Genomic DNA, 72,089 nt, shown 5'->3' on the forward strand with positions numbered 1-72,089 from the left:
ATTCAAAATATGTGATTTAAAATACCAGAGTGTAAAATGCACTGTGGCAGTGTCATAACATTACAGCTACAGAGAAAGTACAGATTTTAAAAAGTGTAAGGGATGCAATGAGACAGATTGGGAGATCAGATCTACACCCTTAGCTTATGAGAGGTCCACTCAGTAGCCTGATAACATTTATTGTCTTTCCAGTGACTGGATAGCATGCAACAAAAGCTTTTCACTGCACCTCGGTACACATGACAATAAACTAAACTAACAGCAGGAGAAAGTTGTCTCCGAATAACGCGGATTTCAAGCTTTTATATTTTCTGCCCGATCAAAGAGGGGAGAAGAGGAAATGATCAGGGTGAAATAGTCCTTGATTATATTAGCTGCTTTCCTGAAGCAACACGAAGAACAGATGTAGATGGGAGGGAGGTTGGTTTGTGTGATGGACTGGCCATGTGCACAACTCTCTGCAATTTCTTACTGCCTAGGGTTGCTGTGATGCATCACAACAGGACTTGGAGACATGCCTATGATCAATCAATATTGCTGATTTGATCCTTTGTCTGGCTTTGCTATTGCTAACCCGATCCGTAATCCATGTCAGGTTTCCACTATGCCATCTGGTGGTGTGCAAGCAGCCATGCTTTCAGTTTAACCTATGACTTCAAGCCTATAGTACCTGTTGCTATAGTCTCTGTATGTATTCTTATTAAAGTACTTATTATGAAGTTCAACGACTCAGTGTTATCAGTACTTCATACAATTCCGAACTTCCTTCGTCGTCTGAGGAAGGAGAGGCATTAAAGTACTTTCTTGGTCATAGCTTCAATTTTTCAAAACTATTGGGGTTATTCATTTATTATTTTTTTGTTTATCATATATTATATTATAATGCCTTCTTTCTCTTCTTCTTGCGAATGAAACATAAACCAAAGGAATAGTTAGATCTGAAGCTGGGTGTTAAGCAGCCAGGTTATTGTCTCTGCGTCAATGTCTGCCAGGCCCTGAGCTCCATTTGGTGGGTGGTAGAGCGGGCACCCAGAGATGACATGGTTGGCTGTCTGTTGTTCTGCTCTGCATTCAAATGGCGGTGTCCCCATCTCCACATGCTGGCATTGAAACGCCCAACTCCAGTACCAAGTCTGTTGAGTTTCATACCACTTCAAGTAGCGTGCAAGGCCACCAAATTCAAGTGCAGTTTCATACCACGTCAAGCAGGATGCAAGACCACCAAATTCAAGTGCAGTTTCATACCATTTCAAGCAGGGTGCAAGGCCACCACATTCAAATGCCGTTTCATGCCATTTCATGCAGGGTGCAAAGCCACCAAATTCAAATGCCGTTTCATGTCATTTCATGCAGGGTGCAAAGCCACCACATTCAAATGCAGTTTCATACTATTTCAAGCAGGGTGAAACCACCATAAAACCACACAAAGCACCACAAAACACCATACTCACAGTTCAGTAGACATTCAGTGTGTTCAGTTGATTCACAGCTCAGACAGAGTCGTGACCTCTCCCTCCCCCATCTTGCAGAGACTGAGCCACACCCACACTTCCGGGTTTAAAATCCCATCGGAAGGGGCGTGACTTTCATGGCATGATTGACAGGAGAGAGATTGTTGGGAAGAATCCTCTGCACCTGATGAGCGTAGGGGAACTGAGTAAGATGGCCAAAAATCACAGCAGTAAGTGGTAGCGTTTTATCTAAAATCAATATACGTGCAAACAGGAAGTTGTCAAGTAACCACCACCAACAGCCATTTGCAGTGCTTCACTTCAAACCAACCACCACCAACAGCCTGTTTCCGCGCTGTATCTCGGCAACCTTGTTTTGCATAGGGGCCGGGACGCATGTCTGTGAGCGGATGGCGGGCCACATCTATCACATGTACACTTGGATCCCACCCCCATCCTGCCCCGGATGGCAGGCATCAAATCACGTGTTCACAGGTAAACAAGAATGCTGGAGAAACTCAGCGGGTGAGACAGCTTCATGCAATCCTTGCATGTCTCACCTGCTGAGTTCCCCCAGCATTTTTGTCTACCTTCGATTTTTCCAGCATCTGCACTTCTTTCTTAAACGTGTCGGGGCGCTGCTGCTCGGGTAATCCGGCCGCTGCTCAGGGCACTCAGCGGTCCGGATGATTACGGGTAAAAAAATCCACCTGCGGGCCGGATGATTTCGGGTTACGGGCCGCATTCGGCCCAGAGGCCGTAGGTTGCAGACCCCAGTAGCTCTAAATTAAGCTAAACTAAACTACACAATCAAGTGTATTTTTTAAGGAGGCTAAAGTCATTTAATATCTGTCAACCCCTACTGTGCAGTGTCTACCATTCAGTGGTGGCCAGTGCTCTGTTTTTTGCTGTGGCCTGTTGGGGAGAAGGCGCCCAAATAGCGGACAAAAACAGACTGGATAAGCTGATCAGGAAGGCCGGCTCAGTGGTTGGGGCAGAGCAACTAACGGTCAAGCAGGTGGCAGAGGCCAGAACTCTGAAAAAACTAGGCTCAATAATGACCAACCCCACTCACCCACTCCACGCCCTGAAGGTGATCAAGTGCAGCATCTTCAGTCAGAGACTGATTGCACCAATGTGCAAAACGGAGAGACATAGGAAGTCTTGTATACCAGCTGCTATAAGGTTTTATAATGCACAAAAATTTTAACTTATTATGTATTGAAGATATCTGTTGAAATGTGTGGTGTTATGTCTGTCTTGAAGCTGTTGTGACACTGTAATTTCCTGTAAAGGATTATTAAAGGTTATTCTATTCAAACTCAAGCACAATAGATAGCAAACTGGGACTTGGAGTGGGGTATTACAGCTGCTTGATAGTTTAGAGATACAGAATGGAAACAGGCCCTTCGGCCCACCGAGTTCACGCTGACCAATGATACATCCGTTCACACTAGTTCTATGTTAGCTCACTTTCTCAATCTCTCCTGACACACTAGGGGCGATTTACAGCAGCCAATTAACCTGCAATCCCGCACGTCTTTGGGATGTGGGATGTAATTGGAGCGCCTGGAGGAAGCCCACAGGGTGACAGGGAAGAATGTACACACTCCACGCAGGATGAGGTCAGGGTCAAACCCGGGTCTCTGGTGCTGTGAGGCAGCAGTTCTATCTACTGTGCTGTCATAAACTTTTCAGGTTAGCACCCTTCTTCAGACTGAGGATTTACAAGGATGTTGCCAAGACTTCGAGGGGTCTTCAGGAGAGGTTAAGCAGGCTAGAACTCTATTCCTTGGAGCGCAGGAGGGCGAGAGGTATTATTATAGATGTATATAATCTTGAAAGGAATAGAAAGGGTGAATGCAAGGAGTCTTTTACCCAGGTAGGGAAATCAAGAACCAGAGGACAAAGGTTTAAGATGAGGGGAGAAAAATGGAATAGGAACCTGAGGGGCAACTTTTTGTATATGAAAGGGTACTAGGTGTACGGAAGAGAATGCCGGAGAAGGTAGTTGAGACAACACAACGATCACAACATTTAAAAAAACATTTGGACAGGTACATGGATAGGGTAGGTTTGGAGAAATATGGACCAAAGTGGGACTAGTGTAGATGGGGCATCTTGGTCGGTATGGGCAAGTTGGGATGAAGGGCCTGTTTCCACACTGTATGACTCTCTGGCAAGTTGGGATGAAGGGCCTGTTTCCACGCTGAATGACCCTGTGACTAGCAGGTTCAAAGCGGTATGATCATTCATTTCCACTTTAATAAACTACATGTTGCATAATCGGTGTGTTGCACAAGCGGTGTGGGCTGTGCATTTAAGCTGGATGCGGTTCCTGCCTCCTCCCCTTGGAGCGCAGTCGTTCGGCGGTGGCGGTGAGCGGAGGCCCTGTATGTATGTATGTATGTATGTATGTGTATGTATGAGTGAGAGCGCGGATCGGAGATGGGGGGCCGGAGCCGGTGCAGGGGAGAGCGGCCGAAGAGGGGTTTGTAGCGCTGTATGCAAAGTGCAGTGCGAGTGTGGGTGTCTGCTCCCAACACAGACCACGGCTTAGCCCCGGGGCTGCATGCATGCATGGACCTTATAGTCAGTCTGTGGTGGCTTTCATGTCCCTAAATGGTCCTGGTCACAGTCGCAGCCTTTGCTGACTGGTTTGGAGATTTCCCACAGCTGTCCAATCCGCCACTTGCTTTACGGGGGTGGGATAGTAATATCTGTTTTGAAACATTTATTTCAGGGATTTCTATTCATCTCGCTGTGCAAGAAACAGCAATTATTACCGTGGGCTGCACTTCATCCACTGTCTGAGAGCTTGGTGTTCTTATTTTGGCGCATCTAGCTGCCTGCTCTGGTAAAACAAAATCATATGTTTGCGTTTTACGATAAGTGCTGGAGTAACTCAGCGGGTCAGGCAGCATCTGTGGAGGACGTGGGCAGGTGATGTTTCGAGGTCGGGACCCTTCAATACTTGATTGTACTTTTAGTTTGTAAAGACCAGCATTTTTTAAATAATGCATTTGGTTGGAGATATGTGAGGTGGTGGGGCAGGTGGTTCTCAGGGAAATTAGTGAAATAGAGGCAGTGCCCTGATATAGAGGGGCTTTTATCAGGCAGCCAACCATCCTCTCACCAACTAGATCACTGTCCTGACCTAACATCAGGATGGCACAGCGGTAGAGAACAGGGTTCGATCCTGACTATAGGTGCTGCCTGTACGGAGTTTATACGCTTTCCTTGTGACCATGTGGGTTTTCTCCAGGTGCTCTGGTTTCCTCCCACACTCCAAAGTTGTACAGGTTTGTGGGCTAATTAACTTTGGTTAAATTGTAAATTGTCGTTGATGTGCTTGTGTGTTTGTGCGGGATAGTGCTAGTGTGCGGAGATTGCTGGTCGGCACGGGCTTGGTGGGCCGAATGCCCTGTTTCAGTGCTGTACTAAAACTAAATCTATCCCATTGGAGACCCTCGGATTATTTTTAATTGTTCTTTACTGGATTTTATCTTGCAATAAACCTTATACCCTGTATCCTGCATCTGTACTGTGGATGGCTTGGATGTGACCATGTATAGTATTGTCACTGACTGGATGGCATACAACAAAAAAGCATTTAACTATACATGTGACAATAATAGACTAAACTAACTGAATGTATGTTTCTCCTGCTGTGTCAAGGAACTGCAGTTATACAGTGAGCCGCATTTCATCCTCGGAGAGCTTGTTGCTTTTTGGCTTGTACTGCTGCCTGCTTTGGTTAAAATTTCAATGGTTTGTGTTTGACAACCTTGGCCATGCGGACGGTTGGAATTTTGGGCTTGTCACATTTGCCTGCATTTGTTGCATAGCCCTCTGAACCCTCCTTAGTCAGAGCATGGTGAATCTGTGGAATTAATTGCCACAGACGGCTGTGGTGGCCGATAGGATATTTTTAAAGTAGGGATTGACAGGTTCTTCATTAGTAAGGGTAGCAAAGGTTATGGGGAGAAGGCAGGAGAGGGGGGATGAGAGGGAAAGGTAGATCAGCCATGATTGAATGGTGGAGTTCACACCATGGGCCGAATGGCCTAATTCTGCTCCCATGACATTTAGCCCTTTGTATCCATATATCAGTCCAAACTCTTTTGAGAGTAATTGTATCTGCTTCCACACCTTCCTCTGCCAAAACATTCCTGGCTACCCTCTTAGTGAACAAATTGTCACTAAGGTCCATTTTAAATCTCTCCTCACTCACCTTCTTCAGGTAACAGCTCTGCTGCTAATTTAGTTTAGCAATACAGTATGGAAATAGGCCCTTCGACCCACTGAGTTCCATGTTATCCCACTTTCACATCCACTCCCTGCACACTAGCGGCATCTTACAGAGGCCAGTTAACCTACAAATCCGCATGTCTTTGGGATGCGGGAGGGAACCGGAGCGCCCGGAGAAAGCCCATGCAGTCATGTGGAAAACGTATAAACTCCACACAGACAGCACCAGAGGTCAGAATCGAACCTGGCTCTCTGGCGCTGTGTGGCAGCAGCTCTACCCGCTGCACTACTGTGCTGCCCTGGTTGACTTCACTGCTTTTCCCAGGGAAATCAACACTGCGACCTCTCACTAAGAAAGGCACTGGTTAAAAAAATGTATGCTGGAATGACGACCTTATTCAATAACCAGGTTTCTCTCTCCACAGGTTTAGTTCAACTGTCTCAGTCCATTAGCTCATATCGTAAACCTTCATCATTATCATGAACTACTCACGATATATCAATGCAGTGAGTGCAGCTCGAAAAATATCGCCCATCAGAGCATTGAGTAAGTTTTGCTGATAGCCTTGCATGAAAAGTGGTTGCATTTAAAACAGCTTAAAGTTATAGTTATAAGAACTTCATAAGTTATAGGAACTGACTTAGGCCATTCGGGCTATAAGTCTACACTGCCATGCATTTATTGTTGATCTATTTTTCCCTCTCAACCTCATTCTCCTGCCTTCTCCCTGTAACCTTTGACGCCCTCAAGAACCCAGTGCAGACAAGAACCAACCTCCCTCCCATTGACTCCATTTACACCTCGCGCAGCCACGGCAAGGCCACCAGCATAATCAAGAATGAGTCTGACCCCGGTCACTCCCTCTTCTCCCCTCTCCCACCAGGCAAGAGGCAATTATATCCAGAGATTCACCACTGTCGGACTGTGTGTGTGCGTGCGTGTTGTCGTCCCCTACGGCATCATAGTTAGCGATAACAATCGTTAAACCCCTGCCTTGGTTCAATTTCATTCCTGACCCTGCATCTCAACCACATTCCTCCCAGATCCATGTGCTTGCATGGTTTAGCTGTGTATTGCTGGCTTTGTGGGCCATTGCCACAACCAGCACCAGGGTCACGAGAGTTGGCTGAAATCCAGAACGTTGACCACAGTCTTGGATGAGCTATAAGGAGTGGTTGGCCAGGCTAGGACTTTATACCTTGGAGCGCAGGAGGCTGAGTTGTCATCTTATAGAGGTGTATAACATCATGAGGGGAATAGATAGGGTGAATGCGGAGTCTTTTACCCACGGTAGGAGAATCAAAAACATATCTTTAAGTGAAGAAGGATGAAAGTGAACACAAACCTGAGAGGCAGCCTTTTCACTCAGAGGGCGGTGGGTAGATGGAACAAACTGCCAGAAGAGGTAGTTAGACCAGATACAATAACAGCGTATAAAAGACACTTGGACAGTTACATGCGTCGGAAAGGTTTAGGGGGGATATGGGCCAAACATCAGAAAATGGGACTAACTTGGATGGGGCACCTTGGTCAGCATTTGGACTAATTGGGCCAAAGAGCCTGTTTCTTAGATGTCATTATCATATCTGTTTCTACCACCACCCCAGGCAGCAAGTTGCAGGCACCACCATCCTCTTTGTAAAAGAATATTTGCCCTGCACATCTCCTTTGCCCATCTTTCCTTACAGCCCACTAGTCTTTGACGTTTCCAACTGAGCCATACAGCACCTGCTTTCCAAGACCCCTCTGTTCTACAACAACTACCATTCACTGTGAAGGTCCTGCCTTGGTTTGACTTCCCAAAATCCAACACCCCGCACTAATCTGCATTGAACTCCATCAACCATTCCTCAGCCCACATGCCCAACTGATCATACCTGGGTCTGTGGCACTGCAAGGCATCAGCTCTGCCGCTGCACCACTGACCCACTGAGTTGTACCAGCAATCTGTGCCCAACTCTGCTTGCATGAATTCTCAGGGCTCAGAATGGCAGGCAAACCACAGTAAAATGTGGATTCCTGTCATCTTGAAGAAGCTTTGATGTTGATCCCTGTCTTCCCAACACACAAACATTTTATAAATACCTTCATCTAACAGTTTTATCTTATATCATAAACAGTATTAATCTAGTATACCGGTAATCAAATCTGAAGAACGGTCCCATCCTGAAATGTCATCTGTCCATTCCTCTACAGATGCTGCCTGAGCAGTTGAGTTTCTTCAGTACTTTGTGTTTTTCTCAAAATGCCAATATTTGCATTTTCTAGTGTCAAGTTTGGTTCAGAGATACTGCGCGGAAACAGGCCCTTTGGCCCACCGAGCCCGCACCAACCTGTGATCCCCGCACATTAACACTATCCTACACATACTAGGGACTATTTACATTTTATACCAGGCCAATTAACCTAAAAATCTGTACGTCTTTGGATTGTGGGATGAAGCCGAAGATCTCTGAGAAAACCCACGTAGGTCACGGTGAGTGTGTACAAACTCCATACAGACAAGAGCCTGTTGTCAGGATCGAACCTGGGTCCTTGGTGCTTTAAGGCAGCAACTCTACCACTGCGCCACAGGATTAAATTTCAGTTTTTAGTTTAGTTAAGTTCATTATTGTCATGTGTGCCGTGTTCTGGTTCACTAGGCCAGATTTCTAGGTTGCTAGTCCAATAATTAACAACTGTTAAGTTATGACTGCTTCTAATTTACAATCCATAGCACATTGTTTAAACCAGAATTCACTCTGGTCATGTATTAAAATGATGACACTTAGCTTTCTATTCCGATCTGGAAGGAATGTAATCTCATGATAAAGTTGCTGCATACATGCTGTTAAGAATAGCAATGATCGTCAGGTGCTGAGGTAAATATTAATACACAAAAATACATGGATCAGCTGCACTTTTGAGATTTGGGTTCCTTTTGTAATAGGCTAGTCACTAACACCAAGGTCAAGCACACCTCCAATGTATAAATGTTACCTTGATTATATATCCTGTCTCCTGTAAACCCCATAGAGTCGTACAGCACAGAAACAGGCCCCTTGTCCAACTCACCCATGCCGAATAAGATGCCCCATTTAAGCTAGTACCATTTGCCTATATTTGGCCAATATCACTCTAAACCTGTCTTATCTATGTACCTGTCCAAGTGTCTTTTAAATGCTGTGTAGTACCTGCCTCAACTACCTCCTACAGGCAGCTCATTCCATACACCCACCTCTTTCTGAGTGAAAACATTGCCCACAGGTTCCTATTAAATCTTTCCCCTCTCACCTTGAACCTATGTCCCCATCTTGGGTAAGAGTGTATGTACAGTCACCCTTTCTATTTCTCTCATGATTTCATACATCCCTACAAGATCACCCCTCAGCATCTTACGCCCCAAGGAATAAAGTTCCAGCCTGCCCAACTTCTCCCTATAGCTCAGGCCCTCAAAGTCCTGGCAACACATTCATAAATCTTCAGTCTGAAGAATGGTCCCAACCCAAAAAAGGCAGCACAGTAGGTAGAGCTGGTGCATCACAGTGCCACAGACCTGGGTTTGATCCTGACCTCAGATGCTATCTGTGTTGGAGTTTGTACATTCTCACTGTGGAAACCACGTAGTTTTCCTCTGGGTGCTCCGGTTTCCTCCCACATCCCTATTACCTGTAGGTTTGTAGGTTAATTAGCCTCTGTAAATTATCCGTAGTGAGCGGATGAGAACGTGGGGATGTGATAAATCTGTTGTGAACGATGTGCTGCAAGGCCTTTTTCCATGCTGTATCTCTAAACCAAACGAGTACCCAGTCTGACGAAGGGTCAGAACCCAAAGATCATCTGTCCATTACCTTCCACAGATGCTGCCTGAATTGCTGAGATCCTCCAACAGTTTATTTTGCTCAGGACTCCAGCATCTGCAGTCTCGTGTGCCTCCAATTAGTAATTATCGCATATACATTCTTTCAAGTGTCTTGCATTTCTTTCCACTTTCTCAGTTGAATTCATGTTCGTAAGTTATAGGAGCAGAATTAGGCCATTCGACCCATTGAGTCCACTCTGCCATTCACTTGTGGCTGATCAATCTTCCCTCACAAAACCACTCTCCTGCCTTCTCCCTATAATCTCACTCTGGTCATGTATTAAAATGATGACACTTGGCTTTCTGTTCTGTAGTCTTATGATAAAGTGGCTGTAAACATGCCATTACAAGTAGTAATGATCAACAGGTGCTGAGGTAAATATTATAACACAAAAAAAAATGGAAAAGCTGAACTTTAGACATTTGGGCTACTTGTGTAAATAGGCTACTCACTAACATCCAATACAAGTACACCTCTGATGTATACATGTTACCTTGATTATATACCCTGGTCTTCTGTAAAGACTCATACAGAGTCAAACAGCACAGAACCAGGCTCTTCATCCAACTTATCCATGACCATTGAGTCTACTCCGAGATTCAATCATGGCTGATCAATCTTTCCCTCGCAACCCATTCTCCTGCCTTTTCCCCATAACCTATGACACCCGTACTAATTAAGAATCTGCCAATCGCCGCTTCAAAAAATATCTAATGTCCTCTACAGACTTCTGTGGCAATGAATTCCATAAATTTGCTACCATCTGACTAAAGAAATTCCTCCTCATCTACATTCTAAAAGTATGTATTTTTATTCTGAGGCTGTGCCCTCTGGTCCTCGACTCTCTCACTAGTAGAAACATTCTCTCCACATCCATTCTGCCAGGCTTTTCACTATTCCGTAAGTTTTAATGAGGTCCTCCCCTCCCCCCCCCCCCCCTCATTCTTCTAAACTCCAGCGAGTACAGGCCCAGTGCCGTTAAACGCTCATCATATTTTAACCCAATCATCCCTAGGATCATTCTCGTAAACCTCCTCTGAACTTCTTTCCTATCCATGTACTGTTCCAAGTGTCTTTTAAGTGTTGTGTAGTACCTGCCTCAACTGCCTGCTTTGACAGCTCATTCCATATACCTACCACCCTCCAAGTGAAAAAGTTGCCTCTCAGGTTCCCATTAAATCTTTCTCCTCTCACTTTAAACCCATGTCCTCTGGTTCCAATGCCAGCACATTCCTCCTCAGATATGGGGCCCAAACCTGCTCGCAGTACTCCAAATGTGGCCCGACTAGTGCCTTAAAAACCCTCCGCTCAATTCTCTTGTGTAAAAAAAAAAAAAAAAGCCTCAGCTTTACACCCCTGTTTTTACATTCTAGTCCTCTCAAAATAAATGCTAACATTGCATTTACCTTCCTGCCAACGTCAATGAACTGTGCATACATCTCTTCAAATATTTCACTAGTTAATTTACACCTCCTTTAACCAAGCACGTCACACTTGCCAGCATGCAACGTCCACAGTCTTGTGTCTATCTACTGCACTGGACAGTTCACCTGAAGTCTATTACCACTCTCTTCGCTTTGCTCCAGACTTTGGTATTGCGTCCCTTGTACCCAAGTCCAATTAATCAAGTTAGTCAAACCTAATTTAATGATTCAATCCCAGCTTTCATTTATTAAGCAAGGTATTTCAAAGTGCAATTAAACTTTGTCACAGATTAATACCTGTAGGTTAAACCACCACTGACAAGCTATCAGACCGGTAAATTAAAGATAGACACAAAATACCTCAGCAGGTCAGGCAGCATCTCTGGAGAACATGGATAGGTGACTTTTCAGGTTGAGATGCTGCCTGACCTGTTGAGTTACTCCAACATTTAGTGCCTACATTTGGTATAAACAGTGTCTGCTGTTCCTTTATTATTACATCTAGGCCAGTAATTTAGGTCTAATTTTCCCCTTTTTAGTGTAAAGACCACTTTAATTTTGTTTCCTCTCTCCTCCTTTTTTCCTTCCTCCGCAAGAAATTGCAGAGTGTGGACGCAGCCTAGACCATTACACAACCCAACCTTGCTTCCATTGATGCCATCTACACTTCACGCTGCCTCGTCAAGGCCACCAACATAATCAAGGACCAGTCTCACCCTGGACACTCCTTCTTCTCCCCTCTCCCAGCAGGCAAGAGGTACAGAAGTGTGAAAAAGCACACCTCCAGATTCAGGGTCAGTTTCTTCCCAGCTGTTATCAGGCGACTGAACCAACTATCGCCAACGAGAGAGTGGTCCTGAACTCCCTTCTCCCTCATGAAATATTCTTGGATAATCTTTAATCAGACTTTATCTAGCACTAATCCTTATTCCCTTTATCCTGCATCTGTACACTGTGGATGGCTTAATTGTAATCGTATAGTATGTTGTTGTTTAGCTGACTGGGCAGCATACAATACAAAACATTTCACTGTACCTAGTTACACAATGGACAATAGGTACAGGAGTAGGCCATTCGCCCTATCGAGCCAACACCGCCATTCAAAGCGGTCATGGCTGATCATCCACAATCAGTACCCTGTTCCTGCCTTCTCCCCATATCCCCTGACTCCGCTATCTTTAATGGTCCTATCTAGCTCTCTCTTAAAGGTATCCAGAGAACCGGCCTCCACCACCCTCTGAGGCAGATAATTTCACAGACTCACAACTCTCTGTGTGAAAAAGTGTTTTCTCGTCTCTGTTCTAAATGACTTACTCCTTATTCTTAAACTGTGGCCCCTGGTTCGGGACTCTCCCAACATCGGAAACATGTTTCCTGCCTCTAGCGAATCCAATCTCTCAATAATCTTATTCAATTAGATACCCTCTCATCCTTCTAAATACCAGAGTATACAAGACCAGCCGCTCCATTCTCTCAGCAAATGACAATCCCGCCATCCCGGGAATTAACCTATGCTGCACTCCCTCAATAGCAAGAATGTCCTTCCTCAAATTTGGAGACCAAAACTGCACACAATACTCCGGTGTGGTCTCACTAGGGCCCTGTACAACTGCAGAAGGAGCTCTTTGTTCATATACTCAACTCCTCTTGTTATGAAGGCCAACATGCCATTCGCTTTCTTCACTGCCTGCTGTACCTGCATTGACTGATGAACAAGGACCCCCAGATCCCATTATACTTCCCCTTTTCCCAATTTGACGCCATTTAGATAATAATCTGCCTTCCTGTTTTTGCTACCAAAGTGGATAACCTCACATTTATCCATATTAAACTGCATCTGCCATGCATTTGCCCACTCACCCAACCTGTCCAAGTCACCCTGCATTCTCATAGCATCCTCCTCACAGTTCACACTGCTACCCAGCTTTGTATCACCTGCAAATTTGCTAATGTAACATAATCCCTTCATCTAAATCATTAATATATATTGTAAATCGCTGCGGTCCCAGCAGCGAGCCTTGCAGTACCCCACTAGTCACTGCCTGCCATTCTGAAAGGGACCTGTTAATTCCTACTCTTTGTTTCCTGTCTGCCAACCAATCTTCTATCAATGTCAGCACTCTACCCCCAATACCATGTGCCCTAATTTTGCCCATTAATCTCCGATGTGGGACCTTATCAAATGCTTTCTGAAAGTCCAGGTACACTACATCCACTGGCTCTTCCTTGTCCATTTTCCTAGTTAAATCCTCAAAAAATTCCAGAAGATTAGTCAAGCATGATTTCCCCTTAATACATCCATGCTGACATCCATCCTGTTACTGCTATCCAAATGTGCCACTATTTCATCTTTTTTGATTGACTTCAGCATCTTCCCCACCACCGATGTCCGGCTAACTGGTCTATAATTCCCTATTTTCTCTTTTCCGCCTTTCTTAAAAAGTGGGATAACATTAGCTACATGTGACAATAATAAACCAAACTAAACACACCCACCCTCTCTTTCTCACCCCCTCGGCTCCCTCTTTCCCAGCACCAATCCCATTGCCCTCCCTGCTATTGTTAGTGCAAGTTGCAAAGAATGGGCTGATGATCTAGAGTCACGCAGCATGAAATTGGGCCCTTTGGTCCAACTTGCCCTTGCAGACCAACATGCACCATCTGCACTATTCTCACCCACCTGTTTTTCACCCATATCTCTCTAGACCTACCCTATGCATGTACCTGTCTAAATGTTTCTAAACAATGCAATAGTACCTGCCTCAACTACCTCCTCTGACAGCTTGTCCCATATACCCACCACCTTTAGTGGAATTTTTTTAATCTTTCCCCCCTCACATTAAAACCTATGTCCCCTGACTCTCGATTCCCCTACTCTGGGCAAAAGACTCTGTGCGTTTGCCCGATCTATTCCTCTCATTTTGTACACCTCTATAAAATCACCTTATCCTCCTGCACTCCAAGGAATAGAGTCCTAGCTGCTCAACTACTCCCTATAGCTCAGGCTCTCGAGTCCTGGCAACATCCTGGAAAATCTTCTCTACGCCTTTCTAACTTGACAACATCTTTCCTATAAAATGTTGACCAAAACTGAACACAATAATCTAAATGTGGTCTCACCAATGTCTTGTATAACTTTTAACATGACCTCCCAACTTCTACACTCAACACTCTGAATTATAAAGGCCTACGTGCCGAAAGCTTTCTTGACCTCCCCATCCACCTGTGCTGCCACTTTCAACGAACTGTGCACCAGCCCTCCTAGATCCCTCTGCTCTACAAGACTCCCCAGAGCCCTGCCATTCACTATGTGGGTCCTGACCATGTTAGACTTCCCAAAAATGAAACATCTCCCAATTGTCCATATTAAATTCCATGAACCATTCCTCAGCCCACCTGCCCAACCGATCAAGATTCTGCTGTAGCCTTTCACAGCCATCTTCGCTATAGACAATACACCCCCTGTAATGTCATTCCTTCCTCTCCCAATTCCCATCGGGCAGAAGGTACAGAAGCTTGAAAGCGTGCACCACTAGACTCGGGAACAGCTACTTCCCCTCTGTTATCAGGCTTTTAAATGGCCCTTCCATTAAATAGGGTACTGCCCAATTCACCTCTGCCCCATTGTGGACATTGGACTTTGTCTATGGAACTGATACGCTACAATGCTGAGAACTATATTCTGCACTCTGTATCTTCCGCCTTGCTCTACCAATTGTACTTGAGTTTGGCTTGATGGTATTTGCAGAATTATCTGACTTGCCAGAGCCCTATTGTTCACTGTGTGACCTGGAGTCTTCCTGTGGTTGTTTTCAGCCGAATTGCTGCAGAGAAGTCCGCCGACCATGATCTCCCTCGCTGGAGGAATGCCGAACCCCAACATGTTCCCCTTTGAGACCGCCAGCTTCACCATCAAGGGTGGAAGGAGTATCACGTTTGGCCAGGAGACCATGAAGCGAGCTCTACAATACTCCCCCTCATCGGGGTAATGAGAGATCTTAAGACATAGGGGTAGAACTAGGCTATTTGGCCCATCGGGTCTGCTCTGCCATTCGATCATGGCTGATCTACTTTTCCCTCTCAACCCCATTCTTCTGCCTCCTTCCCGTAACCTTTGACGCTCTTATTAATCAAGAACCCAGTCCAGACCATCACACAAACCAACCTCCTTTCCATTAACTCCATTTACACTTCGCGCTGCCTCAGCAAGGCCTCTAGCATAATCAATGGCCAGTCTCACCCCGGTCACTCCCTCTGGAATAACTCAGCAGGACAGGCAGCATCTCTGAATAGAAGGAATGGGTGGCATTTCGGGTCAAGACCCTTCTTCTGGTCTGCTCTGTACTGTTCATGCTTGACTAAACTTCTGGAATTTTTTGAGGATGTAACTAGGAAAATGGACAATGGCGAGCCAGTGGATGTAGTGTACCTGGACTTCCAGAAAGCCTTTGATAAGGTCCCACATAGGAGATTAGTGGGCAAAATTAGAGCACATGGTATTGGGGGTAGGGTACTGACATAGATAGAAAATTGGTTGACAGACAGGAAACAAAGAGTGGGAATTAACGGGTCCCTTTCAGAATGGCAGGCAGTGACTAGTGGGGTACCGCAAGGCTCGGTGCTGGGATTGCAGCTATTTACATAATGATTTAGATGAAGGGATTAAAAGTAACATTAGCAAATTTGCAGATGACACAAAGCAGGGTGGCAGTGTGAACTGTGAGGAGGATGTCATGAGGATGCAGGGTGACTAGGACAGGTTGGGTGAATGGGCAGATGCATGACAGATGCAGTTTAATGTGGATAAATGTGAGATTATCTACATTGGTGGCAAAAACAGGAAGGCAGGTTATTATATGAATGGTGTCAAGTTGGGGGAAAAGGGGAAGTACAACACGATCTGGACTTCCTTGTTCATCAGTCACTTAAAGTAAGCATGCAGGTACAACAGTGAAGAAAGCTAATGGCATATTGGCCTTCATAACAAGAGGAGTTGAGTAGAGGAACAAAGAGGTCCAACTGCAGTTGTACAGGGCCCCAGTGAGACCACACCTAGAGTATTCTGTGCAGTGCAGTGTAGGTTCACAAGGTTAATTCCCGGAATGGCGGGACTGTCATATGTTGAAAGAATGGAGCGACTGGGCTTGTATACACTAGAATTTAGAAGGATGAGAGGGTATCTTATTGAAACATATAAGACTATTAAGGGATTGGTCACGCTAGAGGCATGAAACATGTTCCCAATGTTGGGGGAGTCCAGAACCAGGGGCCACTGTTTAAGAATAAGGGGTAGGCCATTTAGAACGGAGATGAAGAAAAACTTTTTCACCCAGAGAGTGGTGAAGTTGTGGAATTCTCTGCCTCAGAAGGCAGTGGAGGCCAATTCTCTGGATGCTTTCAAGAGAGAGTTAGATAGAGCTCTTAAAGATAGCGGAGTCGGGGGATGTGGGGAGAAGGCAGGAATGGGGTACTGATTGGGGATGATCAGCCATGATCACAGTGAATGGCGGAGCTGGTTCAAGCGGCCAAATGGCCTACTCCTGCACCTATTTTCTATTATTCTATATATCTTGGTACATGTGACATTAATATTAAACTAACCCCAAATCTAACTAGCTAAATGTTTGGAATATTGGAGAATTGAGGGCTATGGGCTTTAAAGATGGGTTGAGGCCTGGGGTAGATCAGGTGTGATCAGGTTGAATGGCAAGGCAGGTTTAAGAGATCCATTCCTGCTTCGATTTTCCTGTGCCCTTTTCTCGACATCGGCCCATTGTTCTTGTTTCAGGAAGACAGCATAGAAACAGGTCCTTCACCTGTTCACACTAGTTCTATGTTACCCCACTTTCTCGTGCACTTGCCGGACGCAAGGGTCTTGTTGGCAGGTTAATTGGCAGAGGCCAATTAACCTGTTCGATCTTGTGTTTTACAGAATTCCAGAGTTAATTTCCTGGATGAAGGATCTGCAGAAAAGGCTTCACAACCCACCGACCATGAGCTACAGCCCGGAGCAAGGGCAGATGGACTTGTGTGTCACCAACGGCAGTCAGGAGGGGCTCAGTAAGGTGAGAGAAACTGGGACACATGAGTGCACGATATAACCTTGAACTCTTATCAGCAGCAGAAGAGTTTGGGTTGGTTTGTTTTGGGTTGAGTTGGCTTTATTATTGTCTCGTGTATCGAGGTACAATTAAAAGTGTGACTGAAGCATTTAATAATAGGTACAGGAGCAGAACACCAAGTGCTAGAATCATAGAGTCATACAGTATGGAACCTGGCCCTTCGGCCCAATTAACCCACACCGACCAACATGACCCATCTACACTAGTCCCACATGCCTGCGTTTGGCCCATATTCCTCCAAACCTATCTTATTGGTCCAAATGTGTTTTAAACGTTGTGATAGTACCTGCCATAACTACTTCCTCTGGCAGCTCGTTCCATATACCTACCACCATTTTGTGCAAAAATAAAAGTTGCCCATCAGGTTCCTATTAAATCTTTCCTCCCTCACCTTAAACCTTAAAACAAGAGTAACTCAGTGGGTCAGGCAGCATCTGTGGAGGGAATGGATAGGAGATGCAGGAGCAAATTCAGGATTTTCGTTTTGAGATGCATATTTTCAACCTGTGGATAAAATATAATTATAATAATAATAACTTTATTTATAGAGCACTTTAAAAACAACCACAGTTGCAACAAAGTGCTGTACATGACTAATCATGGACAAGAAATTATTACACGACAATAAAAACATTAAACGAAAGAGTAAAAACAATAAAATTAAAAACATTAAAAGCACAAAAAACAGGAGCAAAGTCTCAAGCGGTGTCAAAAGCCAAGGAATATAAATATATAACACTGGTTTTGAAGATGGACAGTGAAGGAGCCTGTCTAATGTGCAAAGGTAGAGTGTTCCATAACGCCGGAGCAGCAACAGAGAAGGCTCTATCCCCTCTGAGCTTCCGCTTAGACCTCGGTACCTCCAGGAGCAGCTGATCAGATGACCCGAGGCACCGGGCAGGAGCGTATGGATGGAGCAGTTCAGAGAGGTAAGGCGGGGCGAGCCCATTTAGAGATTTAAAAACAAATAAAATAATTTTAAAATGAACTCGAAAGTGCACCGGGAGCCAGTGTAGGGAGGCCAGAATTGGCGATATGTGCTCCCTCTTTCGAGTTCCAGTTAAAAGACGAGCAGCAGCATTTTGAACCAACTGGAGACGAGCCAGTGAAGATCGTGCAACTCCAAAATAGAGTGCGTTACAGTAATCCAGCCTAGATGTAATAAAGGCATGGATTACTGTTTCAAAATGCTGCCGCTCGAGAATGGGCTTCACCTTTGCCAGCTTCCTTAGGTGAAAGAAGCTGGACTTAACCACCGCGCCTATTTGATGATCTAATTTAAAATCACTGTCCATCCTAAAACCCAGGTTTAAAACTGTTGGCTTCACGTACCGTGCCAGTGGACCCAAGTCAACACGGGGAGGTTCACGGGGCCAAACAATATCTTCTGTCTTCTTTTCATTAAATCCTAGAAAGTTTAGGGCCATCCAGGACTTAATGTCATCAAGACATGACAGAAGTGATCTGACAGAAAAGGCGTCTTCCTTCCCTCAGTGGCATATATAGTTGGCTGTCATCAGCATAAAAATGAAAAGGGATGCCATGCTTTCTAAGAATAGAGCCCAGAGGAAGTAAGTATAGTGAGAAAAGCAGGGGTCCTAAAATTGAGCCCTGTGGAACCCCATATGACAGAGGAGCGGAGGAGGATTCAAAACCAGCAAGGTTTACACACATGGTTCTGTCTGCCAGATAGGACCTGAACCATCCCAGGGCACTGCCACAGATGCCCACTAGGTGCTGTAACCGAGATATTAAGATATCATGGTCCACTGTATCAAAGGCGGCAGATAGGTCCAGCAGGACAAGAACCACATAATTACTAGGAGTTATCCAATAATATGGATATTGGTGTGGAACGGGATAGAGAGGAGAGGTCTTTTCATTAAGGACTAGAATTGAATAATTCGTAAAATCCATTTAGAAACATCTTCAACCATATGGTTAGAATATGGTGAAAACAAGATGCAAATTGCTGAAGTAACTGGACATCTTTGCAGAACATGTATAGGCGATGTTTTGGGTCGGAACCCTTTTACAGACTTATCGTTGGGGGGTGGGGGGAAGCTGGAAGAGAGGATGGGCAGGACGGAGCTTGATGGATAAGTGATGGGCGGATACAGGTGAGGAGGGGTTGATAGGCAGATGGTTGGACATAGGGCACAGATGAAAAGACAAAAGATATGAGATAAAGATAGAAGAATTGTGAAGCCAGAGGAAGGAATATGGGTGAAGAGGGTGGGGATAAATGAGTGCAAATTCTGGTGTAGCACAGGAAGAGGGAGGGGAGAAGGGGGATGGATTAATTACCTAAAGCTGGATAATTGAATGTTCTCACCGTTGGGTTGTAAGCTTCGCAAGCAGAATATGAGGTGCTGTTCCTTCTGTTTCCTCCCTCAACTAACCGTTAAATATTCTTGTAGCTTCTGCTGTCTGAAACTGTAGAGTTACCCTCTCAATGGTTACTTTATTATCATGTGCAGCAAGGTACAGCAAAATACTTTGTTTGATCAGCAGGATTATCACTATACATAATAAGCACAGTCCCCTAGTTAGTACAGAGCAGCCCACTGAGTCCACATGCAAGAGTCGCTGTATTGGCCCCGTTTCGCAGTTCCCGCTGCAGCCATCGCCTCCATTCCGGTCGTTCCGCCAACCGTCGTCCCTCTCCTTGCACGGCACTCTTCAGCCCTTGTTGCTTGGGAGGGTGTGTGGGGGAGAGGAGCCTCCCACCGCCGACCTTCCAGGCCCCCTCCCCCTCCACCCCTTGGTTCTTCTTATCGGGCTTTTTGTCCAGTGACCGCTGCCGTCACCGACTCCCTCGAACGAACGAACGAATGAACGACCGATGGTGGCGTCCCGGGTGGTAAATGTTTTCTTGTAAGTTATACTATGATAACACGTTAATAATAACATTAATATTAACGTGTTAACGTAGAAAACGTCATTGTAATCACGGTACAACTAGATAAAAGCACGATCTTTTAGCAAAATGGCAAAAAAAAAGGCTAATTTAGGCACCCGATTGTGAAAAAGGCATTATCCTGGTGGAATCATCAAAAAAGGCATGAAAAGGCACATGGCATAAATGGCAAAATCCTGGCTCTACCCTCAGTAACTTTGCATCCATTTTTTCTCCCCCCTTTTCTCAGGTGTTTGAGATGCTTATCAGTCGTGGGGACAACATTCTTCTGGACTGCCCCACGTACTCTGGGACCCTTGCCACGGTAAGAAGTGTTTAAGTTCTTCTTGGCCAGAGACCAACTGTAATCCCTTTCGGATTCCACCAACCACTCACAGATCACGAGCAATTAACCTTGGCCACATAACACACCAACTCTCCTGTCAGTGGGATGTGGGAGCACCCGAAGGAATCCCATGCGGTCACAGGGAAAACTCTACCCAGACAGAACCCAAAGTCAGGATTGAACCAGAGTCTCTGGCGCTGCGAGTCAGCAGCTCCACTGCTGTGCCACCGTGCCACAGTAGGAGAGAGATGAAGCAAGGTAAACAAATAATAACTGGAGGAACAGTGGAGACATGGATCTGGGATTGGGATGAGGGGAATGCCAGAGGTTGCAAATCTTTGTACGTCTCTAGCCTAGTTTATTTTAGAAATAGTTAGTATTTTTTATGTTAGAATTATAGTGGAAATCGGCCCTTCAGCCCACCGAGTCCCTGCTGACCAACAATCAACCATACCTTAATTCTATACACACTAGGGACAATTTTCAGAGGCCAATTAACCTATAACCCTGTCGTGTTTAGGAAACAGGAGCATCTTGAAAACATCCACGTGGTCACAGGGACAAACTCCGTACTGACAGCAACCGTAGTCAGGATCAAAGCCAGGTTTCTGGCGCTGTTACGCAGGAACTCGGTAACGCTGTGCCAGTGTGCCACCCCTGTCCAGCTTCAGTCCGGACGCTGGCATTGTCTGCATGGAGTTTGTGTAACAGTAGAGGGATTTGTAGACACAAATCGGAGTGTCTGGATTTGTGGGATCTCAGGATTTCAGTATAGGAGTAAAGAGGTTCTCCTGCAGTTGTATAGGGCTCTGGTGAGACCACATCTGGAGTATTGTGTACAGTTCTCCTAATTTGAGGAAGGATATCCTTGTGATTGAGGCAGTAGGTTCACAAGATTGATCCCTGGGATGGCGGGACTGTCATATGAGGAAAGATTGAAAAAACTAGGCTTGTATTCACTGGAGTTTAGAAGGATGAGTGGGAATCTTATAGAAACATATAAAATTATAAAAGGACTGGACAAGCTAGATGCAGGAAAAATGTTCCCAATGTTGGGAGAGTCCAGAACCAGGGGCCACAGTCTTCGAATAAAGGAGAGGTAATTTAAGACTGAGGTGAGAAAAAACTTTTTCACCCAGAGAGTTGTGAATTTATGGAATTCCCTCCCACAGAGGGCAGTGAAGGCCAAATCATTGGATGGATTTAAGTGAGAGTTAGATAGAGCTCTAGGGGCTAGTGGAGTCGAGGGATATGGGGAGAAGGCAAGCACGGGTTATTGATAGGGGACGGTCAGCCATGATCACAATGAATGGCAGTGCTGGCTCGAAGGGCCGAATGGCCTCCTCCTGCATCTATGTTATATATATATACACACACACACACACACACACACACACACACACACACACACACACACACACACACACACACACACACACACACACACACACACACACACACACACACACACACACACACACACACACACACACACACATATATATGAGCCAGAAACTCAAAATGGCTTTTACTAGAATCTTAATCAACAAGAGTACAAGGCTTGATATGAGGAGATCAAAGACTGAGCAAAGACGGAGACAAATGTCACCACTTAAATAGGAAACTCGTTAGGGAGCACATGATAATGACACACAAGTGAAAATATTATGGCGGCACAGTGGTGTAGGGTAGAGTTGCAGTCTTGGTTGTTTGTTAGTTAATTGACTTAGTAAAATTGTAAATTGGCCCTAGTGTGTAGGATAATGTTAGTGTACGGGTGATCGCTGGATGGTGCAGATTCAGTAGGTTGAAGGGCCTGTTTCTGGGCTGTATCTCTAAACTGAAACTAAACTAGTTGCTGTCTTTATTGTAATAAATGTCCCATGTGATCTCTTGTTTTCTGAGCAGCTCCATCCACTGGGGTGCAAGATCCTCGCCGTGTCGAGTGATCAACACGGGATCATTCCCCAGTCCCTGTCCGACATCCTTTCGAGATGGAAGCCGGCGGATGCGAAGAACCCCGACTCCAATATCCCGAAATTACTGTACACTATTCCAAATGGTGGAAACCCAACTGGAGCCTCCATTAGTACTGAGAGAAAGAAGGAGATATATCAGGTAAGACCGCAGTCACTTCTAGGTCCACCAGCGATTTTATGGCACCCTTGGTTCCAGAGCCTTTCTGGATAATACGTTTTGCCGGGGGCGGAAACAATACTGGCCCTCGGAGTCGGCCACAGAAGTCCGTTATGGGAAAAGATCTGCCGGTTCCAGCCGAGCTGGAATTCCAGCGTTCCGGCCAAAGGGGACAAATTCGACCCGCTGATTGGCCACAGAAGTCCCAATGAGGTTGAGATCAGCCGCCTCAACTGGCCTAGGCACCACATTTTCAGGGGGACTTCCAGGGGAGGGGGGGATTTTGCCCAGTGTTATAGGGGAATTTTGCCCGAACAATCTGTGACCCACAGCACTATGGTTAAAGCCCATAGCGCTGTATTTAAAGCCCATAGCGCTATATTTAAAGCCCATAGCGCTGTATTTAGAACCCATAGCACTGTATTTAAAGCCCATAGCGCTGTATTTAAAGCCCATAGCGCTGTATTTAAAGCCCATAGCGCTGTATTTAAAGCCCATAGCGCTGTATTTAAAGCCCATAGCGCTGTATTTAAAGCCCATAGCACTGTATTTAAAGCCCATAGCGCTGTATTTAAAGCCCATAGCGCTATATTTAGAACCCATGGCACTTTAGCCGACAGCGCTCTATTTAAACCTTTACGGTTTACGCTTTACGCACCAGTCTGGAGCCGGTAACGCTTTGCTTCCAACGGGGGGGGGGGGGGGGGCTTGCTCGGATGCAGTCCCCCTGCCATTGGTGCAGTTTTAATTTTTGAGCAGCGCTATTGGCCAGGACTATATATCAGCCTTTGTAAATTGTCCCTAGTGTGCAGGATAGATCTAGTGTACGGGTGATCCTGGTCAACGTAGACTCTTTGGGCCGAAGGGCCGTTTTTTATGCTGTATCACCATAGAGTCAAACAAGATGGAAACGAGCTCCCACACATCCCATCTACACTAGTCCCACCTGCCTGCATTTGACCCATATCCCTCTAAATCTATCCTATCCATGTACCTGTCTAAATGTTTCTTAAATGTTGCAATTGTACCTGCCTCAACTGCCACCTTTGCCCACTCATTCCACATACCCACCACTCTTTGTGTAAAAAAAAAAACAACTTACACCTCAGATTCCTATTAAAGCTTTCCCCCCTCACCTTAAACTTAAGGCTGGTTTTCGATTTCCCCTACTCTGGACAAGAGGCTGCGATGTATTCCTCTCACGATTTTGTACACCTCTGTAAGATCACCCCTCATCCTCCTGCGATCCAAAGGAATAAAGTCCGAGCGTGCTCAACCTCTCCCAACCTCAGACCCCCAAGTCCGGGCAACAACCTCGTAAATCTTCTCTGCGCCCTTTCCAGCTTGGCAACATCTTTCTGATACCATGGTGCCCAAAACTGAACTCCATACCTTAAAAAAATCTGCATTCAAAAAAAAAGTATAAATTAAAGCTAATTTAGTTTAGTTTAGTTCAGAAACAGCACGGTCTACAGAGTCCACACAAACCAGTGATCCCTGTACGCTAATGCTATCCTACACACCCTAGGGACGATTTACAATTTTACTGAAGCCAATTAACCTACAAACGTACACATTTTTGGAGTGCGGGAGGAAACCGAAGCATCCGGAGAAAACCCACGCAGGTCATGGGGTGAACATACAAACTCTGTACAGACAGCACCCAAGATTGAACCTTGGAGTTCTGGAGCTGTAAGGCAGCAACACTACCACTGTGTCACTGTGCTGCCCTTAGAGTTCCAGTTAAATCTTAAATCTTAGAGATAAAAACGTTGCCAGTGTTGTAAACAGTCGGGTTCGGTTTACACAGTGGTGTATGTTTCAGAACAGCACTATAACTGGTTATCGATGCATAATTTCCAAACCCTGTCCACTGTCTTTCACTTACCTCTCCATTCCCTACCTCTAGCCCACACCCTCCGCCTCTCTCCCTTTCCTCTGTCGTAGCTCATCTTTTCCATCTCATCGCTAATCTCTACAGACAGAAGCTCTCATTACACTTCATTCCCACGAGCCATGGGATTGGTTACAGTGATCAGGGACGCTTAAATCGATTTGAGTAATTACATAAATTGCTTCAAATTTAAAAAGTTAATAATTTATGAATTAATTTGAAACCCATTAATCTGTCAGTTAAACATAATATACAGGAAAATAAACAAAACTCATTGCTAAATTATTTTTTTGATCAAGCTTTAGAGAGATATGGGTTAAAGTCGGGCAAATAGAACTAGGTTAGATGGGGCGTTTTGGTCGGTATGGGCCGAAGGGCCTGTTTCTGTGCTGTATAACTCTGAGATTGGCAACACACATGCAAGTGTTTCCAGTTTCCTGATTCAGTGATTAGTGGGACAGACCGGAGCAGAGGATGATAGGTGGGCAAAGAGAGAGGTCAGAGGCTGAGGTGTGGCCTGATGGAGGTGTACAAGATTGCACAATTGATGGGGATGGATTGGGTTGAAGCCGTTGAGCTGAGTTTGAGTTTAGTTTATTGCCACATGCACCGAGGTATAGTGAAAAGCTTTTGTTGCATGCTAATCAGTCAGCAGAAAGACAATGCTTGATTACAATTGAGCCATTCGCAGTGTACATGTAAATGATGAGGGCAGTAGCGTGAATAATGCTCAGCATAAGATTAAGTCCAGTAATGTCCGATCAAAGATAGTCTGAGGGTCTCCAGTGAGGTAGATGGTAGCTCAGGACTGCTCTCCAATTGTTGGTAGGATGGTTCAGTTGCCTGATCACCCCACCTGTGGTTTAAGCAGTGAGGTTTACAGGGGATCTGAATAAGAATCAACACAGAAGGGGCGACACAGTGGCAGCTATAGATTTGATGTCTTACAGCGCTGTAGACCCGGGTTCAATCCTGACTACAGGTGCTGTCAGTATGGAGGTTTTTTTTACATTCACCCTGTGAACGTGTCGGTTTTGTCCGGGTGCTCGGTTTCCTCCCACATGCAGGTTTGTCAATTAATTGGCTTTGGTAAGTTGTAAAATTGTCCCTAGTGTGTGTAGGTTAGTGTACAGGATGATCGCTGGTCGGCATGGACTCAGTGGGCTGAATGGCCTGTTTCCGTGCTGTGTCTCTAAAGGATTGGCTGGAGTCAGGAATACCCTGACTGCAGAGGAGGTGGAGGCAGATATTCCCAAGTCAAGTTGGGTCACATATATAGAAAAGTGGAACTGCAGATGCTGGTTTACAAAAAAGACACAAAGTGCTGGAGGATCTCATTGGGTCCAGCAGCATTTCTGGAGAACATGGATAGGAGATGTTTTGGGTCAGAACCTTTCTTTGAACATTTCTCCACCTCTCCCTCTCTTCCACCTCTATCCCATCTTTTGGCAACAATCCCCACCGTCTATCTTTATCTCACATCCTTTTGTCTTTTCATTTCTGTCCTGTGTCCAAACATTGCCAATCAATATCCCCTCCCCCCACCTGTATCCACCTATCACTCATCCTGTTTTGTCCTGCCTCCTATTCCCCAGTTTCCCCCCCGCCACCCACCAGTTAGTTCAAAGAAAGTTCCCCGAAATGTCACCGCCACCTATCCCTGAAATAAGTCTAGATAATTGAGATGGGACACAGCGTGCTGGAGTTACATAATGGGTCAGGCAGCATCTCTGCAGACCATGGATACCCAACAATAGACAATGGGTGCAGGAGTAGGTCATTCGCCCTATCAAGCCAGCACCGCCATTCAATATGATCATGGCTGATCATCCCCAATCAGTACCCCGTTCCTGCCTTTTCATCCTATCCCCTGACTCCACTATCTTTAAGAGCACTATCTAGCTCTCTCTTGAAAGTATCCAGAGAACCGGCCTCCACCGCCCTCCGAGGCAGAGAATTCCACACTCGCAACTCTCTGTGTGAAAAAGTGTTTCCTCATCTCAGTTCTAAATGACTTACCCCTTATTCTTAAACTGTGGCCCCTGGTACTGGACTCCCCCAACATCGGGAACATGTTTCCTGCCTCTTGCGTGTCCAAACCCTTAATAAACTTATATGTTTCAATAAGATGCCCTCTCATCCTTCTAGATTCCAGAGTATACAAGCTCAGCCGCTCCATTCTCTCAGCATATGACAGTCTCGCCATCCCGAGAATTAACCTTGTATGACAACATGAAGAAGAGCCCTAAAATGTCACATCCATTAAATGTCTAGATTATCGAGATGGCTCTGGATAGAACACAAAGGGATGGTGTAACTCAACGCATCAGGCAGCATCTCTGGAGAACATGGATACCCGACAGCATGAAGAAGGGTCCCAACCCAAAATGTCAACTATCTACGTCCTCGAGAAATGCTACTTGGCCCGCTGAGTTACTCCAGCACTTTGTGTCTTTTTCTTTCTTGACTCTCCCCTTCTTGATTATCTGACGGTCCCCCTCTACAATTTCCTCATAACCTGACTGACAAAGGCAGGGGAGTGAATTCTCCTTGCGCCAGCAGCATTAAATGTGTGATTGCAGGAGCGTGCACACATTGTGCTCTCTTCCCGACACTCCAGTGTGCAAACCCATTACTGTGTCGCCAGCTTTTCGCATGAAATCCTCACAGTCGGAAGGCAAAACTGTTCTGAAATAGAGGAACCATTCACACTGCAGAGCTGAGACTCCAGGCAAGAAGTCCTCTCATTGCATAATTTCTAACCTATGCTCTTGTTTCTTTGCAGATTGCCAGAAAATATGATTTACTGATAATTGAGGATGATCCTTATTTCTTCCTGCAGTTTGAAAAGGTAAAATATCAAGACATTTATTATGCACCTATATGGATGGTGTTAATTTGGTATTAGTTTTGTAAATGTTGTTGTTCGGTTTCAGTGCATCTGACTCTTGACTCTTGACTCCAAATGTCGGACGTGGCTAAATTTGTTAATTCTCACACTAGTTTATTTAATTTAGTTCAGAGATACAGCGTGGAAACAGCTCCTTCGGCCCACCGAGTCTGTGTTGAACAGCAATCACCCATAGATTAGTTCTATCAAGATTCAAGAGAGATTCAAGATTCAAGATAGGACAATGAAATTCTTGCTTTGCTTCAGCACAACAGATCATAGTAGGCATGACTACAGAACAGATCAGTGTGTCCTTATACCATTATATAAATATATACACACATGAATAAATAAACTGATAAAGTGAAAATAAAAAGATAATGGGCTATTAATGTTCAGAGTTTTGTCCGAGCCGAGTTTAATAGCCTGATGGCTGTGGGGAAGTAGCAGTCTTCAGACTCCTGTACCTTCTACCTGAAGGTATCGGGGAGATGAGTGTGTGGCCAAGATGGTGTGGGTCCTTGATGATGCTGCCAGCCTTTTTGAGGCAGCGACTGCGATAGATCCCCGCGATGGAAGGGAGGTCAGAGCCAATGATGGACTGCGCAGTGTTTACTACTTTTTGTGATCTTTTCCGCTCGAGGGCGCTTAAGTTGCTGAACCAAGCCATGATGTAATCGGTCAGCATGCTTTCTACTGGGCACCTGTAGAAGTTAGAGAGAGTCCTCCTTGACGCTGTAGAGTAGAGTCGCTGATGTGCTTTCTTAATAATTGCATTAGTGTGCTGGGACAAGAGATCTTTGGTAATATGCACTCCCAGGAATTTGAAGTTCTTGACCCTTTCCACCAGGTAATATGCACTCCCAGGAATTTGAAGTTCTTGACCCTTTTGAAGTTCTTGACCCGTTGATATAAATGGGGCTGTGGGTCCCCATCCTACCTCTTCCAAAGTCCACAATCAGTTCCTTGGTTTTGCTGGTGTTGAGGGCCAGGTTATTGTGCTGGCACCATATGGACAGTTGCTCGATCTCTCTTCTATACTCTGACTCGTCCCCATCGGTGATACGTCCCACAACAGTGGTGTCGTCAGCGAACTTGATGATGGAGTTTGCACTGTGACCGGCTACGCAGTCATGAGTATAGAGTGAGTACAGACAATTTACAGAAGCCAATTCACCTACAAACCTGTACGTGTAATGTGGGAGGAAACCAGAGCACCTAGAGACAACCCATGTGGTCACAGGGAGAACATACAAACTCCATAGAGACTGCACCATTAGTCAGGATCAAACCCACTGAGTTACTCCAGCAACCTTGTGTTTTATATGCCTGTCCAAGTGTCTTTTAAATGTTGTAATTATACCTGCCTCTAACGGTTCCACCAGCAGCCTGTTCCATGTACCACCAGCTCCTATGTGAAAAAGGTTGCCCCTCAGATCCCTTATAAATCTTCCCCCTCTCACCTTAAACCTGTGCCCTCTAGTTTTAGAATCCCCTACCCTGGAGGGAAAAGGTTGATGAAACTCGGTGGCAATTTTGAATACTCGGTACATTACTGCATTGTGTATTTACTGCAGGCAGCAGAGGTTGAAAGCCCCATCCAGCGCTGTCTGTTCAGCGACCTATTAAAGTGCAATTAAGCACAAAGTGGTTGCTATGGTTATGAAAGCAGGGCTTGCATGTAATGACAATTTTTTTATGAAGGGCGCAAATCATTGCAGATGCGAGGGAACCAAAAGTCAAATAAAATGAAACTGTTGGAAGAGAAAAATAGGAGCTCAGAGATTCAGTCTGATGGTCTTTGGTCAAAACTGACCTGAAATGCAACTCTTTCTTTCTCTTGATTTGAGGCTTGTGAAGTAGCATGTGATGAACATTCCTCCAGTTTAATCCTGTTTAATTGCATTGAGGAGAGATTTTACAGTCCAAATGCTGCTTTTAATATTCTAGTTGCTGTTTAAGAGGCTTTTTGGATATGGAGGGAATGGAGGGATATGGATCGTGTGCAGGCAGATTAGGTTAATTTTTCCTGGCATCATGTTCGGCACAGACATTGTGAGATGGAGGGCCTGTTCCTGTGCTGTACTTTTATATATAGAGTCATACAGCGTGGAAATAGGCTGTTCAACCCAACTTGCCCACACCAGCCAACATGTCCCATCTATACTAGTCCCACCTGCCTGCGTTTGGCCCATATAGATCGTCAATCCTTCATCAGTACTGATTCTAAATCCTGTAAATTCCTCTGTCTAAAAGCCTCTTCAAAACCACTAGTAACTGCCTCCACCACCACCCTAGGCAGCGTGTTCTAGGCACCCACCACATTCTGTGTAAAACCTGCCCTGCATATCTCCTTTAAACTTTCCTCTTCTGACCTGAAAGCTTATGCCCCCTAGTCTATTGGCATTTCCACCCTGGGATAAAAGGTTCTCACTGTCTACCCTATCTACACCACTCATCATTTTACACACTTCTATTAGGTCCTCTTTTGGCTAATACCCTCCATCTAGGCATCCACCGTCCTCTGTTTAAAAATAAGCGTTCATAAGTTATAGGGGCAGAATTAAACCACTCGGCCCATCAAGTATTGAATATCTACCCTCTCTATGCCTCTCATAACTTTATAAATTTCTTCTGCGATTCATTTCATTTGCAGCCTTGGGGTCCATCATTCCTTTCTATGGATGTAGATGGGCGAGTACTCAGGATGGATTCCTTCTCCAAGATCTTGTCTTCAGGGTAAGGTGTTTATTTAATGTTACTTTTAAAAATATGTTATCATTGTGGGATCTTTGCGTCAAGATCAGTATTCATTGTGCATCACAGTCGTGGTGAGTAGTCATGAGGTCACACAGCATGGAACCAGGCCATTCGGCCCAATGTGTCCATGGTGATCGGACTGATGCCGGAGGACCCGCCCGCCACAGCCCGAGGACTCACTCACTCAGAGGACTGAGGATTGCCCGCAGGGGACAGAGGACCTGACGGTAGGTCCGACTTGCCCACCGCAGACCCCGAACCCAGCCCGAGCCACCGTGTCACCAAGAGATGAAGTATCGAGACCAAAGTGGGCCGTCGGGAACAATGGTGGACGGGGGGGTGAAGGGGGGGGGGGCGCTACTGCCACGTGCGGCAGCAGGCAACAGATAGGACTTCAGTTCAGTGAACATTTGTAACTGTCGGCACCAGAAACGTGGTGTTCGTGTGTACTGCCTAGATGAGGTCTGTTGTGTGATTTTTACCGGGTCGAACGCAAAACAAAGCATTTCACTGTGCCGAGGTACATGTGACTATGAAGTATCATCAAATCATTGCAAGTGACCCATCTTGGCTCGTCCCACCTGCCCGTGTTTGGCCCATTTCCTATCCACATACCTGTTGTAATGTCTTTTAAATGTTGTTATAGCAGGGCTGTGGAGTCGATACCCAAACCACCCGACTCCTTGATTTCTTGTGTATCCGACTGGGAATCTGACTCGGACTCGGACTCCGACCCCTAGGTATAATATAATTCGTAATCTTTATTCATTTATAATATTTTTCCCCATAAATGAATGACTACATTTACATAGAAACATAGAAACATAGAAATTAGGTGCAGGAGTAGGCCATTCGGCCCTTCGAGCCTGCACCGCCATTCAATATGATCATGGCTGATCATCCAACTCAGTATACCGTACCTGCCTTCTCTCCATACCCTATGGTCCCTTTAGCCACATGGGCCACATCTAACTCCCTCTTAAATATAGCCAATGAACCGGCCTCAACTACCTTCTGTGGCAGAGAGTTCCAGAGATTCACCACTCTTTGTGTGAAAAAAGTTTTTCTCATCGCGGTTTTAAAGGATTTCCCCCTTATCCTTAAGCTGTGACCCCTTGTCCTGGAATTCCCCAACATCGGGAACAATCATCCTGCATCTTGCCTGTCCAACCCCTTAAGAATTTTGTAAGTTTCTATAAGATCCCCTCTCAATCTTCTAAATTCTAGAGAGTATAAACCAAGTCTATCCAGTTTTTCTTCATAAGACAGTCCTGACATCCCAGGAATCAGTCTGGTGAACCGTCTCTGCACTCCCTCTATGGCAATAATGTCCTTCCTCAGATTTGGCGACCAAAACTGTACGCAATACTCCAGGTGTGGTCTCACCAAGACCCTGTACAACTGCAGTAGAACCTCCCTGCTCCTATACTCAAATCCTTTTGCTATGAAAGCAAACATACCATTCACATTCTTCACTGCCTGCTGCACCTGCATGCCTACTTTCAATGACTGGTGTACCATGACACCCAGGTCTCGCTGCATCTCCCCTTTTCCTAATCGGCCACCATTTAGATAATAGTCTGCTTTCCTGCCACCAAAATGGATAACCTCACATTTATCCACGTTATACTGCATCTGCCAAACATTTGCCCACTCACCCAGCCTATCCAAGTCACCTTGCAGTCTCCTAGCATCCTCCTCACAGCTAACACTGCCCCCCAGCTTAGTGTCATCCGCAAACTTGGAGATATTGCCTTAAATTCCCTCATCCAGATCATTAATATATATTGTAAATAGCTGGGGTCCCAGCACTGAGCCTTGCGGTACCCCACCAGTCACTGCCTGCCATTGTGAAAAGGACCCGTTTACTCCTACTCTTTGCTTCCTGTTTGCCAGCCAGTTCTCTATCCACATCAATACTGAACCCCCAATGCCGTGTGTTTTAAGTTTGTATACTAATCTCTTATGTGGGACCTTGTCGAAAGCCTTCTGGAAGTCCAGATACACCACGTCCACTGGTTCTCCCCTATCCACGCTACTAGTTACATCCTCGAAAAATTCTATAAGATTCGTCAGACATGATTTACCATTCGTAAATCCATGCTGACTTTGTCCAATGATTTCATCACTTTCCAAATGTGCTGCTATCCCATCTTTAATAACTGATTCTAGCAGTTTCCCCACTACCAATGTTAGACTAACTGGTCTGTAATTCCCCGTTTTCTCTCTCCCTCCCTTCTTAAAAAGTGGGGTTACGTTTGCTACCCGCCAATCCTCAGGAACTACTCCAGAATCTAAAGAGTTTTGAAAGATTATTACTAATGCATCCACTATTTCTGGAGCTACTGCCTTAATTACTCTGGGATACAGCCTATCTGGCCCTGGGGATTTATCGGCCTTTAATCCATTCAATTTAACACCACTTCCCGACTAACCTGAATTTCACTCAATTCCTCCAACTCCCTTGACCCGTGATCCCCTGCTATTTCCGGCAGATTATTTATGTCTTCCTTAGTGAAGACGGAACCAAAGTAGTTATTCAATTGGTCCGCCATATCCTTGTTCCCCATGATCATCTCACCTGTTTCTGACTGTAAGGGACCTACATTTGTTTTAACTAATCTCTTTCTTTTCACAGATCTACAAAAACGTTTGCAGTCAGTTTTTATGTTCCCTGCGAGTTTTCTTTCATAATCTATTTTTCCTTTCCTAATTAAGCCCTTTGTCCTCCTCTGCTGGTCTCTGAATTTCTCCCAGTCCTCTGGTATGCTGCTTTTTCTGGCTAATTTGTACGCATCGTCCTTCGCTTTGATACTATCCCTGATTTCCCTTGTTATCTACGGATGCACTACCTTCCCTGATTTATTATTTTGCCAAACTGGGATGAACAATTTTTGTAGTTCATCCATGCAGTCTTTAAATGTCTTCCATTGCATATCCAGTGAATTCAGAAATTATGCAGACATGTTCACTCAGTAGCATGTGGAGGGAAGTCAGCTGGTGATGGTGTTTGTTTACATTTTGTTTCTCGTCGTTCTGCTGCCAGATGGCAGCACCGATGTGATTTCTCCTTCTCTCAGGTGGAAATAAAGTGTGCGGTATGTTTAAAAAAGTGGGATTTTTTCCTATTTAGATAGTCTCTGAAATGTATGGTGAGACCATAGTTGGAGTAGGGACTCTTTTACCGACTCTGACTACAATTCGACAACTCCGACTTCGACTCCACAGCCCTGCGTTATAGTGCCTCTACACAAGGAACTGCAGTTGCTGGAATCTTGCATAGAACACAAAGTCCTGGAGTGTTGAGAGTCTCGATGCTGTACATTGAGAGCACGTAGAAGTGACAGTATGAGCTCCCCCCCATAATCACCATCAGTTGCCAGATGCCCCTACTGTGGCAGTGGCAATGTCAGCCTCGACAGTTGCCCCCAGGACCCCCCAAACCACTTGTCTGTAACCATGGATGTTACGCCCCAGAGAAGAACGAGGTCGGCAGCATCAAGGAGGGCCGAGTGTAGAAATTGTGCCTGCGATGGTGCAGCACGGGTGCTGCAGATGTGCTGGATGTGGACAGTGCAGTGTGTGTGGGTGTTTAGTTTTAGTGTGGGGATACGGTGTGGAAACAGGCCCTTCAGTCTGCTGACCAATGATCACCCGTTCACATTAGTTCACTATGTCCCAGTTTCACAGGGAAATTTACAGAAGCCAATTAACCTACAAGCCTGCACATCTTTGGTATGTGGGAGAAAACCCATGCGATCACAGGGAGAACGCACAAACTCCGTAGACAATTAATGACACTTTGCATTGTTTATCATGGACATTGTGGGCAGAATGGCCTGATCCTGTGCTGTACTGTTCAATGTTCAACTGAATGACAGTGCTAGGCTGACACTCATACGTGACTCGGTTAAAGGAAAATTGAAAACCTCCGATCAATATTAACTAAGAATGGGCAGGAGACAAACACTGTAAATTGTTACTGTGGCAACCAAGGCTTCATGCGAAAGGGGAGAATGGTTTGAGAGTTGGAACAGAATGGATTTTCATTGTGGAATGCACAGAGTATTTTACCCAGGGCAGTGGAATCAAAAGCAAGAGGACATCGTTTAAGATGAAAAGGGGCGAGATTTAACACAAATCTGAGGGGCAATTTTTTCACTTGGATGGTGGTGGGTATTCACTACGAGCTTCCAGAAGAGGTAGTTGAGGCAGGTACTATAACACATTTGGACCAGTACATGAATAGGAACTGTTTAGAGGGATAAGGGTCAAATGCAGGCAAATGGAACTAGCTTAGATGGGGCATCTTGGTCGGCATGGACGCACTGGGCTGAAGGGTGTAGGAAGGAACTGCAGATGCAGGTTTAAACCGAAGATAGACACAAAATGCTGGTGTAGCTCAGCAGGACAAGCAGCATCTCTGGAGAGAAGGAATGGGTGACGTTTCAAGTCGAGGCCCTTCTTCAGACAGGTCTGCAGGGCCTGTTTCTGTGTTGTATGATGCTATGATTATAAGAGATGATATTACTTCTGATCGAGATTGTTGTTTAGATTTAGCCTGTGCATGACCTGCCTGGGTAGCATGCAAAATTAAGTTTTTCTCAGTACACATGACAATAATAAACCATAGCCAATACTTCCTGAAATGGTGAGGGGAGCAATCTCTGTAATAACCTTCAGTAGGGAATAAGATAAATATTTGAAAAAGGAAATGGTGCAAGATTCCAGCGACGTAAAACAAGGGACTGGGTCTGATCATTCAGGGGCAACATAGTTATAGCAAGCCTCTGGATTAATGTACACAAGATTCCTCGTCATTGGAGTCGTTAGCTTCCACAAACTGAGGACTTCTCTGGTTCCTCTTTCAGTTTCCAAGTCATTACAACGCCAGAAGAAATTTCACTTAGGTTGCATTAGTTTAACAATATTCAGCAGAGACAGGAAAGAGAAGACCAAAAGCTGGAGTAACTCAGCGGGACAGGCAGCATCTCTGGATAGAAGAAATGGGTGACAATAGACAAACTTCGGGGCTGTGATGGCGTTGCAGCTGTGGCGGCCCAACTTCTGGGGGTGTGGCGGCGTTCCGGCGGCGGCAGCCCGACTTCGGAGCTTCGGAGGCTCGGCCGCGGTTGAGGTTGGATAACCTCAAATGTGAGGTTATCCTCTTTGGTGGCAAAAACAGGAAGACAGATTATTATTTAAATGGTGTCAAGTTGGGAAAAGGGTTAGTACAACGGGATCTGGGGGTCCTTGTTCATCAGTCACTGAAAGTAAGCATGCAGGTGCAGCAGGGAGTGAAGAAAGCTAATGGCATGTTGGCCTTTATAACAAGAGGAGTTGAGTATAGGACCAAAAAGGTCATCCTGCAATTGTGCAGAGCCCTAGTGGGACCACAGCTGGAGTATTGTGTGCAGTTTTGGTCTCCAAACTTGAGGAAGGACATTCTTGCTATTAAGGGCGTGCAGCGTAGGTTCACGAGGTTAATTCCCGGGATGGTTGGACTGTCATATGTTGATAGATTGGAGTGACTGGATTTAGAAGGGTGAGAGGAGATCTTATTGAAACAGATAAGATTATTAAGGGTTTGGACACGCTAGAGGAAGGAAACATTTTCCCAATGTTGGGGGAGTCCAGAACCCAGGGCCATAGTTTAAGAATAAATGGCAAGCCATTTAGAATAGAGATGAGGAAAACCTTTTTCACACAAAGAGTTGTGAGTGTGTGGAATTCTCTGCCTCAGTGGGCGGTGGAGGCTGGTTCTCTGGATGCTTTCAAGAGAGTGTTAGATAGAGCTCTTAGGGATAAGGAGAGAAGGTAGGAATGGGGTACTGATTGTGGATGATCAGCCATGATCACATTGAATGACGGTGCTGGCTCGAAGGGCCGAATGGCCTACTCCTGCGCCGATTAGATTAGATTAGATTAGGTTCAACTTTATTGTCATTGCACATTTACAGTACACGGAATGGTTTAACCTTGCAGTCATAACATAGAATAAGAAAACAAAACACACACTCAACACAGTTTTTAACATCCACCACAGTGAGTCCACCTCCTCACTGTGTTGGAAGGCAAAAGTCCCAAAGTCCTTGTCTCTTCCCTCCTTGCTCTCCCTCTGCGCTGAGGCAATCCACGCCTCCGATGTTGTGAACCCGCCGGGTGATGGTAAGCGGCTGAATCCGAGCTCCGCGAACGGGTCGGTTCAAATTCCACGGTCCGGGGCGGAGGAAGCTGCCGAAGCTGCCGCCCTCCAGTCCAGCGGACGAAGTTGTTGTTGCGGGAGTCCCGGACAAACAGGTCACCAACCTGTGACTTGCGAGCTCCCGACGCTATCGTTCACTGAATCTGTCTTCCTATTTTTGCCACCAAAGTGGATAACCTCACATTTATTCACATTAAACTGCATCTGCCATGCATCTGCCCACTAACTAACCCTGCATTATCATAGCATCCTCCTCACACTTCACACTGCCACCCAGCTTTGTGTCATCTGCAAATTTGCTAATGTTACTTTTAATCCCATCATCTAAATCATTAATATATATATTGTAAATAGTTGCGGTCCCAGCACCGAGCCTTGCCGTACTCCACTAGTCAGTGGCTGCAATTCTGAAAGGGACCCATTAATTCCTACCCTTTGTTTCCTGTCTGCCAACCATTTTACTATCCATGTCAGCACTCTACCCCCAATACCATGTGCTCTAATTATGCCCACTAATCTCCTATGTGGAACCTTATCAAATGCAGTTTCAGCTGAGGAAGGGTCTCAACCCAAAACGTCACCCATTCCTTTTCTCCAGAGATGCTGCCTGTTCCACTGAGTTACTCCAGCATCTTGTGTCTATCTTCGGTGTAAACCAGCATCTTCCGTTCCTTCCTACACAGAGAAGAAAAGTCTGGCAGTTTATGAATAGATTGCTACATACAAGGCGGCACAGTGGCACAGTTGGTAGAACAGCTGCATCACAGCGACAGAGTACCAGCCTGACCTCGGTAAGGGAATGGAATTAACCTACTAACTGGGATGTCTTTGGAACATGGGAGGAAACTGGAGCACCCAAGGAAAACCCGCGCGGTCACAGGGAGAATGTACAAACTCGGCACAGACACAACCCATAGTGGGGTTCAAACCTGGGTCTCTGCCACTGTGAGGCAGCAACTCTACCGCTGTGCCATCGGTCACCTGCTGAGTTACTCCAGCACTCTGTGTCCTTTTCCACAGTTTTTGTAGTTACATAATCAAGACTTCCTTAACATTCTGTGTTTCCAAGTCAATGCCGAAGATGTAGGTCTGCACCACGATGCAGGACACTTTGCTTTTGATTCATTGTTGACTATTGTGGAAGAACAGAGGTTGTGTGGGAGATATGGATGGAAAATAACATTGATTCTCCTTTGAATAAACCTCCTAATATCCATGTCATAAATCAATTCCTGCCTCGGAAATATCTTGGATCAGCTTCATTCTGCCGCTCGTAGCAGCAGGCCAACAGCTGATGTTCTCTCACCAATATTCCATTCTGCTCTGGACCATCTGGATAGCAAGATCAGATACATCAGGCTGCTGTTCATCGACTATGATAGAAAAGCTTTAAAGGGTTTTTCCACTGGGCGGCGATGGCTTCCTTTGCAACAGTCAGTCTGTCTTTTTGGGTTTTTTTTGTTATTTTTAGTGTGTTTTAAAAAGTATTTGTTAATGTTCTCTGGTTTGTTTTATGTGGGGGTTTGGGGGTCGGGGGAAACCTTTTTTTCTCAATCTTACTTTGCCATAGATGCGATTGTTTACTGAATCGTACCTCCGATCACTCTGCGGCCTAATATCATGAAGCTGGAGGCCCTGCTCGAGTGACTTGGAGCCCCACCGCAGGGTCGTGGTCCCTTGCCTGGGATCGACGCTCCAACCGCGGCCTGCGGATTCCAACATTGAGGAGCTCGCAGTCTCGGGTAGAGACTGATGGCAGGAAGCTCCAAGCCACAGGAAGTTTGACCAGCTCCGACCCGGGGTCCAATCGCCCGGCACGGGAGCTGAGATCCCCCCGATGCGAGAGCTTAATCGCCCCGACGCAGAGGTCCCGACCACCGGCTGCGGGAGCCAAGATCATCGACGTCATCAGGTGGCGCCAGCAGTCTGTTCGTCCTTTCACCCTTTTGGGTATTTTTAGTCTGTTTATAAGTATGTTCCTGGAGGCTTCTTAGTCTTTTGCATGTGGAGGAGGTGGGGAGGGGAAGGGGGAAACCGTTTTCCAGTGACTTCCTGGTCGCGATGCACCTATTCTGCGAGTTGCATCTTCGGCGAGAGGTCCAGAACATGGGACCACCTAATGCGACGACTGCAGAGGGCCCAAAAGCCCCAACCACGGGTGAACAATGAGGAAGACTGAACTTTATTGCCTTCCCTCACAGTGGGAACGTTGATTGTGCTGTGGGGGGGATGTTCATGTTAAATTCTGTAGTGTACTAGACCAAGTGCAGACCCGTTGGATCGAGGGGGAGAGAGAGGGAGTGCTGAGAGGAGGGTGAGATGAGGGGCGGGGAGCAGGGAGGGTGGAGGGAAGGGGTAGGGGTGTGTGGAGGGGGGGGGGGGTTAGGGGAGGACGGTGGGGGAGGGGAGGAGGGGGAGAAAAAGAGGGGGGGGGGGGAAGAGGAGAGGGGGGGAGAGGGGGGGAGGGGAGGGGAGGGGGAGGAGGGGGGGGAGAGGAGGGAGGGGGGGGGGGGGGGGGGAGGGGGGGAGAAGAGGGAGAGGGAGGAGGGGGGGAGGAGGAGGAGAGGGGGAGGGGGGGTAGAGAGAGTGCCTTTTTACTTCAACCCAAACCCAAACAACCATTTGCAGGCAGTGCTTTTTTACCTCTAACCATATTTTCATTTTCAAACCAAATTAAGGGTACTCACAGTGCTGTAGACATTTGTCAGTGTCATTCAGAGCTCTGATTGAGGCACACCACTTGCAGAGACTAATTGAGGCACACCACTTCCTGGTTTTATAGTCCCCCCCCCTCGCTCCAGCAGGGGCAGCCGAGAGAATGGGGAATTTTGTAAAAACATTAATATCTCTGTCAATTTTCATCTACGGGAAAAATCCTCGGCACACATGCGGCGGAGGGGGGCTCTGAGCGAGGTGGCCAAAAATGACGGCCGTAGGTGGCGGCGTTCTCTCAGAAATTGCAGCACAGATCGCCGAAACCGGTCAAGAACAGACTTTTAGTAATATAGATTGTGTTCTTTTTATTCGTATAGCTGTATGGTAACTCAAATCTCACTGTACCAATTGTGAGAATGTGAGAATTCCCATGTGAGAATAAATGCCTCTTGAACTCTCTCTCTCATGAACTCTCTTGATCGTCCCGACAACGGAAGGCTCAAGGCCCCAAACCACGGGAGAACAAATAAGGGGAGAGATTGAACTTTTTTTTCCGCCTTCCATCACAGTGAGGAATGTTGGGGAGTCACTGTGGTGGATGTTTATGTTAAAATGTATTTTGTGTGTTTTGGTGATTTTTATTGGTATGACTGTATGGCAAATCAAATTCCTCGTATATGTTGCAAAACATTATGATCATGATTATGTGAAGTTTGTAATAAAAATTGAATGATGGAAATACACAGCAGGTTAGGCAGCAACTGGGAAGAGAGAAACATTTTCTCTTTCCTCCAGCACTTTTGTGTCCTTTGTTTTAAACCAGCAGCTGCATTTCTTTGTTTCGCCTTCTAGATCAACAGAATTGGAATAAGAGAATATGATCAAAACACAGAACAAAAGGTTGATGATATAATGTTAGGCAGGAGAGATTACTTGGGGAAGGGTAACTATGAAGAACAAAATGAGTTCATTGTGTGCCCTTCTTGATCAAGAAATAACACCATGTTCATTCGGCTACTTAATGTGAAAAGCAAAATCTCCCATTCCTCTTTTTAAAAAAAAATGTAAATCAGCTTCACATATTTGAGACATGTGAGCCCAAACTATCCAAAGTTTCAGTTTTGTCTCCCTATGTCTCAATGGCAGCTTTATAGAACTTTGTTTAGGCCGCATTCGGCGTACTGATCACCCCATTACAGGAAGGAAGCGGAGGCTTTGGAAAGGGAGAAGAGAAGGTTTACCAGAATGATGCCGGGATTGGGGGGTATTATCTACAGGGAGAAGTTGGACAGACTTGGATTGTTTTCTCTGGAATGCCGGAGGTTGCAGGGAGACCTGATGGAAGTATATAAATGATGAGAGACGTGGATAGGGTAGACGGCCAGAAGCTTTTTCCCAGGATGCAGAAATGCAGTAGCAGAGGGTATAGCTTTAAGGTGGGAATGGCAAAGTTTAAAGGAGATGCCTCATAAGTGATGCTGTTCTAATCCAATCTTCATCATTTCAACCGTGACTCATCCTTCGTCAGTAGTTCAAGGCGTTGAATTCTACAGAGTATTTAATCATTTATATTTCCATACCACCTTCAGTCTTCCTCTTAAGCATATATAGTTAATCTATTTTTAAAACCTTGATGGCAATGACAGTCTGAAGAAGGGACGTCACAGTCTCTTTCTCCAGAGATGCTGCCTGACCCACTGAGTTACTCCAATTCGTCACGTCCTAACTTGTTTTGTCTTGTTTCCACTTCCAGCGAAAGACCAATTGTTTCTCATTCCACACATCTGCCCGACCTGCTGACTGTCTGTTTATGCATCTGGGCTTATGTTGTATTTTAACAGGCTGCGGATAGGATTCGTAACTGGTCCGAAGCCACTCATCAATCGAGTCGTTCTCCACATCCAATCCTCTACAATGCACACCAGCACATTCACACAGGTGGGTCAGATCAAACTTTACTTTACACTTTAGAAATACAACGTGGAAACAGGTCCTTGCTCCCACAGGGTCCACGCCGACCAGTAATCACCCGTATACTAACACTATCCTACACACTAGGGACAATTTCCAATTTTGCCAAACTCAATTAGCCTACAAACCTGTACGTCTTTGGAGTGTGGGAGGAAACCAGAGCACCTGGAGGCAAACCCTAGGGTCACAGGGAGAACGTAAAACTCCGTACAGACAGCACCCGTGGTCGGGATTGAACCCAGGTCTCTGGGGCTGGGAGCCAACAACTCTACCGCTGTGACACTGCCGCCCTTTTAAAATTCTGTGCGTGCAAACCTATTGCATTATCATCCCCTACATCTTTAAAGATAGTGATTCCTTCTAGACAATTCCAAACAAGATTATTGTAATTTTCAGACTCCAATATTGGTATTAGTTCAGAAGAATGAGTGGGGGATCTCACTGAAACCTATTGGACTCTCCCACTAGTGGAAACATCCTGTCCACATCCACTCAATCCAGGCCTTTCACTATTCGCTAAGTTTCAATGAGTCCCCCTCATCCTTGTAATGTGCAGGCCCCAGAGCTGTCAAACGCCAGTCCAATCATACCATACATGAATAGGGCCACACTTGTATCACAGGCAGTGTAAAGAGGAAAATACAAGAATGTAAAATATAGTGTGTAGGGCCTGTCCCACTTAGGCTATTTTTAGGTGACTGCCGGTGACTGTCATAGTCATAGCCGGTCACCAAAAACCGGCGACTGGACCCCCCCCCCCCCCCCCCGACATAAAATTTGAAGTGGAATCATTACTTTAACAACAAAAAAGAACCCGGTCAGCACCAGCGGCAACCTACGTTAACCTGGCGACAGCTATGCTCTCAAAATCGCTATCAAAACATGCAGAGGACACAATTTTTTAGCAGCCGCATGCGGCACACACGCGCATGCGCACACATGCGAGGCTTCGGCCGTGGGCCCTGTGGACGGTAACATCGGGAGCTGACCTGGGTGGTGACCGACTCCGAACTCCAGCAACAGCAGCTTCATCCGTCCCGAATTGTGGGCTTGAATCGGCCCATTCACGGGGTCTTTCATCGGCCGGCGGGGGCTTCAACATTGGGAGCCTCGATCGCCTCGATGCATCAGTTTGATTTTAAGCCGCGCCGGGCACTGAAAGGTCCTGTGAACGGGCCGATTCAGCCCTTAGAAAGTGGCTGATAAAGTCTGGATTACAAAACATGGGGGGGATTGTCCCCCACCTCTCAAAGCATGGGGGAGATGTGCCACCGCCCCCCCAGGATTTCCGCCCATGTGGCGACAGCCTAGTCGCCTAACTAATCACTAAGAGGGACAGGCCCATGAGGGAAACAGTTACAGAGAGAGTACAGATTAAAATAAAATCCAAGGATCGCAATGAAGTTGGTTGGAATGGTCGGGACTGCACCCTAGTGTACATGAGGACCAGTCATTAGTCTGTTAACGGCAGGGAAGAAGCTGTTCTTGAATCTGGTGGCCAGTTTTAGTATCTTCTGCCCGACTGGAGAGGACCAGGATGAAAATGCTCCTTGATTAAGGTAGATGAACAAGAATCTGGACAGGAGGGAAAGTTTCAAGGAAGGGAAGAAGGAATAGAAGGATTGATGGAGCCTTGGCAGATGAAGGCACATCTGTCAACGATGAGGAGATTATGTTTGAGAATTTTCAATAATGAGAACTGGAGAAGATTCTGGGATCTTTGAAATGGGAGGAAGAATTGTCTGGAGGACTTTGAAGACAAGTAGGAGAGTCTTTAAGCTGATGATATTTCAGTACCTTTAGTTTAGTTTAGAGACACAGCATGGAAACAGGCCCTTTGGCCCACCAAGTCCACGCTGACCAGCAATCACCCCGTACACTAGGGACAATTAACCTACAAACCTGTGCGTCTTTGGGATGTGGGAGGAAACTGGAGCACCTGAAGAAAACCCACACGGTCACAGGGAAAGTGTAGAAACTCTACAGCCAGCACCCACAGTCAGGATTGAACCGAGTTCTCTGGTGCTGTAAACAGCAACTCTACCACTGCGCCACTTATTGTATCTGGAGAGTCTAAGACCAGAGGGCACCGGTGGTACCTCTGGAAAGATGTACCTCTAGAGAGATAACCATAACCATATAACAATTACAGCACGGAACAGGCCATCTCGGCCCTACCAGTCCATGCCGAACAAATGAGGAAGAATTTTATTAGCTAGGGGGTGGCAAATCTGTGGAATTCATTGCCACATAGAGCTGTGGAAGCTAAGTCATTGTGTATTTTTTAAAGCAGAGAATTAACAGGTCCTTGATTAATGAGTATATCAAAGGTTATGGGGAGAAGGTAGAGGAATGGGGTTGAGAGGAAATATAGATCAGCCACAATTGAATGGCGGACTGGACTTGATGGGCCAAATGGCCGAATCCTGTTCCTATAACATGGTTGGTAGCAAGATTTTCCAATGTATGGTGGTACATGTGACAATAATAAACCAAGCCGATGTGAATTGAGGCCAAGCTTTGTTGCTGAGAACATTCCTGTCAAACCTTGAGACACTTTGCTGTGTTAAATGTTTTACATGAATGGAATAACCATGCTGATACCTCGATGAACAAGCCTTGATAACTTTAGCAATGCCGGATATGTAACATGACAAATAATCAATTGGCCCAAGAGCTCTGACTGCATTCTTTCAAAGTATATTGGAGTTGTCATAATCAAATTGGCCAAATAAATAATCTATTGATTTAAACGCTCCATTTTTTCATTCTCTGATTAAGTGAATAATCAATCATTGTGAATACTTAATCTATCTTGACTAACCGCGTACCCATCTCGACAAACAGCGCTGAAACAGCCCCCCCGGGTCCGTGCTGACCAGCGATCACCCTGTACACTAACGCTATCCTGCACACTAGGGACAATTTACAATTTTACCAAAGTCAATTAATCTACAAACATCTTTGGGATGAGGGAGAAAGCCGGAGTACCCGGAGAAAATCCACGTACTCACAGGGAGAATGTTCAAACTCCGTACAGACAGCGCCCGTAGTCAGGATCGAACTATGGTGTCTGGCGCTGCAAGGCAGCAACTCTACCACTGCGCCACTGTGCCGGCCCCATAGCAGAAGCGTCCACATCGCGGGGTGGAAACTGGAAGTATCTCGAGCTAATTCTGCTGCCACCATCATCTATTGCAACAAGTGATGGCTCCCACTGATTGTCGCCGGAAGCTTGCGTCCTTTTCAGGACAGACGATGACAGCGATGTCAACATTTGAAACCTGGAAGATAGACACAAATGAAGATGAAGCCACTGTGCTGCCCAGTACATCTCTTAGTAGCAAATAAAGTCACTTCTCATTGGTGCTAACTTCAATGTTTAAGCCTAATGTGTATCTTGGGTTTGAAGGACACTTTGCATTTCTCTGAAAACTGCAGGTTAAAAACTAATAAAATTTCAGTTTTACAATTTTGAAAATCGTATTCCATTAACAAGACACCATATTATGTTTTGACAAATACTGTGCGTCAAGAGAAGTTGTGTAAAATGTGAACCAACATGAAAAATGTTCCAGGAATTGAACCATGCTTATTTTTATCAATGACCACAGTGGTATACAAAATGCAAAGTGCTGGAGGAACTCAGAGGGTCGGGCAGCAACTAGATGGGCACGGACAGGCAATGTTTCAGTTCGGGACTCTTCTTCAGATTGGAGAAGACTGTCAGTAAAAAAGGTTCCTGACCGAAAATGACATCTGTCCATTCCATCCACAGATGCTGCCAGACCAGCTGAGTTCCCCCTGCACTTTGTGTTTCACTCAAGATTCCAGCGTCTGCAATTCCTTGTGTCTACAAATTGCACTTCTGTATGTTTTCTCATTTTATGTTCAAATCCCTTCCGAAAGCCCAGAATTTCAACCTTTATGATAATTAATTTTCACCATCATGTCATTTTCCAAAAAAGGTTTTTTGACAAATCCTGATTAATTGGAATTAACATGTTTTCAAGATGCTGAGTTTGATGTTGAGAAAATTGAACTTTCTTGTCACAATCATTGTAAAAAGGAATTGATTGGGACGGCACGGTGGCACAGTGGTAGTGTTGCTGCCTCACAGCGCCAGAGACCCGCGTTTGATCCTGACTACAAGTGCTGTCTGCATGGAGTTTGTACGTTCTCCCTGCGACCTGTGGGTCTCCAGTTTCCTACCTACTCCAAAGTCGGGCAAGTTTGTAGGTTAATTGACTTTCATAATAAAAATTGTAAATCATCCCTAGTGTGTAGGATAGTGTCAGTGTATGTTGTGATCGGGGGGGGGGGTGATTTAATAGGAACCTGAGGGGTAACTTTTTCACACAAAGGGTGGTGAGTGTATGGCACAAGTTGCTGAAGGAGGTATTTGAGGCTGGTACTATTGCAACCTTTAAGGAACATTTAGACAGGTACATGGATAGGACAGGTTTAGAGGGATATGGGCCACGCGCGGACAAATTGAACAGACATATCGGCTGGTGTGGGCAAGTTGGGCCGAAGGGCCTTTTTCCACAGTATGATTTCATGACTATGATGACTTGAAGCTTTTGACTAACTCTACATCAATGCCGTCAATGGGTGTGTGTGTACTGCTTTGCTTCCTAAAGTCAGTCACAGACTCTTTTGCCTTGCTAACTCTGAGGAAAGCTTGTGGCGTTGTTGCTCACCCGATGTTAATTTTAACATGTGTTCCATCCTAGCTCATGGTTGTCGAGCTCCTGCAACAGTGGGGACAGAGTGGATTCTTGCAGCACGTTGACAGGTAACAGTTGCACAGTAACATTCACCTCCTCTTAGACAATAGACAATAGGTGCAGGAGTAGGCCATTCAGCCCTTCGAACCAGCACCACCATTCAATGTGATCATGGCTGATCATCCACATCTTATGTGTAGGAAAGAACTGCAGGTGCTGGTTTAAATCGAAGGTAGACACATAATCAGAATCAGAATCACACTTTATTTGCCAAGTATGTTTTGCAACATACGAGGAATTTCATTAGCCAGGTCAGTCATACAATTAAAAGTAACAGACCACTTCAAAAACACATTTTAACATGAACATCCACCACAGTGACTCCTACACATTCATCACTGTGATGGAAGGTGAAATAAAGTTCAAGTCCTTCCTCTTAGTTCTTCCTTGGTCGTCGGCCTCGAGCCCTCCGTTGACGGGATGATCTTAACTCCCGTGTCGAGGCGATCTGCTCCTGCATCGGGGGGATTTCAGCTCCCCCTGCACCGGGCGATCAAACCTCGCGTCGGAGCTGGTCGAACCTTCCGCGACGTTGGAGCTCCTGACTCGGCCTCACCCGAGACTGCAAGCCCTTGATGTTGATTCCGTGGTGGGAGCGATCACAGGCAAGGGTTCAGCTCCGATGTTAAGTCTGTGCCCCGCGATAGGGATCAAAGTCAGTCCAAGGAGGCTTCCAGCTCCATCGATGCTAGGCCGTAGAGCCAGAGAATGTGATCACTTCTCCGGGAAGGTAAGAACCTGCAGAAAAAAAGGTTTCCCCCGATCCCCTCCCCCCTCCCCCTACATAAAACAAACCAAAGAAGATTAAAACAAACTTTTAATGCACTAAAAAATAACAAAAAGAGTGAAAAGACGAACAGGCTGCTGGCAGGGCTGCCATCTCCCCAGCGCCCCTGGTGGTCTATGCTGGAGTAACTCAGCGGGTCAGGCAGCATCTCTGGAGGGAAGGAATGCACGATGTTTCGTGTTGAGACCCTTCTTTAAATTGCATCTCTAATTTAATATAGTGAGTTAGTTGTTTCTTTATTTTATTCATTCTCAAGAGATGATAATCGCAGGCAGTGCCACCTGTGTCCACAGATGATGTGAGTGGCCAAATAATAGCTCACTAGGCAAGTAGTACATACAAACAAACTCAGAGGGTGAGGCAACGTCAATGGAGGGAAATGGACAGTCGATGTATCGGGTCGGGACACGAGAAGGGTGAGGGGGAGGAGTGGGGCAGGAGCTGGCAAACGCTAGGTGTTTGCATGTAAGGAAGGATTGATTGGCAAGTTGAGTCAGATGGGAGATGAAAGGATAGCGATAGCAACACAGGTTGGGAGGTGACGATTGGATCTAAATTTGTACATATGCCAGACCACGTAGGAACATTGGCTTTCATCCCCAGCACCGAATCAGGACCTTTGACCCAGCGAGTCTTGGCCGACCAGCGATCCCCACACACTAACACTATTCTACACACACCGAGAATATTTTACCATTACCACAATTATCCTCCAACCCTGTACGTCTTTGGAGTTTGGGAGGAAACCGGAGATCCCAGAGAAAACCCGCACAGGTCACAGGGTGAATGTGCAAACTCCGTACAGACAGCACCCGTCGTCAAGATCAAACCCGGGTCTCTGGCGCTGTGATGCAGCAACACTACCGCTGCCCGAGTCACCGTGCCCTACCCATAAACTACAGTTAGCTTGAGGCCTAGATTAATGAGTTTGAGAGAGAAATTCAAATCCCCTAACAGACGGTGGGGAATTTAATCCGTTGTTTAATCCATGACATATTACAACACTGGTGACTGATTTTGAACTGTCCTTTTCTCCATTCTTTCCACGATAGAGTGATTGAATTCTACAGCAAGCAGAGGGATGCCATGCAGTTGTCTGCAGAAAGATGGCTGAAAGGTAGGGTTTGCAACCTAATGGTATTGACATTGCATTCTCTAAGTTTATGTAAACAGCCCTCTTCTTGTATCCATACCCCCTCTTTTCTGTCTTCCCATCACCCCAGAAAAGTCCCATTTCTCCCACTATCCCGTCCCGTCTTTCCCCCCCCCCCCCCATCACCTTCTACCAATATCCCTCCCTCTGGCTGCACACTTCACTCCTCCTTATCTGACTCCCTTTTATTTCCTTTTTAAAGTTATCAACCTGCAAGCCAGCACCAACATAGAGTGAGGGAAAGAATGGTTGTGTAAAACTCTGGTCAGGGCACATTTAGAACATTGCGTGCTGTTCAGGTCACCACGTTATCAGAATCAGAATCACACTTTATTCGCCAAGTATGTTTTCAACATACGAGGAATTTCATTGGCCAGGTCAGTCATACAATTAAAAGTAACAGATCACTTTAAAAACACATTTTAACATGAACATCCACCCCCGCGACTCCTACAAATTCCTCGCTGTGATGGAAGGCGAAATAAAGTTCACGTCCCCTTAGTTCTTCCGTGGTTGTGGGTCTCGAGCACCCGTTGACGGGATGATCTTGACTCCCGTAGCCAGCAGCGTTTGGACCCTCCACGTCGAGGTGATCTGCTCCTGCATCGGGGGGATGTCAGTTCCCCCGCGCTGAGCGATCAAACCTCGCGTCGGGGCTGGTCGAACCTTCCACGACAATGGAGCTCCCGACTCGGCCTCATTCGAGACTGCGAGCCCTTGATGGTAAGTCCGCAGGCCGCAGTTGGAGCGATCCCAGGGAAGGTGTCGGCTCCAATAGTAAGTCCAAGCCCCACTGTGGGGCTCACTACAGTCCGAGGAGGCCTCCAGCTCCATCGATGGTAGGCAGCAGAGCCTGGAGAATGTGATCTGAAAATTGATCACTCCAGGAAGGTAAGAGCTTGAAAAAAAGTTTCCCCCGATCCCCTCCCCCCACATAAAACAAACCGAAGAACATTAAAACAAAACTTTAACAAACTAAAAAAGAACAAAAAGAGTGAAAAGACGAACAGACTGCCGGCAGGGCAGCCATCACCCCGGCACACCTGGTGGTCTTATTAGAAGGGCATGGAGGCTTTGGAGAGCGTGCAGTAGAGATTCACCAGAAGATTGCTTGGGTGAGGGCGTATTAGCTTATCGGAGGAGGTTGGACAGATTGATTGCTTTCTTTGCAGGATCAGAGGCCGAGGGGACACCTGATGGAAATTTATAAAAGTATGTGAGATATAGATAGGTCAGAGGTGTCTTCCCAGAGTGGAATTGTCAAATAAACAGAGGGCATGTGTTTGAAGTGAGAGGGCAACATCTTCAAGGAGATGTACAAGTTTTATTTTTAATACAAGATACACTGAAATGCTTTGTTTGCTTGCTATCCAGTCAAAACATGCTATACACGAGGACAAGCCATTGGCAAGTACAACAGGTCAAGTACAAAGAGACAAATACCAGAGTGCATAATGTTTAAGATGGAACTGCAGATGCTGGAAATATCGAAGGTAGACAAAAATGCTGGAGAAACTCAGCGGGTGAGGCAGCATCTATGGAGCGAATAGGCGACGTTTCGGGTCAAGACCCTTCTTCAGACTGATGTCGGGGGGCAGGAAAAAGAAAGGAAGAGACGGAGATAGTGGGCTGAGGACAAGCTGGGAAGGGGAGGGGAAGGAGGGAGAGACCAAGAACTACCTGAAATTGGAGAGGTCAATGTTCATACCGCTGCGGAGTAAACTACCCAAGAGAAATAGGAACTGCTGGTCCTCCAATTTGCGCTGTTCCTCACTAGCCATGGCAGAGGCCCAGGATAGAAAGGTCGGGTTCGGAATGGGAGGGGGAGTTGAAGTACTGAGCCACCGGGAGATCAGATTGGTTATTGCGAACTGAGCGGAGGTGTTGGGCGAAACGATCGCCGAGCCTGCACTTGGTCTCACCGATATAGAGAAGTTGACACCAGGTGCATAATGTGGTGTTATAGCTGTGTAGCATTACAGTTACAGTGAAATGGTTGAGTGCTACTGATCAATCCTAAGCAAGTGGGATGAGTTTAGATGGTCATCTTGGATAGGCACATGGATGTGGAGAGGATGTTTCTACTAATGGGAGACTCTAGAACCTGAGGAAATAGCTTCAGAATAAAAGGACATACCTTCAGAAAGGATATGAGGTGGCGCAGCGGTAGAGTTGCTGCCTTACAGCGAATGCAGTGCCGGAGACCTGGGTTCGATCCCGACTACGGGTGCTGTCTGTACGGAGTTTTACGTTCTCCCTGTGACCTGCGTGGGTTTTCTCTGAGATCTTCGGTTTCCTCCCACACGCCAAAGACGTACAGATTTGTAGGTTAATTGGCTTGGTAAATGTAAGAATTGTCCCTAGTGGGTGTAGGATAGTGTTAATGTGCGGGGATCGCTGGTCGGCGCGGACCCGGTGGGCCGAAAGGCCTGGTTCACTAAACTAAAGGAGGAATTTCTTTAGTCAGAGGGTAGTGAATCCATGGAATTCACTGCCACTAATGGCTGCAGAGTCACTGGGCATTTTTAAAGGCGGAGATTGACAGATTCTTTCTTCGTAAGAGTGTCAGGGTTTCTGGGGAGAAGGCAGAAGAATGGGGTTGAGAGAGAAAGATAGATCAGCCATGATCAAATGGCAGAGTAGACTTGATGGGCCGAATGGCCTACTTCTGCTCCTATAACGTATGAACTTATGGATGTGCAGGGATTGGAGGAACATGGATCATGTGCAGGCAGAAGAGATGAGTTTACTTGGTATCATGTTCGGCACCAGCAAGGACCAGATTGGCCTGTTTCCACATCTGTGATTCTAATTACAGTGTGTAGAACCTGCTGCCGACAGATCGTCTGTCTAAGTTGCTAAATTGGTGCAGCCATTACAACTAAAAATATTTTATTAGGACTAACGAGCTTTGTACTTCCTGGAAACCGGTATCATATGAGATGCAACAATTTTCTTGACGTAGATTAAATTCTAATCAGTCTCAGCTCACGTGCTTTAACTGACTATGATTCCCTTTGGTACAACAAAATTGATTGTAGCAGCCAGTTGCTAAAACGGCTTCTCAACAGGAAACTCCAATTCAAAAATGTTTCTGCTCATACACCAACATCAATCCACGACACCATCGTTTACAAGAAGTGATCCTGTCAATGTATTTCGGCTCGCTGACGGTTTGTTCTGGTGAATCCACTGACCTGGAAGTGCATGCATGGCTTGGCTTTTCATCTGTAAGGCAAGGCAAGGCAAGGCAACTTTATTTATATAGCACATTTCATACACGAGGCAGACTCAAAGTGCTTCACATAAAAACATGTCATACAATAAAATGAAATAATAAAATGAAATAAAATAGAACGAAAAGAAAAGCAAAATTAAAAATGCATTATAAAAAGTGCAAAAGTTAAAAGTGCAATGTAGTTAAGATTTAGCTGAAAGCTAAAGTAAACATAAAAGTTTTCAGTCTTATTTTAAAAGAGGTCAAAGTTGAGGCAAGTCTTAAATCTTCAGGAAGTTTATTCCAGCTATTTGTTGCATAGTAACTAAATCCTGCTTTCCCATGTTTTGTATTTACTCTGGGAATCACTAACAGATTGGTTTCAGAAGATCTTAGCGGTCTAGAAGGCTTATATAGTAGAAGCATGTCAGTGATATACTTTGGTCCTGAACCATGTAGTGATTTATAGGTGAGCAGCAGGGTTTTAAAATCAATTCTCTGACATACAGGGAGCCAATGTAAGGATTTAAGAATTGGTGTAATGTGTTCAAATTTTTTGTAAATTCATCGAACAGTACAGCACAGCACAGTAGAACAGTAGGGGTTGCACGGTGGAGCATGGTAGCGCAGCGGTAGAGTTGCTGCCTTTCAGCGCATAGACCCGGGTTTGATCCTGACCACGTGTGTTGTCTGTGCGGAGTTTCAACCTTCTCCCTGTGACCGTGTGGGTTTCCTCCGGGTGCTCCAGTTTCTCCCACATTCCAAAGACATACAGGGTTGTCAGTTAATTGGCTTTGGTAAAGATTGTATATTGTCCTTAGTGTATAGGATAGTGTACAGTGTGTGGGAATCGCTGGTTGGCGTAGACTCGCTGGGCTGAATAGCCTGTTTCCATGCTCTATCTCTAAAACTAAACACAAGAACAAGCCCTTCGGTTCAGAATGCCTGTGCCGAACATGATGCCAACTCTTTACCAACTTGTACGTGATCGACATCCCTCCATTCCTTGCATATCCATGTGCTAATCCAAAATTCTCTTAAATGCCACTATCATATCAGCCATGATCACATTGAATGGCTGTGCTAGGTCGAAGGGCCGAATGGCCTACTCCTGCACCTATTGTCTATTGTCAACCAGCACCCCTTGGCAGCACGTTCCAGGCACTCTCCACGTACTGTGTGGCAAAACGTACCCTGCACATCCCCTTGTGTAAGACAGAACTGCAGATGCTGGTTTAAATCGAAGGTAAATGGGCAACGTTTTGGATTGAGACCCTTCTCCAGTCTGAAGAAGGGTCTCGACCCGAAACGTCGTCCATTCCTTTTCTCCAGAGATGCTGCCTCACCCGCTGAATTAGTCCAGCATTTTGTGTCGACCTGCACATCTCCTTTAAGCTTTTAGTTTAGTTTATTATCACGTGTACCAAGGAAAAGTGAAAAGCTATCCACAGCAGGAAAGATTATACAAGATTCCAATCAAGCCGTCCACAACACACAATACAAGATAAGGGAATAAAGTTTAACGTAAGATAAAGTCTATTAAAGTCCAATACAAGATAGTCCAAGGGTCTCTAATGAGGCAGGTGGTAGGTCAGGACTGCTCTCTAGTTGGTGCCCCCTCAAATAAAGGCTATGCTCTCTTGTATTTTAATTTTCTATCCTGGGAAAAAGATTCTGACTGTCTATCCTCTATGCCTCTCATAATTTTTATGCGACACTATCAGGTCTCCCCACAACCTCCATGTTGCAGAGAAAACAATGCATCTTTCCAACCTCTCCCTGTAGTTAATACCCCCTAATCCAAGCATCAATCCGGTGAACCTTCTCTGCACCCTTTCCAAAGCCTCCACATCCTTCCTGTAATGGAGCGGCCAGAACTGCCTGCAATACTCCAAATGCGACCTAACCAAAGTCCTATAAAGCTGAATCAAGACTTCCTGACTCTTATACTCAATGAACCTACCTTTACTCCAGGATTTGTCTTCCAACTCTCAATATTCCCCGTTTGCAAAGATTAGGATGCACATTTTTTTAAAGAGGAGAGCTTCTAGTTTCTTAAATATCGTACACACAAAGTGCTGAAGTTACTTCAGACTGAATAAAGGACCTGACCCGAAACGTCCCCTATCCGTTTCCTCCAGAGATGCTGACTGACCTGCTGGATTACTCCAGCACTTTGTGTCTATCTTTAGTATAAACCAGGTATAGTGAAAAGCTTGTGTTTGCATGAAAATACTTTACATGATTACATTCAAGCTGTCCACAGAGAACAGATAAAGGGTACGACATTTAGTGCACGATAAAGTCCAATAAAGTCAGATTTAAAGATAGTTCAAAGGTCTCCAATGGTTGATAGTAGTTCAGGACCGCACTCTAGCTGGTGAAATGACCGTTCTGTTGCCTGATAACAGTTAGGAAGAAACAGTCCCTGAATCTGGAGGTAGACAAAAATGCTGGAGAAACTCAGCGGGTGCAGCAGCATCTATGGAGAGAAGGAAATAGGCAATGTTTCGGGCCGAAACCCTTCTTCAGGCCCGAAACGTTGCCTATTTCCTTCGCTCCATAGATGCTGCTGCACCCGCTGAGTTTCTCCAGCATTTTTGTCTACCTTCGATTTTCCAGCATCTGCAGTTCCTTCTTAAACCTGAATCTGGATGTGTCTCTTTTCAAGCTTATGTACCTCTTGCCTGATGGGAGAGGGGAGAAGGGTGACCAGGATGAGACTGGTCCTTGATTATGTTGGTGATCTTGCTGAGGCTGTGTGAAGTGTAGATGGAGTCACCAGAAGGGAGGTTGGTTTATGCGATGGTCTGGACTATGTCCACAACTCTCTGCAATTTCTTGTGGTCTTGGATGGAGCTGTTCCCTAACCAGACTGTGAAGCTTTCTACTGCACTTATGTAGAAGTTGGTGAAGGTTGTTGGAGACATGCCAAATTTCCTAAGCCTTCTAAGGAAGTAGAGGCGTTTGTAAGCTTTTGTGGCCATAACTTCAATAACTTACCACATATTAAGAATGAGAGGCAGTCACAGTGAAACTTGCAAAGTTCTTGCAGGTTAAGACGGACACAGGAGGACATCTTGGACATCTCCCCAGGACGAAGAGTTTAGAACCAGGAGTTACATGGAAATCGTAGATGAGGAGCCAGAACCAGGTTACATGGAAAGTCGAGATTATTCTAGATCTAGGGCTGTGTAGAACCCCTGGGTTGTTGTAAAACCAGGAATTTTAAGGAAGGCCTGGATTGTTCGAGAACCAGGGGTTATGGAGTGGATTATTCTAGAACCAAGGCACCAAGTTGGACAGCCAGACAGGATCTCAAATCTTCAATGGTTCATTGATGTTTTTATTGTCACATGTGCAAAGTGCTAACACAGTGAAATTATGTATTATACAAACAGTCCACTAGAGTATTGCCATATAACCCAACCCTCAATTAGCAGGTGTACAGAAATAGTCTACTGAGCCCGCATGCCATGTTTTGGCACCATTTTAAAGTTCATGGTCCAGTTCTTATGAGTGGTGTTTGTTCCCGGCGAGTCCCAGGCTATTGCGGGCCTCCAGCCATCTCCTTCCATGGACATCACGTCCCTCTCGTCGCCCGCCCACCTTTGGACACTTACTGTCTTGCTGTCCTTGCAGGTTTAGTTGACTGGAATATTCCAAGTGCCGGCATGTTCTACTGGATGAAGCTAAAGGGGATCCCGGACACTCACCAACTCATCTCGGAGAAAGCCGTGCAAAAGGAGGTAATGTTGTGGCTCACATTGTTCCCCACTCGCTCTAAGCTTTATACCCTCTTCTTCATTTAACCTTCTTTTCCTTTTAGCCTTTAGACTTTAGAGTTACAGCACGGAAACAAGCCCTTTGGCCCACCGAGTCCGCGCTGACCATCGATCACCCCGTAGATCACTCCGACACACAATTTATTTACAGAAACCAATTAACCTACAAATCTACAGTTTAACATCTGCAGTTGGAAAGTTATGAGAGAGCATTCTGAGGGATAGGATATACAGGCATTTAGACAGACAAGGGCTGATTAGGGATAGTCAGCATGGGTTTGTACATGGGAGGTTGTCTCTCATGAATCTGATTGTATTTTGAAGACGTGAACAAAAGGGTCGATGAGGCCAGAGCTGTTGTCTACATGGACCTCAGCAAAGCATTCAACAAGGTTCCGCATGGTAGGCTGCTCTGGAAGGTTAGATCGCATGGGATCCAAGGAAAGATAGCTGAATGGATTTAAAAAGTTGGCTTCATGGAAAAAGCAGAGGGTTATGGTGCTAGGTTGCCTCTCAGTCTGGAGGCCAGTGACTAGTGGTATGTGTCAGGGTTCGGTGCTGGGCCCATTACTGTTTGTCATCTACATTAATGATTTGGATGATACAAAAGTGGGTGGTTTTGCGGAGAGTGTAGATGGTTGTGAAAAATGTAGGCACGATGTAGGCCTGTTTCCGTGCTGTATCTTTAAAAAACCTTCAATTCCTAATCCTGTCCGGATTTGATTCTGGGCATAATTGACCCTGGTATTGGACGCCTTGCGTTCAGACGATTTGACTTGTGCATAGTTTCTCTACAAAACCATCTGAGTTTAGAAGTAGAGAAGTCTAGTGTTCTCCTGAATGTCGGAGGTCGAGAAGAGAATTGATAGAAGTATATACAATTGTGAGAGGCATGGATGGGGTAGATAGTCAGAACCTTTTCACCAGGGTGGAAATATCCAACACGAGAGAGTGCACCTATTGTCTATTGTCAACCATCACTGAACTGTGAGGGCCTGAACTGCACTGGCAGGGGTGGTGGTGGAGGCAGATGTGATATCGGTGTTTAAGAAGCTTTTAGATAGGCACGTGGAACTGCAGGGAATGATAGTATAACGATCATGTATAGGAATGCAGATGAGATTAGTTTTACTAGGCATCATGTTCTGTGCAAATGTAGCTTAGAAGTTTGGCATGCCCCCAACAACTCTCACCAACTTCTACAGATGCGCTGTAGAAATAATTTTATCGGGATGCATCACAGCTTGGTTCGGACACAGCCCCATCTAAGAATTGTGGATGCAGCCCAGACCATCACACAAACCAACCTCCCTTCCATTGATTCCTTTTACACTTCACGCTGCCTCGGCAAGGCCACCAGCATCATCAAGATCGAGTCTCACCCCGGTCACCTCCTCTTCCCCGCTCTCCCATCGGGCAAGAGGTACAGAAGTGTGAAAATGCACATCTCCAGATTCGTAGACACTTTATTCTCAGCTGTCATCAGGCAACTGAACCATCCTATCACCAACAAGTAGAAGGCAGTCATGAACTACTATCTACATCATTAGAGACCTTCGGTCTATCTTTGATTGGACTTCACTGGACTTTATCCTGCACTAAACGTTATTCACATTATTCCCTTTATCATGTATCTGTGCACTGTGTATGGCTTGATTGAAATCATGTATTGTCTCTCTGCTGACTGGTTAGCATGCAACAAAAGCTTTTCACTGTGCCTCAGTACATGTGATAATAAACCAAACTGAACATTGTGGGCAGAAGCGACCATTCCTGTGCTGTACTGTTCTATGTATATTTTCTTTACACAAGTTTCCAGCTATCACTCTGGTGAGTGTAATCGGTCATTGGGAGATGGCTGCTGTGTAATTGTTGCCTCGGTTTGTCTCCCCACAGGTGTTGTTTGTTCCTGGTTCTGTATTCATGGTTGACAGCTCAGCGCCCTGTGCCTACGTGCGTGCTGCTTTCTCCGTTTCTACACCTGAAGAAATAGACCAGGTAAACACTGCCCACATTCTCCGATGCATGCTTACAAGGTGGTTGAAAGTTCATGTATCGCGAGGCTAGAGGCTCCCCAGGATGGGTATATGGAACGAGCTGCCAGAGGAGGTGGTTGAGGCAGGTTGCATTGGCCGATGCCCCATCTACACTAGTCCCACCTGCCCGCGTTTGGCCCATGTTCCTCTAAACCGTTCCTATTCCTTATGTCAACATTTCAGGTCAATAACCTACCGCCAGAATGTAGAGATAGTCACATATGGATTCTTCAGGGCAAGGACTACATTCGAGCTGCCCTCTGGTCCTGATCTCTCCCTCTATTGGAAACATCTCCACACCCACTCTTCCCAGGCCGTTCATTGGCATCTTACATTGGTTGCTGATGAAGGAACAACGCAATTTGTCTTCAAAATCCCTCCATGGCCTTGCTCCTTCCAACCTCTGCAATCTTTCCCATCCATGTCACTTGATCCCGACCTTGGGTGCTGTCTGTGTGGAGTTTGCAGGTTCTCCCTATGGCCGCGTGGGTTTTCCCAGGGTGCTCTCCGGTTTCCTCCCACATACCAAAGGCGCGCGTGTTTTTAAGTTAATTGACTTCTGTAAATTGCCCCTAGTGTACAGTAAGTGGTTAAGAAATGGGGATAAGATAGAACTAGTGTGAGAAGATGATCGATGGTCGCTATGGACTGCTTGGGCCGAAGGGCCTGTTTCCACGCTGTACTTCTCAACGACTATTGTACGGCTCAAACTGAAACTTACATTTTATACTTCAACAGATAATCTCATTGTTTCAATTGATATCTCATTGCATACAGAGGTGCAAAACTAGATGATATATAAATGGCAGATCTTTTTGTCCAATAGTTTGCCATCTCATTAAAATAATTTGATTAGTGTTCCTAACTTGCATCTTTCTTCTTCTTTCAGGGTTTACAAAGACTATCTGCACTCATCAAGGAGTCGGTGTAGTGCTGCTTCCCGCACACGACACACAATGAAGCCCAGAGTAATTGAAATCAGAAATTACCTCATTTGTTATGGTGTTGAATCATCTTGTAAATCCGGAAATGAGGGCGGCTTCACCAGAGATTTAATGTTTGGGAGGAAAAAACCCCATCAGTGCCAAATATCACTGGCACACCCACCAAAGAACAGATAGATGATGATTTTAATTTTCTTTGGATAATTTGCTCCACACAAACTTGTTTGTCTGATCATTTTGAGCATTGTGTCAGTAAAAATCCCCTTTATTCTGCCTGTGCCAAGAGCAGAATTTGCTATAATCCATTACAATCCTTCCTTTTCTGCAGAGGTGATGCCTGACCCACTAAGTTACTTCAGCACTTTGCGTCTATCTTCGGTATAAACCAGCTCCTTCCTACACAACCCTTGTACCTTGTGGTCATCACTTCCGAAGAGTCCACCTGGAATACTGGAAGTTGGACAATTTATACTGGACAATTTTTACATTTATCAAGCCAATTAACCTACAAACCTGTGCGTCTTTGGAATGTGGGAGGAAACCGAAGATCTCGGAGAAAACCCACGCAGGTCTGGGGAAGAACGTACAAACTCCGTACAGACAGTGCCCATAGTCGGGATCGAACCCGGGTCTCCGGTGCTGCATTTTTGCTGTGGCAGCAACTCTACCACTGCGCCACCGCGACTGCCACTCTTTCACTGTATCTCAGTACACATGCCAATAATAAACCAATACTAACACCAATATATAGGCATTGCCCTTACAGAATCATTTTGTGGGTGTGAAAAAGAGACCCAACCTGAAAGATCACCTATCCATGTTCTCCAGAGATGCTGCCTGACCCACTGAGTTACTCCAGCACTTTGTGCCTATTGTTTTGTGGGTGCTGTGTTACAACCCCTTCCTTCCCTGAACTGACTGGGGGTGTGTGATCTGTGTTCACATCTTCAGTGTGAACAGACAGAGCGATCGGGCACAGCAGTCAGTTCTGTTGTTACTGCATAGTTCTGGCGGCCTGGTGTGCTGCCTGTGTGGAGTTTGCACATTCTCCCTGTAACTGCGAGGTTCCTCTGAATGCACTGCTTTGCTGTCCACTCCCTCATGCCAAAGTCGTGCCGGTTGGTAGGTCAGCCAGCCAAGGAGATGATCTTGACGAATCACCGGCAGAAAGGGTAGAGGCGCTGCATCACATCGCCGGAGAACCGGGCTCAATCCTGACATCGGGTACTGTCTGTATGAAGTTTTCACGTTCCCCCTGTGACCGCGTGGGTTTCCAATTTCCTCCCACATCCCAAAGTCGTGCGGGTTTGTAGGCTGTGGCTGCTGTAAATTCCTCCTTGTGTGTAAGGAGTCGATGTGAAAATGGGATAACATAGAACTACACACTAGCTGGTGTGTATTCAGTGGGCTGATTAACCTGTTTCCCTGCTTTCAATCAATTAAAACAAAAACTACAGATATGGGCCAATTATTGACTTTATTATTGAATTATTGACCCTTGAGTTCTGTACCTTGTGTTACAATAGAGGCCACCGAATACGCATGAACGAGCGGTAGAAACAGCATTAGACCTTCTTGCGTGCACCACCACTCAACTTGGTGCCATTTCACTGCCCACATCTAATGATTCTTGAATTGCATTTTCAATTGTCCAATCACTCTTTGCCAGAGGTGTTTTTTTTTAATAAAATGGGAATCTCAAAGTTTGATAAAAGAGAAAGGTTTGGAAATTCATCTGCACAACACCAAGACAAAATGGCAATATAGTGTTGAAAGTTGCACTGGCATAGTTTTTTTAATTTTAGTCTTAAAGATACAGCATGGAAACAGGCACTTCGGCCCGCCAAGTCCACACCGATCGATGATCACATGTTCACACTAGTTCTCTCCAACACACTTAGGAGAATTTTACAGAAGCCAATTAACCTCCAAACCTGCATGTCTTTGGGACTTGGGAGGAAACTGGAGCACCCGGAGAAAACCCATGCGGTTACAGGGAGAAGGTACAAACTCCGTACAGACAGCACCTGCAGTGAGGATTCAACCAGGGTCTCTGGCACTGTGAGGCAGCTACTCTACCGCTGCGCCACCGTGCCGCCCTAAGCATGTTTGGTGTAATTGGCAAAGAATGGTGTAATGGTCATGTATGTTTCTAACCATGAGTGCCAACATCACCAGCTTGTCTTTGGACAAGATTTTCTTTGATTTGATTGGATTTTAAAACCCGGTGAAATCTCTGCTTTCCGTGAGATAGTGGGGGTGGGACTGCTGATCGAGGGCGCCGATTGGACAAGAGGGACGTTGGTCAGCAGGCAATGGGGGCGGCACAGACCTGCGCCTCATCCCCAGCCAGGATCGAACCCGGCTCTCCGGCGCTGTCCCGTCCCCACCCGAGTGCCCCCCACCCGGGGCGGGGGGCAGAGACGTCGAGAATCAGACGGGCGCGGTGCCCCCAGGCCCACAGCCAGTACAGAGAAGCAGCACAAAACCCAGCTCAACTCTGCCTGTCCCGCCAGGTTAACCTACATTCCTGCCTGGACCTGCGGGAAATATGGCCCAGGTTTACAGCCAGTGCGGAGAAGCAGCGCTGGTGTCCCGTCAGCCCAGGCAGGGCTGTAGGTTAACCCGGTGAGACAGGCAGAGTTGAGCAGCATTTAGCACTGGATTGAGCCTCCAAAGCCTCGCGTGTGTGTGTGAGTGTGCGCATGCACGCGCGGCCGCCAAGAAATTGTGTCCCCCGGTCCCCTCCATATTTTGATAGCGATTTCCGTGCCTACTCTTTGGTGAGGTTCTCAGTGGTTTTGGTCTGATTATAAATGGACCTGTTTGATTTGGAGAAATAACAGTCAAACCAAGGCTAGGAAGAAACATTACTTAAAGACCCCATCACTTTAAGCGGAGGCTTTATAAGGCACCGGTCAGGCTGCTTTGGAGTATTGTGAGCAGCTTTGGGCCCCATATCTGAGGAATGATATGCTGGCATTGGAGAGGATCCAGAGATAGTTTACGAGAATGATCCTGGGAATGATTGGGTTAACATATGATGAGCATTTGACGCACAGGGCTCGTACGCAAGTCATCGAAGGTTGGCGTGGGCTCCGTGGCGAAGGGCCTGTTTCCATGCTGTATCTAAACAAAAACTAAGATACCTGTGAGCAGTGTTTCTTTAGGAGGAAACAGTTGAACAATGTTCTCAAAGCCCCTGAAATGTCACCAACAGCTCATAGGAATCCCTTGACTAAGGAACATCAAGTCAAGTCGAGTTTGTTAACACATGCGCAACTATGGTGAGGTACAGTTACAATGAAAATCTGGCTTGCCGCAGCATCTCAGGCACATGAACTCAGACAATACAAGAAAATATAAATGACACAAAAAAAATGTACAAGATAATGAAAAGAAAAAGACTGCAAAAAAAGACAGGGCAAAGCAAGTTAGAGAAACAAGTCTAAGAGGTGGTCTGTAGTGCTCTGTTGCTGAGGTGGGATTAGGGTTGTGCAGGTCGATTCAAGAAACTGATGGTTGCAGGATTTATGTGTAGGAAGGAACCGCAGGTGCTGGTATACACTGAAGGTGCACACAAAATGCTGGAGTAACTCATCTGGTTAGGCAGCATCTTTGGACAAAAGGAATAGGCGACGTTTCGGGCTGAGACCCTTGTTCGGAGGAGGGGGAAACTAGAGATATGAAAAGGTACAGAACAAACCAGAGCTGGCACTGATGACGCAAGAAAGATGGAGCCCACAATGGTCCAATGCTGGCTGTGGAAGAAGTTAATATTGAGGGGATACGAACAGTGAAACTAGCAAGACGACTAGGGTGGGGGAGAGACGGAGGAGAGAGTGAATGCAAGGGTTACTTGAAATTAGAGAAATCAATATTAATACTGTTGGGTTGCAAGCTGCCCAAGCGAAATATGAAGGAAGTAGCTGTTCTTGAACCTGGTGATGTAGGACTTCAGGTTTCTGTACCTCCTGCCCAATGGTAGAAGCAAGAAGAGGGCAAGGCCTGGATGGTCGGGATCCTTCATGACAGATAGGTGCTTCTGGGATGACAGTGGGAATTCTCTTAATCAAAAGAATGCAAGACCCTGGAAAAAACAGTGGAAGGAGCAAGCAACCATCTTGATCGGCTGGGCAGGTGGACTGAGGAATAGTTAATGAAGTTTAATACTGATGTGCAAGGTGGTGCTCTTTGGGAAGGGTTACCAGAGCAGAACCTTCACAGTGAATGACAGGACCCTGGGGAGTGTTGTAGAGCAGATGGATCTAAGAGTGCAGCTACATAGTTTCTTGGAAGTGGGGAGATAGGATGGTCAAGTAGGCTTTCAGCCTTCATTGGTCAGAGATTGAGTATAGAAGTTGGGAGGTTATGTTACAGTTTTACAAAACTTTGGGTGAGGCCACAATTGGGGTATTGTGTTCAGTTTAGGTCACCCTGTTTGTGAAAGATTTTGTTAACCTGGAAACGGTGCTGAGAAGATCTATGAGGATGTTTAACAGGAACCTGAGGGGTAAGTTTTTCACACAGAAGGTGGTGCATATATGGAATGAGCTGTCATGGGAGGTAGTTGAGGCAGGTGGTATCGTAACATTGAGGAAACACTTAAGCAGGTACATGGATAGGACAGGTTTAGTGGGACAAGGGCCAAATGCAGGCAGGTGGGACAAATGTAGATGGGACATGCTGGTCGGTCTGGGCAAGTTGGGCCGAAGACCTTTGGACAGGTACATGGTTAGGATAGCTTTAGAAAGCAATGGGCCAAGCGCAGGCTGGTTGAGCTAGTGTAGATGGGACATGTTGGTCGGCATAGGCAGGATGGGCTGAAGGGCCTGTTTCCACACTCTATGACCACCCAAATCACCCGCATTTCCTCATCCCAACAAGCATCACTCATGTTGGCCTCCTCAGCCACTTCCGAAGATACAGAAGTAGAGCAGTCAGATCATTCCCAATCCTGAGGGATTCGATTAGTTTAGAGATACAGCAAGAAAGCAGGCCCTTCGACCCACTGAGTCCGCGGCGACCAGAAATCCCCGTGCACTAACACTATCCTAGACACTGGGGACAATTTACAAATTCTATTGATGCCAATTAACCTACAAACCTGTATGTGGTGGAGCGTGGGAGGAAACCGGAGCACTCGGACAAAAACCCACTCAATCACGGAGAGAACGTACAAACGAGGTACAGACAGCACCCGTAGTCAGGATCGAACCCGGATCTCTGACGCTGTAAAACAGCAACTCTACATTGCACCACCGTGCCGCCCTTTGAAATGTGGGAGAAACCAGAGCACCCAGAGAAAACCCATGGGGTCACAGAGGCAACGTACAAACTCCACACAGACGGCAACTGTGGTCAGGATTGAACTCGGGTCTCTGGCGCTGTGGGGCAGCAACTCTACTGCTGCATCACTGTGCCTCCCACTGCCCAGGCAGATGAGAGTTCTTATTGGCATTGTGTTTGGCACAGACATTGTGGGCTGAAGGGCCTTTTCCTGTGCTGTACTGTTCTATGTTCAATGATGTACAGGAGTCAATAGCATCACATGAACTGTTATATGTGTATCGGCACCTTTATGTCTACAGGGAAAAGTACTGACTGCATCGATCCCTGATGTGACAAGCCACTTGCTGTTCTGATTCATGCTGCGATTAATGATTTATTCATACCAAGCAAAGCAAATCACTATTGGAAACCATTAATCATACGGCCATAAAAATAGAAGCAATTTGCCTTTCTCCATAACAAGCCAGAGTGAAGTTTGTCCCCATTTCGGTTAAATTTATCACCCAGTTTAAAGACATGACAGAACCAGGAGCCCAAAGGGATAAAGATTAAAATTGTTTTAACATTCCCTGATATAGTTCTGAACAGGCAAGGTGAAGTGATATTTTTGGACAAATATACTTTTCATTTTAACAACACAAAACACAAGAAAATAATAATAAATTGAATTTATATAGCGCTTTTCAGGGACTCAAAGTCGACAAAAATAGAGGTCATTCGCCTCCTCCAGCCTAAGTATCCAATCATCTGATATGATCTGTATGTGGTGGAGTGCGTACAAATACGGGTTCTGTCTGTACGGAGTTTGTACATTCTCGCTGTGACTGCATGGGTTTTCTCTGGGTGTTTCAGTTTCCTCCCACACTCCATAGACATGCAGGTCCGTTGGTTAAATGACCTGTAAATTTTCTCCGGTGTGTAGGATAGAACTAGTGCACGGGTCGGCATGGACTCGTTGGGCCGAAGGGCCAGTTTCCACGCTGTGTCTCTAAACTCAACTGTGCCTCCATTTGATCCACCTGCCGTAAACTCCAACTTCAATCACTTTCCCCTGCCACTGTGTACAACTTGCCTCGTCATAATGTCCTTCCCCTAACCTCAACCACTGATCTAACTCCGTTGGCCTCCCTGCCCCGCCATTCCATCATGTCAATACGAATGCAATAGTGCAGGAGTGTTAAAAAATAGTAAACACATGTAAAAGTATAGAAAAAAGGAACTGCAGGTGCTGGTTTACAAAAATAGATACAAAGTGCTGGAGTAATTCAGCGGTCAGGTATAGGTGACGTTTCTGCCCGAAACGTCACCTCTCCATGTTCCCTGAGATGCTGCCTGACCCACTGAGTTACTCATGCACTTTGTGCAAAAATAATCAATACTCAAATAAAATTTAATGTTATTATTTTTTTAACCGGGGCAGCACGGTGGTGCAGCGGTAGAGTTGCTGCCTTCCAACGCCAGATACCCAGGTTCAATCCTGACTCTTGGTGCTGTCTGTACAGAGTTTGTACATTCCCCCCGTGACCTGCGTGGGTTTTCTCCAGGTACTCCAGTTTCCTCCCACACTCCAAAGACATACAGGTTTGTAGTTTATTGGCTTGTAAAAATTGTAAATTGTCCCTAGTGTGTTGGAGAGTGTTAATGCGCAGGGATCGCTGGTCAACGCGAACTCGGCGCACATTGTATCTCTGGACTAAACTAAGTAATGTAATATTAACTTCCAGACTAATGTTCTCCGTAGTCATTGTGTAACTGGAACTTGTGACTGGTGGTTTGGTCCTTGTCTCTGGATTCCTGATTTAGTAAGACGTGCATGAACAACTGGGTGGAAATGGCACGAATAAGGAATTAATCTAAATTGTGTCAGAAAACACCAGCACTTTGGCAGTGCCACTTTGAACATGACATCTTAATTCCACAAACTGCAGTATATAGTACAACAGTGATGGACAACACAAGTAAAAAATAGTAAAAACAAAGAACGGCAGATGCCAGGACACAAAGTGCTCAGACTGAAGAAGGATCTCGACCTGAAATGTCACTTATCCATGTTCTTCAGAGATGGTGTGTTGGAAGGAACTGTAGATGCTCGTTTATACTGAAGACAGACACAAAATGCTGGAGTAACTCTGCAGGTCAAGCAGCATCTCTGGAGAAAAGGAATAGATGACATTTCAGGTCCGAATCCTTCTTCAGACCCGAAACGTCACCTATTCCTTTTCTCCAGAGATGCTGCCTGCCCCGCTGAGTTACTCCATAATGTTGTGTCTTTCTCCATAGATGCTGCCTGACCCGCTGAATCACTCCAGCACTTTGTGTCCTTTCTGTCCTTTTTGTTCTAAAAAATAGTAAACATATCCAAAAAATTAGTTCCGGTCTCAATCCTCCAATAATATTTAATTTTCAATGATGTAATATTAACTTTCAGCCTAACTTCCTCAGTCTTCTACTTTCGTGTCCATCTTCCATGTTTCAAATGTTGACATCGCTCTCATCGTCCGTCCTGAAAAGGATGCAAGCTTCTGGGTGCAATCAGTGGGATCCATCACTTGTTGCTATAGATGACGGTGGTAGTAGTCAGGAGTTGCTCTTCGAATGGGCAGCACAGACAATGGACAGAATGGCCTCACTCCTTTGCTACACCCATCTATGAAACAACAATGGACTGAGAGGAAGGCTGTTTGAATGCTGGTAGTAGCTTGAGCACTGTGTGGTTGTGAAAATGGTATTGTACATCTGCAGTGAGAATGGCTTTGTGTAATCTTTTCACTTCTACTCTCATCAATTTTTCTATTGTGATTTTGTTCTTGATAAATTTGACTATCACGAAGCATGCAAGCAATCAATAAGCATTTTGTGCTTTTGCTCTCGATGTGCTTTTGTGTTGTTCTATTATCAGATACTGGATCCTAACAATGCGGGAGATTAAGTGGATTTAGTTCATTATTTTCTGGAAACGTACAATGTGAGACTGTGCTCCATCTGACTAACTACTTAGCCATTCAACCCTTTCCGCCATGTTGAGGTGGCACAATGGCGCAGTGGTGGAGTTGCTGCATCACAGAGACCAGGTTTGATCCTGACCAAGGGTGCTGTCTGCACGGAGTTTGTGCGTGCCCCCTGTGACTGCGTGGGTCTTCTCCGGACGCTCTGGTTTGCTCCCCCAATCCAAAGATTGCCCCCATTCTGTCGGATGGGAAAGCAGGATAGCATGAAACTAGTGTAAGGTCGATCAATGGTCGGCGCGGACCCGGTGGGCCAAAGGGCCTGTTTTCACTCTGTATCTCTAAACTAATTGAAACTACACATGAATACAGTAAAAAAGAAAAAAGACAGCAAAGAACAAAGCATTAATGCACAAGATAATTAGAAATAACAAGTTCACGGACGTACAAGAGGTGATCTGCAGTGTTCCTTTGCAGAGGTTTTGCAAAGAACTGCAAATGCTGGACTCATACATAGAACACAAAATGCTGGGGGAACTAAACAGGTCAGTCAGCATCTGTGGAGGACATGGATAGGCAACATTTTGCGTTGGGATCCTCCTGCAGATTCTATAGTGTTTTGCAAGTCAGTTCAAGAAACTGATGACTTTAGAGATACCGTGTGGAAACAGACTCTTCAGCCCACTAAGTCCACACCGACCATTGATCAACCATGCACTAGTTTCATGTTATCATGCTTTCCCAACCCACACACTAGGGGCAATTTATAGAAGCCAATTAACCTACAAATCCACATGTCTTTGGAATGTGGGAGCAAACTAGAGCACCTTGAGAAAACTCATGCAGTCACACAAGCCATATGCTAACACCATCCTACACACAAGGGATGATTTATAGAATCCAATTAACCTAAAAACCTGCACGCCTTTGGAGTGTGGGCAGAAACCGGAGCACCCGGAGAAATCCCAAGCGGTCACAGTGAGAACATACAAACTCCATTCAGACAGCACCTGTAGTCAGATCGAACCCGGGTCTCTGACGCTGTATGGCAGCAACTCTTTGCAGCACCACTGTGCCGCCCATTGCTATAGGAAAGTAATGAACCTGCAGTATTCAGTGAGATGCTGTATTAAACATCTAAGAGAGTAGAGCCATTGAGATGCCCACGTGATTATATCTATGCGCTGGTCTACATGACCAGGCATCTGAGATGTCTAATGCTCAGGAGTTCGCAGTTGCTATCTCTCTCCACCACCGACCCACCAATGAAAACTTAATTCAAGGCTTCATCTCTCTCTGTAATGAAAGGCAAATTCGTAAACAGACATGTGAAGGTATAGAGAGAGGCAGGAAGGGAGGCTTGCATTAACATTACAAACGGATTCTGATACTAGGGGGCTTAGAAGGTGCTAAAATGCCCATGTCTCCTTCAGGTGTAGGCCATTCTCCCAATATTTGGGGTCTCTGGCAATAGAACTGGCAGGGGATTTCTGCCTCAGAATGGGCACACAATCCCTTCCCACCACATCAGAGGTTTTTCATTGAGATCCTGCTCCTGAGACTTCAAAATCTCAAAGATTAAACTTTGAGACTATGGAAACACAAGAAACTGCAGATGATGGAATCTTGAACAAAACACAAAGTGCTGGAGTAACACAGCGGGACAGACAGCTTGAGTGGAGGGAATGGACAGGCAACATTTCCGGTCGAGACCCTTGCTCAGACTGATTTTAGTAGCCGGGAGAATGCTGGAAAGAGGAGGCGGGGGACAAGTCAAATTCTGACCAGTGATACACAGAAGGGTCCTGACCCAAAACATCGCCTATCCAGTTCACTCACAGATGCAAGAAATTGCAGAGAGTTGTGGACATAGCCCAGACCATCTCGCAAACCAACCTCCCTCCCATTGACTCCATCTACACTGCACATTGCCTCAGCAAGGCCACAAGCATAATCAAGGACGAGTCTCACCCCAGTCACCACCTCTTCTCCCCTCTTCCATCAGACAAGGGATTAATAAAAAGACTACATTTTAGTTTAGTTTATTTCACGAGTACCGTGGTACAGTGTAAAGCTTTTTTGTTGCGTGCTATCTATTCAGCGAAAAGACTATACATGATTACAATCAAGCTGCCCACAGTGAACAGATACAGGATAAAGGGAATAACATTTAGTACAAGATAATGTCTAGTGAAGTTCTATTAAAGATAGTTCGAGGATCTCCAGTTGTTGATAGGATGGTTCAGTTGCCTGATAACAGCTGGGAAGAAACTCCCTGAATCTGGAAGAGTGTGTATTCACACTTCCGTTTCCCCTGACAGGAGAGGGGAAAAGAGGGAGTGACTAGGGAGAGGCTTGTCCTGGATTATCCTGATAGCCTTGCTGAGGCAGCGTGAAGTGTAGATGGAGTCAATGGAAGGGAGGATGGTTTGTGTGATGGTTTGGGCTGCGTCCACAATTCTCTCCAATTTCTTGGGGTCTTGGATGGAGCTGTTCCCAAACCATGCTGTGATGCATCCCGATAAAATGCTTTCCACGGCGCATCTTGAGAGGTTGGTGAGAGTTGTCGGGCGCATGCCAAACTACCTGAACCTACTAAGAAGCAGAGGCATTAGTGTGCTTATTTGGCCATTGCTTTGATATGGCTGGTCCAGGAGAATTTCCTGGTGATATTTACTCCTCGATACGTTCAGTATTATAGTCCTCATCATCTCCAGTTAATAGAAAGTGTTCACACAAATTGCAGATCTGACACACAGTACTATTGCTATATTTTGTCCGATTTAATTCATGGTGGGCACTGTTCAACTAATCCACATTGAAGCTCATTGTTTTAAGATACAGATGTTTGAGAGTTTGGCCATGTTTGCTGGCTCCACTTCATTGCATTCACTCAGCTCACAATGTACTTACTGTTCCAAGGCTGATTCAGTTGCATGCCTGGACAAAGTCACGTTCGATAACAGTCAACTAGTCGCTGCTAAAAATGCAGCGCGGTGGCACAGCAGTAGAGTTGCTGCCTCACAGTGCCAGACTCCCAGCTTTGATCCTGACCTCAGATGTTGTCTGTGTGGAGTTTGCACGTTCTCCCTGTGACTGCTTTATCCTCTTCAGTCTCCCTTTTCTCTGTAACTTTCAACGCTTTGTTTGACTTTGAACCTGTCTTAGTTTTGATGAAAGGCCATTGCTGTGAGGCAGCAGCTCTACCAGCTGATCCCTTTATTGAAAGGTGGAGTGTCCTGGGAGGATATTTGGTAATTTCCAATTTCTTCTGTTCAAAAACGTAAACAGGGATGTGTGTACTGGGAAGTCCATTTGTATAGCTTTATTCAACTGCAATCAGTAAAATAGCATGATTTTGTTTTTTAATACGAAAAAAGTTTTTTTAAAAAAAAAAAATTCATGAGTCAAGCAAGAAAAGCAAAGCAAAGTTTTAGCTTGTAGCAACTTGATGACAAACTAATTTAGATCAGTTCTGGGAGCATGATTCACGTCCACAATGGGAGCAAGGCAAGCCATATTATTCAGGGAGGGTTTAGATGTCAATTTATGTTAAACAATTCTTGTTTCTTAATCCTCACCTGAAAATTCCTTTCCAAAAATAACTTTTGATACTACATGGTTATTGTGTAGATTAGACCAATTTGAACGGTTGGGCAGTGGTATAGTTGCTGCCTTACAACGAATGCAGCACAGTGGCACAGCAGGAGAGCTGCTGCCTTATAGTGCGAGAGACCCAGGTTCGATCCCGACTACGGGTGCTGTCTGTACGGAGTTTGTACATTCTCCCCGTCACCTGCGTGGGTTTTCTCCGAGATCTTCAGATTCCTCCCACAATCCAAAGACGTACAGGTTTGTAGGTTAATTGGCTTGGTAAATGTAAAAATTGTCCCTAGAAGGTGTAGGATGGTGTTAATGTGCGGGGATCGCTGGTCGGCGTACACCCAGTGGGCCGAAGGGCCTGTTTCCGCGCTGTATCTCTAAACTAAACTAAACATAGAAGAACAGTATAGCACAGGAACAGGCCCTTCGTCACAAAGAACACGGTGCCAAGAGAAATATCTATCTATCTATCTATCTATCTATCTATCTATCTATCTATCTATCTATCTATCTATCTATCTATCTATCTATCTATCTATCTATCTATACTATTACTAAAACTTTCATCTTGACCACATAAATAAATTTGCGCAAAAATGATCCCCCATAGCGCCACGATTTTTCGCCACCTTACTCACCATTCTCCTCTGCTGCAAGTCAAATAAGTTGTTCCGATCGGTGAAATATTAGAAAAGTTATTGGTCTGTTATTCGCCAGGACGGCGACGCCCCTTCTAGCACCCACTATCAATCACCGGCCGCAAGAATAAAGCTGAAGGAGTGTAGTGAGCAAAGTGTGAGCGGGGTCTGTTCTCTGTGAGCGGGGTCTGTGCTCTGTGAGTGGGGGTGTGTTATGTGAGCGGGGTCTGTGCTCTGTGTTCTGCGAGCAGGGGCCCACGCCACCCCCTCCCACATACACCCACTCCACTACCCCCACAACCCCCCTCCCCTACACCTCCCCCTCTCCCATTCAACCCCCTCCCCTACACCTCCCCACCTACACTGCAGGGCTGCCAACACTTACTCATTGAGGGTGAGACTCACGCATTTCGCCCAATTCTCACGCTCTCACGCTGACCACAGAATATCAATTGGTTGAATTGTGTTCAACTAATTGATAACTTCTTTGACAAAGTAGCCAGCATGTTAGATAACAAGGAAGCCAATGGATGTAGCAAATTTTGTTAGGTAAAATTTTGTCCGTGAAGTGCCCCATAAAAGATTACCACATTAGATAAGCACCTGTGAACTTGAACAAAATTGGTTAAGTCCAGGGGGTCAGATGTGGGGCTTTATGTGTGGGCCAGATATATTGTCAGAGCAGAGGGGTTAGGAACAAGGCCAAGTGTGCATCCAGTGTCAAGGTCTGGGATAGTACTAGGTTTGCAGTCAAAGCTGGGACATTGGGAGTGTTCAGCACTGGGAATCTAACCAGGTAAGCAACTATGATCAGGGTAGAATAGGGGGGCAGGTGTAAGGCTGGACTCAGGTTTGCAACTGGAATCAGGGTCAGGAGTAGTACAAGGTGTGCAGTGAGACCTAGGTTGGTCAACATGGGCCAGGTGTTTGATTATAATCTGATTTCGATACATGAATATGCTAAGATCATTCATGTGCTGCACGTGTTGATCAGAGCCTGGCTCAACTGTGGAATATAATTAGGAATGTAATTTAGCCTAATCCAATTTAAAGCATAAATGTTGCATTCAAGTGTAAGTTAAAAGACATGCTACAGTATGCACGAGATTGCACAATTTCAAGATGAAAAATGCAAAAGCTCTGCATCACACCCTCCCAACAACCTCTCACTACTCGGTGCTACGCTCCCTCGGGCTTGGTCTCTCACAATTCGCAAGGGGGGGGGTGTTATTTCCTCCCATTGACATTGGCTGCTGGCAGGAAAAGACGGCTTCTAGAAATGGAAACCGGGTAGAGCTGAATTGTGAACTCTGCATCAAAATATTAATTTATTGTAGTTTAGATTAGTTTAGTATAGTTTAGTTTTGTTTGTCACTGTACCGAGGTAAAGCTTTTTTTGTTAAGTGCTATCCAGTCAGTGAGAAGACTATACATGATTACAGTCAAGCTGCCACAGCGTACAGGATATAGGGAATAATGTTAAGTGCAAGATAAATTCCAGTAAAGTCCGAATAAAGATAGGTCCGAGGGTCTCCAATGAGGTAGATGGAGGTCAGGCCCGCTCTTTTGTTGGTGATAGGATGGTTCTGTTGTCTGATAACAGCTGGGAAGAAACAGTCCCTAAATCTGGAGGTGTGTGTTTTCACACTTCAGTACATCTTGCCTGATGGGAGAGGGGAGAAGAGGAGGTGTGACTCGTCCTTGATTATGATGGTGGCCTTGCCGAGGCAGCGAGAGGTGTAGATGCAATATAGACCTGACTTCACTGTTCACGCAGCCATTCACTTGCTTCCCATCCTACTTCACATTAGACTTGCAGACAAAAGGGAAAATTACCACAGGCCTCAGCATCTCACAACCAAAGGAAGATCCTGCCACATCTGGTGAATGGTGAGGTACCATTTGTACTGCGTGGGTTTCCTCCAGGTGCTCCGGTTTCCTCCCACAACGCAACGATGTGCAGGTTTGTAGGTTAAATTCCCTCTGCAAGGTTGCCCCTAGAGTGTAGAGCGTGGGTGCAAAAGTGGGATAGAATTAGTGTGAAGGGGTGAT

General features: G+C 45.7%; 1 protein-coding gene and 1 long non-coding RNA gene across 6 annotated transcripts in view; one reads left to right on the top strand and one right to left on the bottom strand.

The window, feature by feature from the left end:
• The first annotated feature begins 3,756 nt into the window (after positions 1-3,756).
• On the top strand, positions 3,757-58,305 carry aadat (aminoadipate aminotransferase). 5 transcript variants are annotated; one of them, XM_055632323.1, is made up of 14 exons: positions 3,757-3,844; positions 6,128-6,249; positions 14,786-14,954; positions 16,902-17,034; positions 20,241-20,315; positions 22,245-22,454; positions 27,152-27,217; positions 29,913-29,995; positions 40,718-40,814; positions 45,584-45,645; positions 47,477-47,541; positions 54,437-54,543; positions 56,476-56,577; positions 57,505-58,305. In XM_055632323.1, exons 2-14 carry the CDS (start codon positions 6,183-6,185, stop codon positions 57,544-57,546), a joined length of 1,278 nt encoding a protein of 425 aa, XP_055488298.1. In that variant the 5' UTR covers positions 3,757-3,844; positions 6,128-6,182; the 3' UTR covers positions 57,547-58,305. The 5 variants fall into 5 exon arrangements, with proteins under 5 accessions (XP_055488298.1, XP_055488297.1, XP_055488299.1 ...); XM_055632322.1 differs by having other exon boundaries at positions 3,806-3,848; XM_055632324.1 differs by having other exon boundaries at positions 3,838-3,856.
• A 7,866-nt stretch (positions 58,306-66,171) lies between these two features.
• LOC129695411 (uncharacterized) overlaps positions 66,172-72,089 on the bottom strand; it is a 13,859-nt gene continuing 7,941 nt past the window's right edge. The window contains exons 2-3 of the long non-coding RNA XR_008723158.1: positions 71,874-72,034; positions 66,172-68,388 (exon numbers count right to left, since the gene is read on the bottom strand). This is a non-coding gene — a long non-coding RNA (uncharacterized LOC129695411). The remainder of the gene's footprint in view (positions 68,389-71,873; positions 72,035-72,089) is intronic.

The sequence above is a fragment of the Leucoraja erinacea genome, chromosome 3 (assembly GCF_028641065.1).
Source record: "Leucoraja erinacea ecotype New England chromosome 3, Leri_hhj_1, whole genome shotgun sequence".
In the NCBI taxonomy this organism is placed as follows: domain Eukaryota; kingdom Metazoa; phylum Chordata; class Chondrichthyes; order Rajiformes; family Rajidae; genus Leucoraja; species Leucoraja erinaceus.

Excerpts from the sequence above, each read along its gene's own strand:
- aadat (XM_055632323.1), top strand. The coding sequence starts at position 6,183 with ATGAACTACTCACGATATATCAATGCAGTGAGTGCAGCTCGAAAAATA. Across the intron at positions 27,218-29,912 it reads TCTTCCTGCAGTTTGAAAAG|CCTTGGGGTCCATCATTCCT; the intron begins GTAAAATATCAA and ends TTTCATTTGCAG. Across the intron at positions 54,544-56,475 it reads AGAAAGCCGTGCAAAAGGAG|GTGTTGTTTGTTCCTGGTTC; the intron begins GTAATGTTGTGG and ends GTCTCCCCACAG.